This window comes from Thamnophis sirtalis, unplaced genomic scaffold (genome assembly GCF_051295495.1).
Source record: "Thamnophis sirtalis isolate CommonGarterSnake01/CBP01778 unplaced genomic scaffold, rThaSir2_p1.2 scaffold_9, whole genome shotgun sequence".
NCBI lineage: Eukaryota > Metazoa > Chordata > Lepidosauria > Squamata > Natricidae > Thamnophis > Thamnophis sirtalis.
Genome location: NW_028261389.1, coordinates 81,281,441 through 81,353,040, shown reverse-complemented (window position 1 = coordinate 81,353,040; position 71,600 = coordinate 81,281,441). Strand labels below are relative to the sequence as shown.

Sequence of the window (71,600 nt, the reverse complement as noted above, 5' to 3'; positions counted from 1 at the left end):
CTTTTAAGAGTAAGGAACAATTCAACAATGTCAGCTAAATTCTCTTATTTTTAACTCATCTTCCTTTAATGACCCCATAATCCGTTGCAGGGTGGAGTCTGTGCAACTGAATGGAGTTGAGTGTTTACTGGCCTGATGCCTTCCCTGTCGCCAGTACGGAGTTTTTTTTTCCCCAGCAGATATATTGTCACTGTGCCCCAGAGGAGAGGTGGGTTCCGGCAGGCACTACTGCCAGCAATGGCATTGGGATAAAAACAACTTACAATCAATCCTCACATTTAAGACCGTCACAGCTGGGGGGTAGGGGGTGTCACATGATCAAAATGTGAATGTTTGGCAACGAACGTGTGTTTACAATGGTTGCAGCCTCCTGAGGTCAATGATTGACATTTGCAATTTTCCCACCGCAAAGTTTTCCCGTAAGCGAAGTCCACTGGGGGAGCCGGCTTCGCTTAATGACCTCACGAATCACTTAAGAACGGCAGTGGTTCACTTGAACAGGATAGGAAAAAAAAGGATCCTAAAATTAGGTGTGTCTCACTGAAGAACTGCCTTGTTTAGCAACGGAGATCCTGATTTGTAGCTGTTAAGTCGCAGGCCGCCCGCATTCTTCTAAATTGGAATTATAAAATTATAAAAGTGATTTTGGCTGAAGAAATATACAGCACGGGTATGTAAGAGAAAAATAGTGTACACCCCGTGATTCCAAAACTTTAAAAAGTTCAATATTTTTATATCTTCTTCAAGCTTGAAAGGAGAAACAGTGTTAAAAGTTATTTCGAAAGTACATGAATTCCTGAAGAATAATGGTGATTCTTAATTGAGCAACAATTTTGTTAATATGCTGTTTTTATTCTCTCTCTCTCTCTCTCTTTCTCCCTTTCTCTCTCTCTTTCTCCCTTTCTCTCTCTCTCTCTTATTTTTCCCCCGTTACCATTGGTAACTACATGAGAGGAAAAGCAAGCCATAGAACAACTGGAATTATTCAGGCTTCCAGGTTCGCCACCCTCTGACGATGATCTGTTCTCAGGTATGAGCCATTAAATATTTATTGCTTGGCAATTATACCATGCACAAAGAGGGATCTCTGGCGAGGGAGAAGGCAAGAAAAGATGCTGATGGGGTCCTTTTGTACAGCGGGGGGAACAATTGCCAAGATGGGGGGGTGGGCTTAGATCAGCCAGGGAAACGCACTGCATTAAGAGGGACTCCGGATGCGAAGGGAGAAAGCTGTACATCCCCCCATCAAAGTTTCCTTTAAAATCACACCGGATGTTGTTTTTCTATAGGTGAAGCTTCAGGGGAATGAAGGACTCTGAGGGAGCATTTTCGTTAAAGAAATCAAGAGGCATCAGGGGTCCTTTTGCAAATCCCCCCAAATAATCAAATTACAAATATCCAGTGTGTGTGTGAGACAGACAGAGGTAGATGGAAGGAAAGAGGCAGAGAGACATATATAAACAGAGGCAGAGAGAGACATAGACAGACAGACAGACAGACAGAGAAAGAGACACACACACACACAGAGAGAGAGAGATACACAGAAAGAGAGACACACAGAGAGTAGGAGAGATACAGAGAGAGAGAGAGAGGGAAAGAGACACACACACACACAGAGAGACACACGCACACAGAGAGAGAGATACAGAGAAAGAGAAAGAAACACACACCCACACACAGAGAGATACAGAGAGAAAGAGACACACAGAGTGGGAGAGATACAGAGAAAGAGAGAGAGTGGGGGAAAGAGACACACAGAGAGAGAGAGATACAGAGAAAGAGAAAGAAACACACAGAGAGAGAGACAGAGAAAGAGAGGGAAAGACACACACACAGACAGATACACAGACAGAAAGTGAAAGAAAGAGACACAAAGAGAGACAGAGACAGAGAAAGACAGAGAGGGAAAGAGACACGGAGAGAGAGATACAGAGAGAGAGGGAGGGAAAGAGACACACACAGAGAGAGATAGAGACAGAGAGAGACACAGAAAGAGACACACAGAGAGAGATACAGAGAAAGAGAGAAAGAGAGAGATATACGCGGAGAGAGAAACAGTGAGAGATACAGAGACAAGAGAGAGCGAGACAGACAGACAGATAGACAGACAGACAGACAGAGAGCAGGTGTGTGTTTAAGGTCACCATCTACGCAGAGCCTCTTCACTTGAAAGCTAAGCGACCCTTTGATGGTCCACAACAGTGTTTTTTCAAACTTGGCAACTTTAAGACCCCTGAACTTCAACTCCCATTGAAACCATAGCCAGGAGAATTCTGGGAGTTGAAATTCACACATTGTAAAGCCTGGATTGGCTATCAACACAGCGTTAGGGAATTCTGTCTATTTAACTAGGAAGTTTTCCATTTCTTAAAAAAAAAAAAAACCAATGAGGATGGATGTAACTTTCTCAATCCCGGTTGTTTTCTCTGTAACCCCCCCCCACTCCCCCCCAAACTCTGTTTCTCTGTAAAAACAAACTTTAAAAAAAAGTTTAGACCACTGGGTTGAATCTTCCTGGCACAAGTAATTCTGGGCAGAATTCACTCCTCCTCAAATAACTACAATTCTGATCAGTTGTTGTTCTGCTGAGTTGTTGTTGTTGTTGTTGTTGTTTTTCCAGAAGTGAAATAGGGCTCTGGCTTTTTGTCTATTTGTCTATTCCCTCCTTCTGCAAAACACAAAGAGGCTGAACAGATACGGGAGTTTTCCAGAAATGAATTCAGGCAAAGATGAGATTGCCATTGACCCGCTCACAAAGGGCGGCTCTGTTGTTTTAAGAGAAGGGAAATGATTTATGGAGGCGCTCAGGGAATGAGAATAACGCTTGGTTTCCTTTATCCAAAAATTCCCTCGAAGTCAAGGCCACAGTCAGGTTCTGCATTTGGAATAACTTAAGATTTCACGTTGGCTTTTCACAACATTCTGGTGTAGCCTCCGGACCATAATCCTATCAAGTTGGAGTAATAGAAGTACGGTAAATAATATGGGAGTAAGATCATGAAGAGTCCCTGAATTTTTACGTAAGTCTGCTCCTTTTCAAATCTTGCTCCAATGCTCAGCCTTCTCCTCCCTCAAAAGGAAGATTCTACTGTTGCATTATCTCTAGGATTCTTCAATCTTATCTTTTAGGCATCTGGCTGTATTAATAGATTACTTATTAAAAAGTTTGCTGGGGTAATTTTTTAAAAACTACCTGAAATAGTTAATTGTCCCTTCCTTCCTCTCTTCCTTCTTTCCCTCCTTCCTCCACTTCCTCCCTCTCTTCCTTCTTTCTTTTCTTTCTTCCTTCTTTCCATCCCTTCCACCCATCCTCTTTTACCTTCCTTCCTCCACTTCCTCCCTCTCTTCCTTCTTTCTTTTCTTCCTTCCTTCTTTCCATCCCTTCCTCTCTTCCTTCTTTCCCTCCTTCCTCCACTTCCCTCCCTCTTCCTTCTTTCGTTTCTTCCTTCCTTCTTTCATCCCTTCCACCCATCCTCTTTTACCTTCCTCCACTTCCTCCCTCTCTTCTTTCTTTCTTTTCTTCCTTCCTTCTTTCCATCCCTTCCACCCATCCCCTTTTACCTTCCTTCCTCCACTTCCTCCCTCTCTTCCTTCTTTCTTTTCTTCCTTCCTTCTTTCCATCCCTTCCACCCATCCTCTTTTACCTTCCTTCCTCCACTTCCTCCCTCTCTTCTTTCTTTTCTTCCTTCCTTCTTTCCATCCCTTCCACCCATCCTCTTTTACCTTCCTTCCTCCACTTCCCTCCCTCTTCCTTCTTTCTTTTCTTCCTTCCTTCTTTCCATCCCTTCCACCCATCCCCTTTTACCTTCCTTCCTCCACTTCCCTCCCTCTCTTCCTTCTTTCCTTCCTTTCTCCCTTCCGTCCCCCCTCCTTCCTTTCCACCCTCCTATCCTCTCCTTTTCCTTCCTTCCCTCCCTCCTTCCCGCCCTCCCATTCCCTTCTTTTTCCTTCCTTCCTTCCTAACTTCCTTCCTTCCCTCTCCCCTCCCCTCCTCCCTTCCTTTGATGTCTTTGAAATAGGCACTTGTAAGAAATGTGGACTTTGTATAACTAAAAAGAGGGATCTAAATATTTTACGTAAAATAATCCCCCGTAATATTCCACAGAAACTGGAAAGGTTTATCTTCCAGATGTTGCTAAGCTACAAGTCCTTAGCAGCTTCGTACAGGACTGCTGACAGCTGTTGTGCGCCAACCTCTAACGGATTGTGTGTGTGTGTGTGTGTTTGTGTGTGTGTGTGTCCCCCGCCTTTCTGAAGAGGGACGCACTGGTTGTGTGTATCTGGTGGAAGATGCATCAAAGCGGAAAGACACAAAGGCCGGAGGGTCCTTAGCACCCCAAGTCCAGCTGTTGCCCACCAAAAACTGTCCACTTTTTGCTGATGTTGCTGAGCACATCTGGACTTTTGGGAGCACGTTACGGGCGCAATCTCACAAGGGGTTGCCAGGCTCACTAAATACTGACTTTCCCACCCCCCAAAACATCCTGCAGATCCCCATTTCTAGTTCATGTTGTGTGTTCTGGGCAAGTCGAAACACTCCCAAGGAAAACACCGCCCTGCCCTGCGGCCTCTTGTCTTAGCACCTCCAGAGGGAAAAGAGCACCCGAAGCACTTCTGGAAGTACATTTCTATTCATTTGGCTTTAATTAAAGAAAGTAAATGGGTGCCAAGGAAAACGTTTGAGGAAGAATCCGTGCCCAGAAACACCCATCACTCGCCAGTAGCTCTCCTCCTCCTCCTCCTCAGCTCTCACCTGCTGGCCAGCCTCCCCAGGAGTCCCGCTTCTTCCTGTACAATGACGCACGCGGTCCCTGCTCAGAACAGAACAGAGACTTTATTTAATCCCACATGGTTACCGATCGGTCTCCGGATACGCTTCAAGGTGCTAGTCGTCACTTATAAAGCCCTTCATGGTATTGGACCTGGGTACTTGAGAGACCGCCTGCTGCCAATTACCTCCCACAGACCCATTAGATCTCACAGGGTTGGCCTCCTCCGGGTTCCGTCTACCAGCCAATGCCACCTGGCTATTACCCGGGGGAGGGCCTTCTCTGTGGCAGCACCGGCCCTTTGGAATGAACTCCCCGCAGGGATTCGGACCCTCACCTCTCTCCAGGCCTTCCGGAAAGCCGTCAAAACCTGGCTTTGTCGGCAGGCCTGGGGTTGATGAGTTCCCTCCCCTCTCGACTTGTGTGGTTGTGCGACTGTTGCCTACTTTTATTATTTGTATTTTGTCTTTTATGTTCCCCCTTTTTTTCCCCCCTTGAATTGTTCGCCGCCGTGAGTCCTCCCGGAGAAGGGCGGCATACAAATAATACAATACAATACAATACAATACAATACAATACAATACAATACAATAATACAATACAATAATACAATACAATAATACAATACAATACAATACAATACAATCAATACAATACAATACAATACAATACAATAATACAATACAATACAATCAATACAATACAATACAATACAATCAATACAATACAATACAATACAATACAATACAATACAATACAATACAATACAATTATACACATAAGGAATTTGTCTCAGTGTTGACAGGGACTGCCAGAAGCGCCGTGATGTGGTTGCATGATGTTCAATTCAGAATAGAACTGGAAGGGACCTTGGAGGTCTTCTAGTCCAACCCCGGGCTCAAGCAGGAGACCCCAGACCATTTCAGACAGGTAGCTATCCAGTCTCTTCTTGAAAGCCTTCAGAGATGGAGCATCCGCAACTTCTGAAGGCAACTTCTGTTCCACTGGTTAGTTGTCCTCACTGTTAGGAAGTTTCCCCTTAATTCCACGTTGCTTCTCTCCTGGATTAGTTTCCACCCGTTGTTCCTTGTCTTGCCTTCTGGTGGCTTTGGAAAATAGGTTGATCCCCCCCCTCTCTTCTTTGGGGCAGCCCCTCAAATATTTCAAGACTCTTTATCAAGTCTTCTTTTCGTTAAACAAGACCTGCTCAGTTCCTGCAACCGTTCTTCAAACGTTTTAGCCTCCAGGCCTTTAATCCTCTCGGTTTCTCTTCTCAGCACTTTTTCCAACGTCTCAACAGCTTTTTGGTAACGCGGTGACCAAAACGGGATGCAGGGTCCCAGGCGTGGCCTGACTAAAGTTTTATGTCACACTTTACAACGGCATTGCTTGGCGTCAAGAAATCCCCGTAAACCGGCAACTACTTATAATAGATGCTATAATGACAGGCTGAGCAGCCTATAACCGATTTTCAAAACAGTGCAATTATTTTTCCACTGTGGATTCTACTTAAAGCACTGCCTCCACATTGTAAGAATTCACTTCTCTTTCACCTTCTTGCTCTTCTTTTTCATTTTAATCCGATTTGTTTTCTGTGGTTGGTGAAATTTTGCTGAAATTTCTTCAAAGGTTCTTCAAAGTGGACATAAAGCCAGTTTTGACTATTTTGATCATGCCCCAAATAAGCACAAAACATGGAAGGGAAGAGGGAATTGGGGCTGAGGGGCTCTCTGGGATCCAAAGCTGTCATCCAAATGTCAAAGGCAGCGTTGCGACACTCAGTGAAAACTCTGCCCCCTTTAGTGTCCGTGTGCAGCGCTACGAGGAAGAGGGTGGCACGATGACCCCTCTGCTTTGGACATTTGACCCCAGAAAGGATCACTCCTTGAATTTTTTAAAAAGGTTTTTTATTTTTAATCTCTTATATATAGTTACAGGTATACATTCAGATAGTTATTGTTCTTAATTATCTTTATCACTTTTACATATTTGTTTTTTCCATATAAAAGGTTAAAATATACATTCTGGGTTGCGTTGCTGACCATCCCGTACACCTATTATCACCATCCCATTTTTTCTTTTCTTTTCACCCTCCCTCCCTTCTCTACTTTCTTTCTTCCTCCTTTCCTTTCCCTTTCCTTCTTCCCTTGCCTCTCCCCTACTCCTCTCTTCCTCTTCCCCCTGTTGCCCTCTCTCCTTCTCTTTCTCTCCCTTCCCTCCTTCCTCTATTTTCCTCTTTCTTCCTTCCCTCCCTTTTCCTCTCTCTCCTCCTCCTCTCCTCTCTCCTTCTCTTTCTATCCCTTTCCTCTCCTTTTCTCCTGATCTTTTCCTTTTCCTCCCTCCCTTGCCTCCCCCCTACTCTCTTCCTCTTCCCCCTGCTGCCCTCTCTCCTTCTCTTTCTCTCCCTTCCCTCCTTCCTCTCCTTTCCTCTCTCTTCCTTCTCTCCCCTTTCCTCTCTCCTCCTCCTCTCCTCTCTCCTTCTCTTTCTATCTCTTTTCTCTTTCCTTTCCTCTTTCTTCCTCTTCTCTTTTCCCTTTCCTCCTTCCCTTGCCTCTCCCATACTCCTCTCTTCCTCTTCCCCCTGCTGCCCTCTCTCCTTCTCTTTCTCTCCCTTCCCTCCTTCCTCTCCTTTCCTCTTTATTCCTTCTCTCCCTTCCTCTCTTCTCCTCCTACCCTCTCTCCTTCTCTTTCTCTCCCTTTCATCCTTCCTCTCCTTTCCTTTCTTCCTTCTCTCCCCTTTCCTCTCTTCTCCTCTCCTCCTCTCTTCCTTCCCTGTTATTGGGACCACTCTTTGAATTGATATGCTTCATACTCAGGAGTGGATTGAAAATTTTTAGCAACCGGTTCTCTGGCGGGTTGCTGGGTGGGCGTGGCCTAGTTGGCTTCCTGCACCATGGTGGGGCAGGGGACGAGCTTTTGCCCTCTCCAGGCTCCGGAGCTTTCCTCTGGGAGAGCAAAAACGGCCTCCTCGCGCTCCGGAGGTCATGCGGAGGCCAGAAGCAGGCCAGTTTCCGGACCCCAAGAACCTCCGGTAGGCCCGTTTCCCCCTTTCCCCGAGCCTCCACGTGGGCACTGCACAAGGAGACTCCTGGGAGGGGCAGGTGGGGTCAGCCAGACCTTCCAACTACTGGTTCGGCGAACCAGATTAAAATTGACTTCCAGTTTGCCTGAACCGGCCCGAACCGACTGAATGCCACCCAGAGGGGAAATTCATGTTTTTTACTATTGTTTCTGTGGGCGTGGCTTGATGGGCGTGGCTTGGTGGGCGTGGCAGGGGAAGGATATTGCAAAATCTCCATTCCCATCCGATTCTGGGGCCAGCCGGTTCTTCAAACTACTCAAAATTTCCGCTGCCGGCTCTCCAGAACCTGCTGGATTTCACCCCTGATCCCATCCTTTCTCTTACTTGTGGGATCCAGTGAGCCTGAATCTGGCAGAGGCAGCCAATTTTTAATCCCTTGCAGCAACCCGTCTCTGAACAATCTGAATCTCTTTTCTATTCCTCCCACCTTCATGTGTGGGAGGCTCTTTTTTTTTTTTACAAATAATGAACAGCTCCAGCCAGATGTGGCAGGATGTTTTGAAAATCTTGATTGCTCCCTGGATCTGGGAATGCAAAGTCTGGAAGCTTCCTTGTGAGTTCCTTATTGTGTTGGAAAAAGGGGGGGAACTGATGGTTCCCCTTAAACGATGTAAATAGTTTTGAGTTTATAAGAGGCATTTAGCTCCAGTAATTGCAGAGTATTCTTGTAATCAGATGCTTTTTAATTATTTGGCACATGATTGTGGGAGACCACTTCAAAATTTATTGCAAGAGGTTTTTTCCCCCAAAAAAATGTTTTTTTTAATTTCAGTTTCCAGCCATATTTATCTCTCTTTTTCCCCCTACCTCCCACATGCTAGAAGGATTTTTTGTTACACATTTTTTTACACACATTTTTTCTTACACAGTCATCTTGTCTGTGCAGATTCTCAGTCATCCAGGTCATGGTTGTCCCAAAGGTGCTTTTTCAAGAGGCAACTGGACTTTCTTGTTTTCCAAAAAACAGATAAACTTCCAAGTGGCCTCAAGGACCCTCTAAAAGGATGCAAATTTTCAGCTGTCTGCAAGGAGTATAAATAATAAAGTCCTCAATGGAACTGCCATCTACATGGAGGGAAGTATGCAGTGGAGGACCCCAAGGCTCTGTTTTAGGCCCAGGACTCTTCAACATCCATCAATGATTTGGATGAAGGAATAAATGGGGAACTCATCAAATTTGCAGATGACAGCAAGCTGGCAGGAATAGCCAACACTCCAGAAGACAGGCTGAAGATACAGAAGGATCCTGACAAACTTGAACATTGGGCACTATCTAATAAAATGAAATTCAATGGTGAAAAGAGTCAGGTTCTACATTTAGGCAAGAAAAACGAAACGCACAGGTACAGTATAGGTGGTACCTTGCTCAACAGTAGTAACTGTGAGGGGGATCTTGGAGTCCTAGTGGACGACCATTTAAATAGGAGCCAGCCGTGGGCAGCAGCTGCCAAAAAAGCCAACACAGTTCTAGGCTGCATAAACAGAGGGATAGAATCAAGATGACGTGAAGTGTTAATACCACTTTATAATGCCTTGGTAAGGCCACACTTGGAATCCTGCATTCAGTTTTGGTCGCCACGATGTAGAAAAGATGTGGAGACTCTAGAAAGAGTGCAGAGAAGAGCAACAAAGATGATTAGGGGACTGGAGGCTAAAACATATGAAGAACGGTTGCAGGAACTGGGTGTGTCTAGTTTAATGAAAAGGAGGACCAGGGGAGACATGATAGCAATGTTCCAATATCTCAGGGGCTGCCACAAAGAGGGAGTCAACCTTAATTTTGTTAAGAGGAGTATCCAAAATGTGAAGATGGTAGCCACCATGGTATGGTGGGAGCTTCGCTAAAAGTTTCATCAAACCCAACCCCATTTCAATGATTTATAAGCGATGGTGGTAATATTGGCCTCCAATGCTATCGATGTGCATTCCCATGCAAACATTTGCCGTCGCGATATCTGGAGAACCTCAGTACACCAGGGACTTAAATTCCCATCAAGAATTCCTTGTGGTTCTTTTCCATGCTAGCAATTACTGGGAAAATATGAAATCTTGCCTGCAGAGGGTTGTTTCTAGCGTTAAGTGCACGTGTAGAGGAGAATTAAGCCATGCTTCACGAAACTGTGGTAGCATTTGGAGCAGATGACTGAATCATCGGTTGCTTCAATTTAGCATCCCGAATAATTTTGCTGAGGGAACGTATTGGTTGCTCTCTTGATTAAACCACCTTTTCATTGCTCCTGATTTATTTTTGTGGCTGCCTGTCGGTTTTCGATCGCCTCCTTCGAAAGGGAAAAAAATCAGGGCATAAACTCAAGAAAGGGATTTTTAGTTACATAGGTAAAGACTTTTTTATTTACAGAGGATGCAAAGCTGCTCTGAAACTTTCTTTTGATTTGCAGAGTGATATCTAGCCCGATAAAATGGCAGGTTTCCCCCCTTCTTTTTAACAACTGAGTGACAGATGCACCCAATGGTTGTTCCTTTTAGGCTAATACAGGTAATAACCCTTGACCTATGACTACACCTGAGCCCAAGATTTCTGTTGCTAAGTGAGACATTTGTTAAGTGAGTTTTGCGCCATGTTGCGACCTTTCCTGCCACAGTTGCTAAGCGAACCATTGCACTTGTTAACCTAGTACCACGGTCGTTAAGTGAATCCGGCTTCCCCATTCACTTGGCTCGTCAGAAGGCCGGGACACTGCGGCCGTCATGAATATGAGTCAGCTGCCAAGCGTTTAAATCAGTGTTTCTCAACCTTGGCGACTTTAAGTCCGGTGGACTTCAACTCCCAGAATCCCCCAGCCAGCACAGCTGGCTGGGGGATTCTGGGAGTTGAAGTCCACCGGACTTAAAGTCGCCAAGGTTGAGAAACACTGGTTAAATTCTGTTCACGTGACCGGAAGGATGCTGTAATGGTCGTTAAGTGTGAATAAGGGCCATAAGTCAAACGTAGAATCACTTCCTATCACCAACATTATCCACAAATTCCAAAGCTTGAAGTGGGATGATGCTAAAGTGAATAACAGAATAAGGGAGTTGGGAGGGACCTTGGAGGTCTTCTAGTCCACCCCCCTGCTTAGGCAGGAAACCCTACACCACTTCAGACAAAGGGTTATCCAACATCTTCTTAAAGACTTCCAGTGTTGGAGCATTCACAACTTCTGGAGGCAAATTCTGTTCCACTGATTAATCGTTCTCACTGTCAGGAAATGTCTCCTCAGTTCTAAGTTGGTTTCTTCATCCTTGTTTCTGAGTTCATCACCCTGGCTTTCCTTTCACACACACAAAAATGAGTAGTTTGATGTTTGAACTTTCCTCCTTCAGTGCCCTGGGTAATGTGATCCAGAGTCCTGTTACAGAAGAAGGGCACAATCAGTATGTTTGAAACTGTACGGGTAAGTTGGAGTCCATTTGGTCCATGCATGGAAGTAGATGGAATCAATGAACTTCATCCGTATTTGCATCTTTGTCCCAGAGCCCTTCCCTTTCTCCTCTCGTTGATAGGAAATATTTCATTTATTTCATTTGTATGCCGCCCTTTTCCCCAAGGGAGACTCAGGGCGGCTCACAAGTTGAGCAAGGGAAAGGGGATACAAACAGTTAGACACCAACACAAAACAATACATAATTTAAAAGCACAACAATCATACCATTCGAGATAGGGGCAACGGTTGTTTAGCCCCAGGCCTGTTGGAACAGCCAGGTTTTAAGGGCTTTGCGGAAGGCCTGGAGGGTGGTGAGGGTTCGAATCTCCACGGGGAGTTCGTTCCAGAGGGTCGGAGCAACCACAGAGAAGGCTCTCCTCCAGGTAGTCGCCAGTCGACACTGGCCGGCGGATGGGATTCGGAGGAGGCCTACTCTGTGGGATGAATATGAACGAGCTATTTCTTTAGATTAGATTAACAGAGTTGGAAGGGGCCTTGTAGGTCATCTAGTCCAACCCCTTCAGGCAGGAAACCCTCTACCACTTCGGACAAATGGTTATCAAGTCTCTTCTTAAAAATTTCCAGGGTTGGAGCTTCCACAACTTCTGGAGGGAAGTCGCGGAGAGGTGATTGAGCCCCCTGCAAATATTCCTCCTTTGCAAACGACACAGAGTGACCATTTTCACTGCGTCCGGCAACTCTTTGCCCTTGATGAGTTGGCTTTGATGGTCTCACTTGGAGTCGCGAGTGAGGGAAACATTCTTAATGGGCTTCCCTTGGCTTTGATCCACCTACTGGATCTATTTTGGGAACGCGTGTTCCTTGGCACTTAGCAATTATTCGTGATGTCCTGAACTTGTGGTAGAGATTTGTGCTACGAAAAAGAGGGAAAGTTAAGTAATAAGAGTTGCAGCGATGAGTCATATCAGTGAAGCCTCCTGGGCCTTTCTTACACTTACAGGAAGCGCATGCTCAGGAGCAGCAGTGGGTAACTGCACAAGGCGTGGATGATTCGATCAGGTTTTAAATGAGGCCACGAGGGCAGCAGACGCTTCTCAGTAGGGCCACAGTGAGGGCTTCCATGCACATTGCCAGCTCTCTCCACCAAGGCAGGTGAGAACATTCGGTGGGATGCAAAGCTTTGAAGGGCTGTCAGAACAGGCATCTAAAGCTCCAGGGGGCCCCTTGTCCTCTGTCAGCTGAGAACATCAACCAAGGTCCATAGATAGAAGATGGATGGATGGATGAATGAATAGATGGATGGAAGGATGGATGGATGGATATATACATACATACATGTGGATGGATAGATAGATAGATAGATAGATAGATAGATAGATATAGATAGATATAGATGGATAGATAGATAGAGATAAATAGATAGATAGATAGATAGATAGATAGATAGATAGATAGAATGATGGATGGATGGACAGATAAGTAGATAGACAAATAGTCAAAATATGATAGAGAGATGATAGATGGATGGATGGATGGACCCCTTCAGGTTTCGGCGGCCTATAAATTTAATAAATAGAAAAGAATAGAATAGAACAGAATATACATACATACATGTGGATGGATGATAGATAGATAGATAGATAGATAGATAGATAGATAGATAGATAGATAGATAGATAGATAGATAGGATGATGGATGGATGGATGGACAGACGGATAAGTAGATAGACAAATAGTCAAATATGATAGAGAGATGATGGATGGATGGATGAATGGATGGATGGATGGATGGATGGATATATACATACATAAATGTGGATGGATAGATAGATATGGATGGGTGGATAGATGATAGATAGATAGATAGATAGATAGATAGATAGATAGATAGATAGATAGATAGAGATATGATGATGAATGGATGGATGGATGGATGGATGGATGGATGGATGGACAGACGGATAAGTAGATAGACAAATAGTCAAAATATGATAAAGAGATGATAGATGGATGGATGGATGGATGGATAAATATGGCTGGATGGATGCATGGACGGACGGATGGACGGATAGATTATTTATATTACATCTTAGCTAACTGATCTTACATTCAAAAGAAAAATGTGGAGTCCTGGGTTCCATCTGAGCTTGGCCGTTTTCATTTACATTATGAAAACATAAAGAAGAAAACGAAGGAATCGCCTTTAAAAATAGGGAAGACCAAAATGCTGCCTGCCACAAACTTCATCCCGTACATTTATGAATTAAACCTGGGGGATACCTTTGAATTCCATTCCGTTTTATTGCCTTTCAACGTTTATAAGCTGCCCAGAGTCGCCTCCAGGCAAGGTGGGTGGCACCCAAGTCTAATGAGTAAATAAGTAAACAACCCCCCCCACCCCCCACCCCCAGGGACAGTGATCTTCAGAGGGGTGTCCCATCCTGGGGATCTGGACCACTGTCTGGGGCTTAAGCATTTGTTAGTTGGCCTGCTAAGAGGTTTGTGTGTATATCTATTTATAGCCGTCCTTCTCTCCTTGATTTCAGTTGTGCTAATCAAATGTTTTACAGCTTAATAGAAACATCTCTTGATTAGAAATTAGGTTACGAAGCGCCTTGTGATATTCTATTCACGGAGAGGAATATATTGGCCACGTAATATTTTACATCTGCGGGTTATTCAAGATCTGTTGGTCGTCCACTTGGATCCTATCGGTTCTGTATTTTCTCCTTCCTTGCTATATTTTCTAATGTTTAAAATCGGGATCTAAACATCCATATGGTTTCTTCTCCCTTTTAAAACATCATAATGAATGTAAAAACAAATTAGAAACCTAGTGTAATTTTTTTTTAATATTTCCCCCTCCTAATTTCTTACTGGCCTACTTAGAGCAGTGGTTCCCAAACTTGGCAACTTTAAGACTTGTGGAATTCAACTCCCAGAATTCTCCAGCCAGCTCTGCTGGCTGGAGAATTCTGGGAGTTGAAGTCCACAAGTCTTAAAGTTGCCAAGTTTGTGAATCACTGACTTAGAGGCTTTTTGACTTCAGAAGCTTAATTTGTGGATTTTATCTGAATGCTGTGGACAGCCCAAAGTCCCAGGGGAGGATATAAATTTGGAAAAAAATAAAAAGAGTCAGATATTCACCCATAAAATGCTATTGTGCAACCAGCAAGTAAAAAAACAACAACTCGCAAATTGCACAATAGCAATTTTATGGGTGAATTCTTCTGGGAAAAAAAACAAAAGTCAACCTCTGCTACAGTTGCACTAATAATTTATCTAACAGGATTTCCCAGTTCTCTTATTTGTTTTTCCTTTGTTTACCATTGTACAACATTCACAAAGGAATCCGTCACGTGGCTTCAAGTGGAATAAAGTCTAAAACAAGACGATCAAAGCAGAAAACCAGTAAGAGCAAAAGACCTCAGGCATATATGCCACTTTGCAGGGATTATACAGCCCGCTCTGAGAGGTTTGCAGAGCCAGCCTCTTGCCCACGACAAGCTGGCTCCCTCATTTTACCCACCTCGGAAGGACGGAAGGCTGAGTCAACCTTGAGCTGGTCAGGATCGAACTGCTGGCAGTGGGCAGAGTTATCTTGCAATACTACATTCTAACCACTGCACCATCAGGAAAGAGATTGAGAAAGGGAATAAGAGAGGAAGGAAGGAAGGAAGGGAGGGAGGGAGGGAGGAAGAGCACTTATATACCACTTTTTACAGTGCTTTACAGCCCTCTCTAAGCAGTTTACAGAGTCAGTGTCTTGCCCCCACCAATCTGGGTCCTCATTTTACCCTCCTCAGAAGGACGGAAGGCTGAGTCAACCTTGAGCTGGTCAGGATCGAACTGCTGGCAGTGGGCAGTTACCTTGAAATGCTGCATTCTAACCACTGCACCATCAGGAAAGAGATTGAGAAAGGAAATAAGAGAGGAAGGAAGGAAGGAAGGAAGGAAGGAAGGAAGGAAGGAAGGAAGGAAGGAAGGAAGGAGGGAGGGAGAGCACTTATATACCACTTTTTACAGTGCTTTTACAGCCCTCTCTAAGCAGTTTACAGAGTCAGTCTCTTGCCCCCACCAATCTGGGTCGTCATTTTACCCTCCTCAGAAGGACGGAAGGCTGAGTCAACCTTGAGCTGGTCAGGATCGAACTGCTGGCAGTGGGCAGAGTTACCTTGCAATACTACATTCTAACCACTGCACCATCAGGAAAGAGATTGAGAAAGGGAATAAGAGAGGAAGGAAGGAAGGAAGGAAGGAAGGAGGGAGGGAGGGAGGGAGGGAGGGAGGAAGGAAGGAAGAGCACTTATATACCACTTTTTACAGTGCTTTTACAGCCCTCTCTAAGCAGTTTACAGAGTCAGTCTCTTGCCCCCACCAATCTGGGTCCTCATTTTACCCTCCTCAGAAGGACGGAAGGCTGAGTCAACCTTGAGCTGCTCAGGATCGAACTGCTGGCAGTGGGCAGAGTTACCTTGAAATGCTGCATTCTAAGCACTGCGCCATCAGGAAAGAGATTGAGAAAGGGAATAAGAGAGGAAGGAAGGAAGGAAGGAGGGAGGGAGGAGGGAGGGAGGGAGGGAGAAGGAAGAGCACTTATATACCACTGTTTACAGTGCTTTACAGCCCTCTCTAAGCAGTTTACAGAGTCAGTCTCTTGCCCCCACCAATCTGGGTCCTCATTTTACCCTCCTCAGAAGGACGGAAGGCTGAGTCAACCTTGAGCTGGTCAGGGATCGAACCTGCTGGCAGTGGGCAGAGTTACCTTGCAATGCTGCATTCTAAGCACTGCGCCATCAGGAAAGAGATTGAGAAAGGGAATAAGAGAGGAAGGAAGGAAGGAAGGAAGGAAGGAAGGAAGGAAGGAAGGAAGGAAGGAGGGAGGGAGGGAGGGAGGGAGGAAGGAAGGAAGAGCACTTATATACCACTTTTTACAGTGCTTTTACAGCCTCTCTAAGCAGTTTACAGAGTCAGTCTCTTGCCCCCACCAATCTGGGTCCTCATTTTACCCTCCTCAGAAGGACGGAAGGCTGAGTCAACCTTGAGCTGCTCAGGATCGAACTGCTGGCAGTGGGCAGAGTTACCTTGAAATGCTGCATTCTAAGCACTGCGCCATCAGGAAAGAGATTGAGAAAGGGAATAAGAGAGGAAGGAAGGAAGGAAGGAAGGAAGGAAGGAAGGAAGGAAGGAGGGAGGGAGGGAGGGAGGGAGGAAGGAAGGAAGAGCACTTATATACCACTTTTTACAGTGCTTTTACAGCCCTCTCTAAGCAGTTTACAGAGTCAGTCTCTTGCCCCCACCAATCTGGGTCCTCATTTTACCCTCCTCAGAAGGACGGAAGGCTGAGTCAACCTTGAGCTGCTCAGGATCGAACTGCTGGCAGTGGGCAGAGTTACCTTGAAATGCTGCATTCTAAGCACTGCGCCATCAGGAAAGAGATTGAGAAAGGGAATAAGAGAGGAAGGAAGGAAGGAAGGAAGGAAGGAGGGAGGGAGGGAGGGAGGGAGGGAGGGAGGGAGGAAGGAAGGAAGGAAGAGCACTTATATACCACTTTTTACAGTGCTTTTACAGCCCTCTCTAAGCAGTTTACAGAGTCAGTCTCTTGCCCCCACCAATCTGGGTCCTCATTTTACCCTCCTCAGAAGGACGGAAGGCTGAGTCACTTGAGCTGGTCAGGATCGAACTGCTGGCAGTGGGCAGAGTTACCTTGCAATGCTGCATTCTAACCACTGCACCATCAGGAAAGATATTGAGAAAGGGAATAAGAGAGGAAGGAAGGAAGGAAGGAAGGAAGGAAGGAAGGAAGGAAGGAAGGAAGGAAGGAGGGAGGGAGGGAGGAGGGAGGGAGGGAGAGCACTTATATACACTTTTTACAGTGCTTTACAGCCTTCTCTAAGCAGTTTACAGAGTCAGTCTCTTGCCCCCACCAATCTGGGTCCTCATTTTACCCTCCTCAGAAGGACGGAAGGCTGAGTCAACCTTGAGCTGGTCAGGATCGAACTGCTGGCAGTGGGCAGAGTTACCTTGCAATGCTGCATTCTAACCACTGCACCCCCAGGAAAGAGATTGAGAAAGGGAATAAGAGAGGAAGGAAGAGCACTTATATACCACTTCACGGTGCTTTACAGCCCTCTCTCTTGCCCCCAACAACAATCTGGGTCCTCATTTTACCCACCTTGGAAGGATGGGAGGAGGCAGAGTTGACCTGGAGCCTGACGAGATTCGATCTGCCAAATTGCAGGCAGCCGGCAGTCAGCAGAAGGAGCCTGCAGTACTGCGCTCTAACCACTGCGCCACCGAGGCGCTAGCTAGGCAAAGATGGAAGAAACTTTTATTAGGCTGTTTCCAAAACAGAAAAATGGCTTAGCAAATCTCCCTCCACAGAGAATCCAATGCAAGCTTTCATTATAATTGTGTGCGTGTGCATTGTGATAACATGGCACCCACTCAAAGATATGCACACCCATGCTGTACCATACCCATAACGACTCTTTGCCTCACGCTTATTTGTATCTCAGCTTTTATTATTTTTACAAATAACTCACGGAGGGGGACATACACAGAGCCTCTTCCTCCTCCTATTTTCCCCACAACCTGTGAGGTGGGTTGGGGGTGAGAAAGAGTGAGTTGTAGGGGGGTGGGGACTGGCCCAAAGTCATCCAGACAACTTTCAGGCCTAAGGCCCGACTAGAACTCTCTGTCTCCTGGTTTCATGGGGACTAGAACTCACCGTCCTCTAGTGATTGGCCCAAGTCATCCAGGGCAGCTTTTGTGGCTAAGGAAGGCTAGAACTCACTGTCGCCTGGCGGTTGGCCCAAAGACACCCAGCTGGTGTTTGTGCCTAAAGTGGGACTAGAATTCACCAACTGTGTGACTCATTCAAGAACTGCAGGATTCGCTCAACAACCGTGGAGACAGAAGCCGTAAAATAACCTGCTTAACAAATTTCTCACTTAGCAACCTAAGCGTTGGGGCTGGGTGATGGTTGTAAATTGAGGCCTGCCTGTATTTCAAACTAGTCACCGTTTTCCTTCTCTTATGGGACAGTGTTTCACTGATGGGACAGTGTTTCTCAACCTTGGCGACTTTAAGTCCTGTGGATTTCAACTCCCAGAATTCCCCAGCCAGCAGAGCTGGCTGGGGGATTCTGGGAGTTGAAGTCCACAGGACTTAAAGTCGCCAAGGTTGAGAAACACTGTGATGAGAGGGGAAAAAAAAACCCAGATTAGATCATCCTCAGGATGACTTTCTTCCATGTGGCTTGTTTGGAAATAAAATGATCCAGCAATGAGATCATGCAGAATCCCCATCCGACCCCTTTTTTTCCCCCTTAAGGACGGAATGATTTAATAACGTCCCAATGGATTCTTCAACAAAAGATCCAAGCTGACTCACCTTTGGAGGGAGGTGCACTATGCCTGCCCACCCTGCTAAACCAGGACTAAACCACAGCTTGTTGGAGCAAGGCCCCATTGACAATCCCCCCCCCAAGCAGAATAGAGCAGAATAATAGATTTATGGTCCCTTTGAAGGGGACACTAACCGGCATATCTTCAAAATGAAACTACCTTACATGCATCTCTCAAAGGGGTCTCCACCTCCCCTAGGAACATCAACATAGAGGAGACACATTAGTCAATCCATACAACATGATGCCTGGACCCCCATATATGCAGCCATGTTGCATTAAGAGGAGAGGTAAAAAAACCCTTTCCAGATGCTTGCAACGCACGAATCCAGCTGCATTGAATGACATTCGGGAGGGTGGGGGGAGAGAAGACAAAATTGGCTCTTCTCCAGCCCCCACTCATGTTTAAGGGCCATTAAGAATCCACGGGCGCATGGTCGCCCAAGAAACGGGCAGGGGGCTTCCTCGGGAGTAGGAGAGGCTCCGGCAAAGGCTGGGGAGGGGTCTCGGGGGGGGGAAGGTCGCTTCCCCCCCCCCATTTAAGTCTTTGTTCCCGCGCGTTGAGCCCAACGGGGACAGGCTCTCCCCCTCGCTCTGAGCCGCCGCGGGGGGCTTCCCACGCGTCCCCCGGGGGGCTCAGCTGGACGACCCCCCCCAGTTCATGAACTCCCCCCGGGAGCCCCTCTCCCTCCGAAACAAAGGCGCCCCCGGCTTAAGACACAAAAGCTCCGGAGCCGCCAAGCGGGGCATGATGAGTGGGGGGCTGCCCGCTGGTGGGTGGGGAGGGGGCGGGCGGGCGAGAAAGGGGGAGGTCCCGGTCCCGTGACTCAGCAGGCGGGCGGGGCTGATCCGCCCCGCAGCCCTTACAAGGCGCGTCTCGGCCGGCCAGGAGGAGGAAGGCTGCCTGGCGGCCGCCCGAGACCAGAAAAGCCCACCCACCCATCCAGCCCCTCGCCAGGGAGACCCCAGCCGGGCCGCGGCTGGCTTCGAGGAGGGGGGGAGCGCCGAGTTTCGCCCTGCCTGCCTTTCCCTTCCTTCTGCTTGCCGGTAGGGCTGGGGAGGGGGCTGGGGGGAGGGAGGGAGTGGGGAGGGGGCGGCCGGCCGGGGTCTTCCTCCCTCACTTTGCGCACAAAGGCGGAGAGGCGCGGCGCGCGAGGGACGCCAGGCTGGCCAGCCGTGGGGACGGCCAAGCCCGAGACTTGGGCTGGCTGGCTGGGCATATTGGGGGTCTCTGCCTTTACGACCCCCTCTCTCTTCTCCTTCCCCCCCTCCAGGCATGGGCCACGCAGGGCACCGGCTCTGGGGGGCGTCCAGGCGTCCGTGCCAGGGCAGCCGCTTTGTGGGCGCTCCGCGGGCTCTGGGCGCGGCGGGCGGGGGTTGGGGCGCCTCTCAGGGGAGAACCCCCCTATCTGTGGCCGGGGGAGACAAAGGCGAGGGGAGGGAGGGGGGTCCCGGGCGAGGCTGCTGCTGCTGCTGGCCCGCCTTTCCCAGCCTGGCACCTCGGCTTCTTCCATTCTCTCTTCCCAGCCCTACGGGGCGAAGTTCTCTGTCCTGCCCGCCTCCGGTGGCTGCGGCTCTCTCGCCAGGTTAGAGAGGCTTCGGGGCGCTCGGGTGTTCTAACCCCCCTCCCCACCCCCTCCCCAGGCTGCCCCCTTCTTCCCCCCACCCCTAAGAAAACTTTTAAGACCGTAGCTGCGCTTTTGCGCATTGGAAAGCGCCCAGAGCCCTCGGGGAGACCCAGAGGTGGGGAGCGGATTCCTTTGAGGGGTTGGGGGTGACGGGCTGCTCTTCCCCCCTCCCCCATGCAAAATTTTCCCACCCACCCCCCTTTTGTCCTTCAGTCGCCAGCATTTAGAATGGAAGAGTTGGAAGGGACCTTGGAGGTCTTCTAGTCCGACCCCCTGCTCAGGCAGGAACCCCTAGGCTATTTCAGAAAAATGGCTATCCAATCTCTTCTTAAAACCTCCAGTGATGGGGAAGGAAGGGAGGAAGGAAGGAAGGAAGGAAGGAAGGAAGGAAGGAAGGAAGGAAGGAAGGAAAGAAGGAAGGAAGGAAAGAAGGAAGGAAAGAAGGAAGGAAAGAAGGAAGGAAAGAAGGAAGGAAAGAAGGAAGGAAAGAAAGAAAAAGAATAGCAGAATAACAGAACTGGAAGGGACCTTGGAGGTCTTCTAGTCCAACCCCCTGCTCAGGCAGGAATCCCTACGCTATTTCAGACAAATGGTTATCCAGCCTCTTCTTAAAACCTCCAGTGATGGAGAAGGAAGGAAGGAAGGAAGGAAGGAAGGAAGGAAGGAAGGAAGGAAGGAAGGAAGGAAGGAAGGAAGGAAGGAAGGAAGGAAAAAGAATAGCAGAATAACAGAACTGGAAGGGACCTTGGAGGTCTTCTAGTCCAACCCCCTGCTCAGGCAGGAATCCCTACGCTATTTCAGACAAATGGTTATCCAGCCTCTTCTTAAAACCTCCAGTGATGGAGAAGGAAGGAAGGAAGGAAGGAAGGAAGGAAGGAAGGAAGGAAGGAAGGAAGGAAGGAAAGAAAAAGAATAGCAGAATAACAGAACTGGAAGGGACCTTGGAGGTCTTCTAGTCCAACCCCCAACCTCTTCTTCAAAACATCCATTTGTCCACCTGTGAGCTGGCTCTTCCCTTCCCCTGGCCAGATCTTTTCTGACTCTGGAATCTTAGGAGGTTTTCTGGCTTTTGGGGGTCCTCAACTGACTGTCTTGGGAATGGGGTGTTTTTTTGTGTGTGTTGTGTTTTTTGTTTTTTTTAAAAAGCGTCCATTGAAAACAGAGTCGGTGGCGGTGGTTCTGGGCTGTGTTCCCAAACTGCCACTCTTAAACTGTCTTCTGAAACTGAAGTGTGAGTTCCCGGCCCCTTTTCCCCCCTCTCCCCCCCTCCCTTAATCAAAGACATTTGAATTCAGTTTGGACTTTGGATGTGATGAGTTGTGGGTGTGTATAGATGGACTCCCCAGTGTGAAGGGATGAACGTGGCTACGTGTGTGCTGAGCATATGGACAGTCAATGCAGCAGGAGCCAAAAACGTGGAGTAACCTGGTCCCTTTTAACTCAGCCGCTTCCCGTCCTGTAGTAAGAGACTTGGATTCGTCTCTAGATCAGTGTTTCTCAACCTTGGCGACTTTAAGTCCTGCGGACTTCAACTCCCAGAATCCCCCAGCCAGCTATGCTGGCTGGGGGATTCTGGGAGTTGAAGTCCGCAGGACTTAAAGTCGCCAAGGTTGAGAAACACCAATCTAGATTGTGGGACGATTGCTGTGTTTTCATGGCTTCTACATGGGTCCCGTTGGTTCCTGTCGGCAGGAGATCCGCACCAGAAGATGATTCTGCCTTCAAAGGGTCAGATAATTCCCAATTTACAAACAGTTCGCTTAGTGACCGTCCAGAGTTACTGCGCCACTGAATTAAGTGACTCATGACAGTTTTTTTTCACTGCTTACGACCCTTGCAGTATCTCTATGGTCACGTGATTAAAATTCAGACACTCGGCAAAACTAACTCGCATTTATGACCGTTGCAGTGTCCCGGGGATCCCCTTTTGTAACCACCTGGCAGGCAAAGTCAATGGAGGGGAAGTTGGATTCACTTAACAACCAGGTTACATAATGACTGTGGTGATTCACTTAACCACAGTGGCCAGAAAAAAAAAAACATAAAATGGCCCAAAACTCACTTGAATGTCTCCCTTAGCAACATAAATGTTCGGCTAGGTTGCCTCCGTAAGTCGAGGCCTGTATTTTGTAATTGTTCGGAATCACCTGGATCCAGAACTTTCAGTCTGGCGTCTGGCTCATCCTTCTTCCAGCCGTTTCCTCGTCTCTGTTCGTCCTGCGTTGAGTCCTCCTCGTTTAACGGATCCCTGAACTTCGCATCACGGTTCCCTGGCTGTGGCTCATTGTTACCGCCATGAGTAGTGACAATCTAGCACTAATCTAGGTTTGTTTCCCCCCCCCCCCTGGGGAAACTGCATTTGGCGGTCTTGTGGTGCCTGACTGAATAGCAATAGCAATAGCAGTTAGACTTATATACCACTTCATAGGGCTTTCAGCCCTCTCTAAGCGGTTTACAGAGTCAGCATATTGGCCCCACAGTCTGGGTCCTCATTTCACCCAGATAGATAAATAGATGATAGATAGATAGATAGATAGATAGATAGATAGATAGATAGATAGATAGATAGATAGATATAGAGAGAGGGAGAGATAGATAGAGAGAGGGAGGGAGGGAGAGATAGATATAGATAGATAGAATAGATAGGATAGATAGATAGATAGATAGATAGATAGATAGATAGATAGATAGATAGATAGCAATAGCAGTTAGACTTATATACCGCTTCATAGGGCTTTCAGCCCTCTCTAAGCGGTTTACAGAGTCAGCATATATTGCCCCCAACAACAATCCGGGTCCTCATTTTACCCACCTCGGAAGGATGGAAGGCTGGGTCAACCTTGAGCCGGTAAGATTTGAACCGCCGAACTGCAGATAGCAGTCAGCTGAAGTGGCCTGCAGTGCTGCACCCTAACCACTGCGCCACCTCGGCTCTCGTGCCCTGAAGGGCCCTTGCGCTTTCCAACGTTGGCTGGGGTCAGAAAGCAGGGACAGGCCTAGCTTGCGTTTGGAAAGGAGGCCACCAGGAGATGCAGCTAGACCGTCAGTAAGCTACAGTTCAGCTACAGTTCCTCCCCTTATGGCTACATTTGGGACCAGGTATTCCATTGGCTGCTAAGCAAGGCGTTGGAAAAAGGAGTCGCGCCCGGTTTCATGACCCTTTTCCCCCACGGTTGTTAAGTGAATCACTGCAGCTGTTAAGCAAAATTTACTTCGGCGCAAACCAGCTGGGAAAGGTCGCAAAAAGTGGGGGGGTCACATGACACCCCCAGGATTCTGCAACTGTCCCATCTACAGGCCCAGTTTTCCAAGCAATCCAAATTTTGATTTTGTGACCGTGGAGATGCTACGACCGTGGGAATTTGCAAGGATGGGCTTGCGAGTTATTTTTTCCCCCCAGCGCTGTCGCAACTGTGGCCACTAAATGAATGTTGTTGTATGTTGAGGTCTAACCTGCAGTTACAGCAAACACCTTTGAGGAAGGAAAGAGGCTGTTTGCGTATCCCCCAATGTTAGGTTGCTCATGGCATGGAGTCGCATTTTGCCATTTCACCAGATTCCTCCTAGAAAAAATGGTTCTCTTTTCTGCTTCCAAACAAGCCCCCTTTCCTGGTTTTCATCCCTGCCCTTCTTCCCCCCTTTTTCCCTCTCCCCAGAGAAAAATACGCTTAAACTAGCCGAAAGTCAAAAATGACAGGCCTCCGATTGCCCCGACTCTTAAAGCAAGAGCTATAAATGACTCCTCCTCCTCCAGGACAACTTTTTATTAATAGTTACAATCGTTTTGTTCTGTGCCTGTTCAAGTTAAAAAAAAAAAAAGAGATGGAGGAGCAGATATTTTTAACCTCTGGAGTCGATCTGATGGAATTAATTTGGTGGCAAAGAGGCTGGGATCAAAGTTGGGGCCTTTTGATGCCATCCAGCCGCCACCCTCTGCTGGCCTTGATGGCAGAGGACCTGAACTGCAGATGGGGAGACCAGGAGGGTCAAACTCAGTTTCATTGAGGGCCACATCACGGCTGTGTTTGACCCGGGAGGGGACAGGTGGCGTGGATTGGGTGGGGCGTGCGTGGCCAGGCTGAAGTCACTGGTATCGGGGGCACCTGTGATGGCCACGTGGTAAAGGCAGGACTTCCCTCAGACCCCCCCTCCCTCTCGTTATAATCCCTTCCTTCCTTCCCTCCCTTCTTTTTCCTTCCCTCTTCATTCTCCTTTCTTCTTCCTCCCCCTCCTTCCTTCTTTTTTCCCTTCCCTCTTCATTCTCCTTTCTTCTTCCTCCCCCTCCTTCCTTCTTTTTTCCTTCCCTCTTCATTCTCCTTTCTTCTTCCTCCCCCTCCTTCCTTCTTTTTCCTTCCCTCATCTCTTCCCTTCTTTTTCTCTTTGTCTTTCCTTTTCTCCTTTCCTCTCCCTTCTTGCATGCTCAAATGCAAAAAGGGGAAACATTTCTCCTTGGGGTTTCTTTTCTTTTTAGTTTCTTTTGCTTGCCCTCTGCCAGAGAAAAACGGAGCCCCCCCCCCAAAGCTCCGTTTTTACCGCCAGCCGGTCCTTCACTGTTTCCAGGGCCGCCCCGTGGGCCAGATCTAAGCACCCCACAGGCCAGACCTGGCCCTCGTGCCATGGGTTTGACACCCAAGAGCTACGGGGAAGGAAAGTATTTGTATTAATACACAGAATACTCCCTCCTGTATTAAAGCCACACTTGGTTATCTAGGGAAGAATCAGGACTGCCAGGGTGGCTTGTCGGTTGCAAAGAATATTTTAGAACTTGCAAGCATGATTGCCTAGAGGAAGCAGATGTACAGGAAGTGAATTTATATTTATAGATATAGAGATATAGATATAGATATATGGTACACTGGGCAAGCAGAGAACCAGCCAGAGCTATAGGACGGTGATTGTGCCATGAGTTTGTTTGAATGTCCACTTCTACGATTTGCTGGCAAACTTTCTTTCGTAACAGCTTAAATGTGTTCGGCTAAATTGGGAACCCTGCCTTTCGACTGGAGTTCACTCTGGCCCGTTTCGTATCTTGGCAGCTTCAAGAACTGCTAACTTTGTTTGAAGAGCTGAACCTGCAGAAAAGGTACCGGTGCTTTCCCCCCAAAATATATATAGAGAGAAAGTTCTCAGCATCACCAAAACAGTCCACCCTGCACCTGTCAACAGATGGGATAGATAGGATAGAGCAGTGATTCCCAAACTTGGCAACTTTAAGACTTGTGGACTTCAACTCCCAGAATTCTCCAGCCAGCAGAGCTCTGCTGGCTGGAGAATTCTGGGAGTTGAAGTCCACAAGTCTTAAAGTTGCCAAGTTTGGGAACCACTGGGATAGAGGATAGGATAGAGAATAGGATAGAGGATAGGATAGGATAATAGAGGAATAGAATAAGATAGAATAGGATGGATGGATACATAGATAGATAGATGGATAGATAGATGAATAGATGAGAGTGAGAAATGATAGACAGACAGACAGATTTTATCTCAACCCCACCTGTTGACAGATGCAGGATGGACAGTTTTGGTGATACTGAGAACTCTACATTATAAGGAAATTTGGCCCGATAGCCTAACACCGTGTACATGAATTGGGTTTTTAATCTAATCCGGTTGCCCCAGCTTAGCATAGTTGTTTGACTTAAACATCGGCCAAGTTTTTATTTTTAGTGCCATGCAAATAAGGGATCCAATGTCTGTGAGAGGTGGCATTGTCTTACAGCACTGAATAGGGCACAGGCTTATATCCAGAGGATGCCCAAAGTGGAGGAAGCCACTTAAGGGTGCCATAAAAGAGGTTGGCTTTGCCAACTGGCTGGCTGAAACAGGCTTGAGATGCAAAAGAGGCTGAATGATGATTTACTACTTGGACGTGCAATTATTGATGAAAACTGAGAGCTTTATAAAAGGCATCCCAGTTTGGGCAACCATGGATTTCGAACCCAACATTCCTTTTCCGATTCCCCTCCTTTGATCTTCAAGGGGACCATAAATAATTTGATTTAAAAGCAGGAGCTGCTTTGAATGTCCTTGAAAAGCAGATGGCCCGGAAGGGCTTTTTAGCATGATCACAGTTGGAAAACGATCAGTGTTTTGGTATTAAGAGTTGTAGTATAAAATTCTGTACCGGTGGGGAAAAAATAGATATACCACGATCCCCTGTGAACTTGCAATTAAAACCCGCGGGTACTTTATAGGGAAATCAACAAACGTTTGAGTTTGAATTCAGTGGGAGCAGCTTTGGACCTGATGATGAATTGATCTACTGGGCCAGTGGCCTCCAACTTTTGAGAAGTCCTTCCGTGGACTGGAGGGGAGTGAGGTTTCACGTGCTGCCTGCATCCAACAGATGGGACTTCCCTTGTTTGTGTGTCCCAGTTTTTGGCATGCCGTGGACCAGGACATGTTGACCTGGGCAGATGGACCATGCTTCAAAGTTCAGGTCCAGATCTATTGAGCAGCAGAAGGTCTCCATGAATGGATAACTTGCGTGGAGCCTTGCATAAAGTTGTGTCCTCCAGATGTTCTGGAATTCCAGTTGGGGTGGTGGAAATAATTATCATGAGTAAGGAATTTTGGAATCTCGGTTGTGGTGAATTTGTGGTGCGGCCCCCTGGGAAGACTGTTCTGGAGGGCCCGCAGTAGAAAGTGGCTGAGGCCTTAAGTGAGACTCTTCATGGGGGGAAAAAATGGAGATAAACATATCACCCATCCATAAATGAGAACATGCTACATGTGTGTGTTGTTTTTTGTAATGTTCCCGTGGTTCGCCCATGAGCCCAATGTTGAGAAAAGACAGGACACAACCTTTCTCGGGATGGTATCATGTTTGATTCCTTGATCAAGGAGATGGTAACAACACCACCATCTCCTTGATATTGGTTATCCTGTAGGCATCTATAACGCAAGAGCAATATTCAAGTATGGTGGCATTATCCTTGTTGAAATAATGCAGATTAGGAGTGAGGTTATGAATTACTGTGGCACATACTTTGAAAATGCTTTAGAAGAAGGGCTTCAGCACCGGTGTGAGCCCAGCTTTAGTCGGCTGCTTTTAAAAGCAGTTGTGATTTTTTGTTCAGGATTCTGCCTGAGCCTTTTTTCAAGGCAGCTACCTTTTAACAGTTGCATATCAGTGGGCTCATTAAAGCAGACACAATCTTCACCGCAAAGGCTGTATATACACAAAAGCGGTTTCTCTCCGGATCAGGCCAGGGAGGAAAAAAGCCCGACTCACGCAATGGTGAACTTCAGTCCCAACGTATCCAAAAGGAGATTAATGACAGAAGCACGGAAGTGGGTGGAAGGAAGGGGGGAAAAATATTCAAGATTGCAACTTGGAGATGCTTCCTTGTATTTTTGTTATGTCTCCTCAGAGGTTTCTGCTGGACTTGGCATTTTCACTGAGATTTCCTGAAGGCATCCCTTCCCTAAACCCTCCTCGAAAGAAACCGTATCAGATCAAAAGCAGTTAAATTTCCTTAAATCCTTCTTGTAACAATGTAAACAAGAACAGAGCTGGTTGGTAACAGAAGTTTAAAAAGAAAAAGAAAAAAAGACTTTTCAGAAATAATCTGTGCCAGAAGTTGCAAATGTGATGCAAATGTTACTTAGTTCCTACAGGTCTTGAACTAAGAATCATTTATTTACAAATTAATGAAAAAAAAAGGGGATTTTTGTTTTGAAAGTTAACATTCCAGGATCCTGCTGACGACTTTTTTTCCCCATAAGTGCTTTGCATTTTCATTTTGAAAAATCAAATAATCTTGGAACAGAATTCTACCATATGGACCTGAAGTTCCCTGGAAGCTTTCAAGAAGAGACTGGACTGCCAAAAATGGTGCAGGGTCTGCTTGGCCGGGGGTTGGACTGGATGACCTCCAAGGTCCCTTCCATCTCTGTTCATCTGTAAACTCAAGTATTACAGTCCAGAAATAAGTTACTGTTGGCTTCTAATCTGGTTTATGGTATCAGCTGTATTTATTGCAACTTACAATTGCTCGTTTAGTGACGGTTGGGAGAAAAAGTCACTTATGACCATTGCAGCGATCACCTGATCAAAATTCAAATGCTTGGCAGCTTCCATGTGATTACAGTTGATTGCAATGTTCCTGGTCGTCTGATCACATGTGCAACTTTCCCCCAGGGGAAATCTGACAAGCAGAATCCATGGGGGGAAGCTGGATTGGCATAACGGCCGCGTGATTTACTTAACGCTGCAGTGATTCGCTTAACAACAGTGGGGCAAAACGGCCATAAACGTTGGGCGAGAGACTCGCCTCCTTGCTTAGCAGTGGAAATTCTGTTCCCGATGGTAGCTCGTGAGACAAGGACTACTTGCAATGTAGTTGTAAGTCAAGGAGTAAACAAGGAAAGTAGAGAATGAGATATACTTAGTAGATATTCCGGAAGTCATTCTTGAAAACTAGCGTTGACTGGCCCAGCTGAACGTGGTATAAACTGTATGGATGAATGCTTTTACGATGCCTTTTGCAAGTACTGTAGCGTTTTGCTTACAGTATTGTTTTTATCCTGAAAACAAGACCAGATAGAAGTCTTCGCTGTATATGTTGAACAATATCCATTGTGGCCCCAAGCTGGCACAGCACTTAAACATTTAGAGAAGGGCTTGGGATACTGATTAAAACAAGTTGTGAGTAGAATTAGGCATTCAGACAACGGTCGTCTTGCATATTAAAAATTGCATTAAAAAAAATCAACACTCAACATTTATATGGAGATTTTCAATCCTCCAGCTCATAGTTGTCCCAAAGATGCTTTACTGGGATTAGAACCTGTGCTGTGTTGCATCTTAACCACTAAGACACAGAGTTCGACTCCTTATCAGCCAAGCCAGGGTGAAAGGTATCTATTTAGAGTTACAACCCCTGGTATGCCCCAATTATGGGAGGAAGCAGACTGCTTCCTTTCTCTGTCTATCGGCTCGTCACAAGAGTCCATCACGACAGAAACCCAATATTTTTACTGTTGCCTTTGTTATATTTGTGTTGTATTTGTGCTGATAAATAAAGGGAGACTAGTATAGATCTATTTCAAGCTATTTAGCTCTCATCAGCTAGCCATACCCTTACTGGGATTCGAACCTGGGCTGTATTACATTTCAGGCAGTTATATTAGCCAGTAAGCCACAGGATCTCTTCCTTTATCATATATATAAACATGGTCCCTGGCGCACGTGTGTGTGTGTGTGAGAGAGAGAGAGAGAGACAGACAGACAGATAGAAAATAAATATGGTCCCTGGCATGTGTGTATGTGTGTTTGCATAGACAGACAGACCGACCAACCAACCAATAAAGGGGAATATTTGTAGGTTAGGGTTGAGCTGTGGGGTCCTTGGTGCTTTCTGAGTTTGATTCTTTTCTTCAGACGTTTCATGACCCAACTAGGGAACAGCATCAGTGGTAGAAGGGAGTGGGTTTTGCAGGAGGAGGATTGTGTGGGTCCTTGGTGCTGTCTCAGTTCGATGGTTTTCGTGCAGATATTTCATAACCCAAACTAATCTAGCATGGATGATATTGCCTAGTTTGGGTAATGAAACGTCTGCAAGAAACTCACCAAGCTTAGAGAGCACCAAGGATCCCATAGTCCTCTTCCTCCTCCTCCTCCTCCTCCTCCTCCTCCTCCTCCTCCTCCTCCTCCTCCTCCCCCTCCTCCTCCTCCTCCCTGCAAACTCTCTCCCTTTCAGCACTGAAGAAGTTACCTAGTTGGGTCATGAAATGTCTTCCAGAAAACCTCCAAGCTCAGAGAGCACAGAGGACCCCACAGTCCTCCTCCTCCGCCTTCTTCTCCTCCTCCTCTTCTTCTTCTTCCTCCTCCTCCTCCTCTCTGCAAATCCCTCTCCCTTCTAGCAGTGATTATGTTACCTAGTTGGGTCATGAAACATCTGCAAGAAAACCAGCAACTCAGAGAGCACCAAGGACCCCACAGTCCTCCTTCTCCTCCTCTACCTCCTCTTCTTCCTCTTTCTCCTCCTCCTCCTCTCTGCAAATCCCTCTCCCTTCTAGCACTGATGATGTTCCCTAGTTGGGTAATGAAATGTCTGCCAGAAAACCACCAAGCTCAGAGAGCAGCAAGGACCCCACAGTCCCCCTCCTCCTCCTCCTCCTCCTCCTCCTCCTCCTCCTCCTCCTCCTCCTCCTCCTCCTCCTCTTCCTCCTCCTCCCTTCTAGCACTGATAATGTTTCCTAGTTGGGCAATGAAACGTCTGCAAGAAAGAAGGCTCAGAGAGCACCAAGAGAGAAAGTTCCCTGTGTGAGATTAAATTAAACTTTAGCCTGATCTTCCTCAGAGCTGATAAGCTTGGCAGAGATATCCTGGCCGGTCTTTCGTGGGTCCCTTTCATCTCTTTTCTGATTCATTGATATTCCTGCCTTCCATCCCCCTCAATCGTTTTTGGCCCTGATAAGAGGAGGAGACGCCAAGGCAGTTTCTCAGCTCAAACTTACTCACCCGTTGCCTTGATTGTCTTTTGCTACGGGTAGCAGGGCCGCCTGGTCTGAGTAAGATTGGGATTTCACTTTGAGCAATAGCCGAGAGTGGTGGGGCTTCTCCGGGGGAGGGGAAAACACCCCTAATACTTGGGGGAATTTCTTTAAAAAGCCCCAAATGGTTAAATAGATTAAGAACAAAATCAATATATCTTAAAGTCCATGAAATTAGGAGCCTGGCCTCTTTCCCATCTTGCAGGAGGTAAGAGTATGTTCTGGCTCAGGTTTCCCTTTTTGGGGGGCTCCTCAAATGGGACATCAGCATCTGCCACAAAGTGGGTCTGCTTTTCCAATGGAAACCTCAACTCTTCGTCCTCTACTTGTGACTGGAGTCTGTTCCTTATGCTGATTAAGCAGGTCCTCCATCCGCCTGATTTTGGGGTGCCGAGTGCCCCAGATACGTTCACAGGACAGCAGGAGAGGGGTGCAACCATTAGGACCTGGGTCATAAGTACCTTTACATCTGTCCCAAATGGTCATAAGTCAAGGACTACCTGCGTTGAGCAGGCAGCTATGGCCTTGCATCTACCCCATAAGAGATTTGGACAACTCTTTGTGGGCCCCATCTCCAGGCCCAAATATTTCATCCTCTGAACTCAGGTAAGGAAAAGGTTCTCCCCGCACATATGTGCCAGTCGTTCCTGACTCTAGGGGGCGGTGCTCATCTCCGTTTCAAAGCCGAAGAGCCAGCGCTGTCCGAAGACGTCTCCGTGGTCATGTGGCCACATGACTCAACGCCCGAAGGCGCACGGGATGCTGTTCCCTTCCCACCAAAGGTGGTTCCTGTTTTTCTACTTGCATGTTTTACGTGCTTTCGAACTGCTAGGTTGGCAAAAGCTGGGACGAGTCATGGGAGCTCACTCCATTACGCGGCGCTAGGGATTCGAACCGCTGAACTGCCGACCTTTCTGATTGACAAGCTCAGTGTCTTGGCCACTGAGCCACTGTGTCCCTTTGAACTTACTTTTTCACTATTCTTTTTTTTAAATTCGGGAGCCTTCATCCGCTTCTGCCATCCACTCTTAATTGATGAGTTAATTTTTAGATTGTGTCAATTACAGAAATAGTACGTCCCAAGCGATCTCAAGCAGAGGAGAAAGTTTCCATAGTGATGCTCTGCGGTATTTTGAAGATACAGCGTAGTTGCTTTTCCGAGCTGTAGTAAGGGCCTTTTTATCCAAAATAATTTTCAAGATGCGCAGATCCTTGTCTTTTTTCCCCAAATCCACAGATCTTTGATTCTAGATCCCAGCCATGTTTGTACTAATATTGAGTCAATAGCAATAGCAGTTAGACTTATATACCGCTTCCTAGGGCTTTCAGCCCTCTCTAAGCAGTTTACAGAGTCAGCATATTGCCCCCACAGTCTGGGTCCTCATTTCACCCACCTCGGAAGGATGGAAGGCTGAGTCAACCTTGAGCCGGTGAGATTTGAACTGCTGAACTGCAATACCAATAGCAGTGAGACTTATATACGGCTTCATAGGGCTTTCAGCCCTCTCTAAGCGGTTTACAGAGTCAGCATATCGCCCCCAACAACAATCCGGGTCCTCATTTTACCCACCTCGGAAGGATGGAAGGCTGAGTCAACCTTGAGCCGGTGAGATTTGAACAGCCGAACTGCAGATAGCAGTCAGCTGAAGTGGCCTGCAGTGCTGCACTCTAACCACTGCAAGAAGTTCCAGGTGAAACGGTATATGTTTGCTTCATTCTTAATTATCTTTCTTAATTATCTCAGCAGAATGGTCCTCCTTGTTCATTTTTAAGAGCACGTGGCTTTCATTAAATGGCCCAGAGGCTCTTCCATTCTGCTGGAGGATATTCTCACAACAGATTAGCTTTGTCCTTAACCCCAACAGGTAGCCTCGAGAATCATGATCAGGTGTGCTGGCTTGAAGTCGCTCCCCTGTTAACTTTCCGCTATCAGATATATTGTTTAAACAAAAATGTTCCTTTGTGCCACGTCGTGGGGACATTCACCGAAATACACCCACATATATTTATTTTTAAGACTCTCTGTTCCATTTTCTTGCTGGAACTGCGAAACGGAGGTGAACCAGCAATCCAGAAAAGGAGACCATGCAACAGATGGGGACACGCTAGACTGAGCCCTGAGCTGGAAAAGCCTTCTAAAGAAGTATGATTTGTTGTTAAATATTTAGTACCATAAGGGACGCGTAACGGAGGGAGCTCCTGTGACTTGTCCCAGCTTCTGCCAATCTTGCAGTTCGAAAGCAGGTAAAAAATGCAAGTAGAGAAATAGGAACCACCTTTGGTGGGAAGAAAACAGCGCTCCGTGCGCCTTCGGTGTTTAGTCATGCCGGCCACATGACCACGGAGACATCTTCGGACAGCGCTGGCTCTTCAGCTTTGAAACGGAGATGAGCAGCACCCCCTAGAGTCGGGAACGAGTAGCACAGATGTGCGAGGGGAACCTTTACCTTATTTATTACCATACATCGGGTATCCAAAGTTGATCTAAGCTTGTGTTGCCTCAAGAACCCCGAAGATTTTGTGATTCCTTGACAGTGTCTTTCTCCAATATTGTAGTTTTCAGCTGCTCCGGCCAGCTAGAATTGTGGAGATATGTACAGTATATATTCTTTTTGGCAAACTGTTGCGTTGAGTTTGTTGTTTTTCTCAGTTCATTTCTCAGAAATCTTCTCCCCCCTAGAGAAGGAAGTGCCAGAAGTCAGCCAGAGAGGTAGATAAGTTGCCACACCTTTGAGAAATATGTACAGAGAAGCTTGATATTTCCTCACATTTCCCTATTGTAACGTAATTGCTCCGAGTAAGTTTTATTGAACTTGAATGAGTGGATTGGAAGGAGGGCGGAGTAAGGAGACCTCAAAGGAGGCCGGCCACATTTTTTTCCCCTTTCTTGGATTAGTGACAACTATGAAGGTGTGTGAAAAAATAGCAACGTTGCACAGAGAGTGGCTGGCATCCCACGTTCAAAAGCCGCCACGTCGATTTGTTTTAAAGGTATTTGGGAGAAGCAAGTTTCACCTCCCTGCGCATTGTGTTTCATTGACGGGGCGTGTTTATTTTTATAACAAGGCATGTGTTAACATAACCCAGTTCTGCGTTTTAATAGCAATAGTTAATAGCAATAGGTAGGCTTATATACCGCTTCATAGGTCTTTCAGCCCTCTCTAAGCGGTTTACAGAGTCAGCATATTGCCCCCAACAACAATCCGGGTCCTCATTTCACCCACCTCGGAAGGATGGAAGGCTGAGTCAACCTTGAGCCGGTGAGATTAGAACCGCCGAACTGCAGAACTAGCAGTCAGCTGAAGTAGCCTGCAGTGCTGCATTTAACCACTGTGCCACCTCGGCTCGAGTTTCTTACACAGGTAGTCCTCGAGTTACGCCAACAATTGAGCCCCAAATGTTCAGTTGCTAAACAAGACAGCTGTTTGGTGACATTTTTTTTTGGCCCCGTTTTACAACTGTTAAGTAAATCACCGCAGGCATTAAATTAGCCGCACGGTGGTTTGAATGACCCTGGCTTCCCCATTGGCTTCGCTTGTCAGAGGGTCACAAAACGTGACCACAAGACCCCGGGGATACGTCAACCGTCATAAATATGAGTCAGTTGCTAAGCATCTGAATGTAAATCACGTGGCCCTGGGGATGTGGCAAGGGTCTTAAGTGTGAAACACAGTCGTGTCCCTTTTTTCCCAGTGCCTTAGTGACTTCAAACGGTCACGAAAGGGAGTGTTGTAAGTCAAGGACTACCTCTGTAGTTTGGGAGGCCAGGGATTTGTGTGGCTGTTGCCTTTGACCGAAATGGCTTGTTGTGATGCTGGGCAATCTTCCATCCCCCATGGAAGAGGCTGCTGTGATGAGACTCAAATCCTGCTGTGATGAGACTCACTCCCAGCTCTTGCTCCTCCGGAGAGATGTGTCATCCTTTAGTGCTTCAGGACACATCACTCAGAACTCCTCCCCCTGGTTCAGCCATTTCCACGTTCACGCACAATAACGGCATTCCTGCCATGCTTCTTACTCTGCCCGTTCTGCAGCCTGCTTGGCGCAAATTGATATTTTCCCAACCATGATTTCTTTGCTAAGCATCTCCGATGCAAGCAGCAGTTTGCAGGATCGGAGGCAGAAGCTGTAACTTCAAGGCCACAAATACACCTATTTTTCAGGGGCTGCACGCCTTTAAAACCTAGCCTGTCACTAACAGAAGAACAGAGTTGGAAGGGGACCTTTGGAGGTCTTCTAGTCCAGCCCCCTGCAGAAACAGGAGGCCCTATGCCGGGGGGGGGGGACGGACTGCAGCCACAGACACTCAAAAGACCCGTTTGGATCCGTTTTCCACAAAAAAAGAAAACGCCACAGAAGGAGCCACAAAACCCTTTCGACACTTATCTAAAATGAAGATCACACTGCATACATTGTGGTCGTTTTTTTATACCTTTGTGCCGTGTATATAAAAAAAAACCTATAGGGTGTTGCATTTATGAAATCAATGAACCGCTACAGAGAAAACATTTATTTCTGCATGGAACAAAAACAATTTGAACTCCGGGGAAAAAATAATAATAAAAAGGACGCTGGGTTACTTTCAATTAAAATACTCGATGTGTATTTGAGTCTTCCTCGCATTTATGAAATAAAAAGGCGGACTTATATTATCCACCTGAAGCAAAACAAAAATGCCACCTGTGTAGGGCCGGGATGGCGGGCCTATGGCACAGGTGGCACACACAGCCTTATCCATGGGCATGTGAGCCCCGCTGTGCATTCCCATGTGCCTCCTGCTGGTCGGCTGGCTTTTGGGTCTCTGCCACACATGGGGGGGGGGCTTGTGTGCATGCACAGGGCGTACGCAGGGGTGCGCGGAGGGGTACGGCACGTGGAAGGGGTTGTCCACGCATTGTATTTTGGCACTCAGGGCCAAAAGGCTTAGCCATCCCTGCTTTAGGGCTGATACCATTCTGGACAAATGGCTGTCCCTGATCTCTTCTTCAAAACCTCCAGTGTTTAATTCCAGCATCTCTATAATGAGGTGGTTGTTGGTTTGTTCAATTTAGGGATGTCTCATCCCCAGACTTGGTACCCTCATCAGCTGGACTTGGGTTGAAGTGTCTTGTTTCAGTTTTCTTCTGCTTTTAGAGCTGTGTTTCTCAACCTTGGGGACTTTAAGTCCTGTGGACTTCAACTCCCAGAATTCCCCAGCCAGCTATGCTGGCTGGGGGATTCTAGGAGTTGAAGTCCACAGGACTTAAAGTCGCCAAGGTTGAGAAACACTGTTTTAGAGGTCTTGTGTCTCAGGTGGTCAGATAGCCAACTAGCCATGCCACCTGAGGGTCATCTGGAGGCGAGGTTCACCTTGGCTGGTTATGCAAACCGGTTGGTCACACTGTGTGAGGGTCACCTCACCGTTTCTGTGGATTTCTGTAGATGCTCCACCGTTCCTAAACTCCGCAAAAAGTTTGGAGCTTTCCCCTAAAACGAACCCCCCCACCCCCCCACTGCAAAAGGGCAGCTTCATGATTTCCTCTCCGCTTTTGAAAACGGCTTGCCACATTTTGACATCTTTTCCTGAAGTCCTGGCACATCCATGCCTTCTATTTAGAGACGTTTCTGTTCTGTGCTGAGTTGATAGATATGGAAATATTTCCCACTTATGGTCATAATTTTGGACGTTCTGGGGGATGTAATGATAGGGCACGGATTCCCTACCAAATATGTAATAGGCTTGAAATAGCTGCCTTGGGGGGAAGCTAAAGTAGAACTGCTTTTGCAAAGCTAAGTTTCAGATGCTGGATTCTCATCTGACCTGTCAAAGGTCCCATTTTCTGTGCAATTACATTTGATAAAGAGTTTTCTGGAATGAACGCACCTCATATGGTCTCAGAAATATCTTGAAGGCAACTTCAATACTGTTTGGTAGAGTGTCTGTGAGTTTGTAACTTTTTGAGCCTGGTCCTTGCAAAATAAAATAAAATAAAAGTAGATTTTATTTTTTTAATTTTTTTATATATATATTTTTATTAGTAAAAGAAAAATACAACAACCAATAGCTGGTAAAAGACAATACGACATCCACTGTTTTGCTTTACATTTGTCTGCATTTCAAGACATTCCCATAATATCAAAATCATTAAAGACATCAAAGGTTAGGTATCTTCTTCCCTCCCTCCCTCTCTCCTTCTCTTGTTTCTTCTTTCCCACTCCCCTTCCTTCCCTCCTTCCTTCTCTCCTTCCCTCCTTCCTTCCCTCCTTTCTTTTCCTTCCCTCCTTTCCTTCCCCTTCCCTTTCCTCTCTTCATCCCCCCTCCTTCTCTCATACCTTCCCTCCCTCTTTTCCTCCTTCCCTCCTTCCTTTCTCTTCTGTTAAGTTCCCTCCTTCCTTCCTTCCCTCCTTCCTATCTACTTTCCTTCTCTCCTTCCTTCCCTCCCTCTTTCCCTCCTTGCTTCCCTACCTTCTTCCCTCCCTCCTTCCTATCCCACTTTCTTCTCTTTCTTCTCTCCTTCCTTCTTTCCACCTCTCCCTTCCCTTCTCTCCTTTCTTTTCCTCCTTTTTAACCTTCCCTCCCTTCCTCTGCCTTTCCCTTTTCCCTGTTCCTCTCCTAAAATAAAAGTAGATTTTAACTGGAGAAGGGGATCCAAAAATGCTAAACTTGTAAAGGGAAATTCTGTTGTTGCATTTGTATTAGTTTGCTCTAGATACTATAATTCCCTGTTCAGCAGAAAGCCAAGAATATCTTTTTTTTTCCTAGTAGCCTTGCATGGGCTCAGGTCTATTTTTCAGGTTTATTCTTTCTCTGTTTTGAGTAAAGAATAAAGATTCACGAGTAAAACCCGCAGGTCTAAAGGTTGTTCCGGACTAGTCTTGTTTTGAAGAAATATGATTTTTTTTTTCAGAAGGGGCCACTTCCTGGCTCACAACCTTCAGCTCGGTGTGGGATGAAACCTCTAAATCACAATTTGGGTGGAACTGGCAAAAGTTCATTCTGATAATTTTCTTTCCTGGAACTCAGAATTGCGTTTTTTTTTAAAAAAAAAAAGGTTTAACTAATTCCGACCACATATATAGTTTGAAGGGACGCGGTGGTTCAGTGGCTAAGACGCTGAGCTTGTCGATCAGAAAGTTCGGCAGTTCAATGGTTCGAATCCCCAGTGCCGCGTAACGGAGGGAGCTCCCGTGACTTGTCCCAGCTTCTGCCAACCTAGCAGTTCGAAAGCAGGTAAAAAATGCAAGTAGAAAAATAGGAACCACCTTTGGTGGGAAGGGAACAGCGCTCCGTCTGCCTTCGGCATTGAGTCATGCTGGCCACATGACCACGGAGACGTCTTCGGACAGCGCTGGCTCTTCGGCTTTGAAACAGAGATGAGCACCGCCCCCTAGAGTCGGGAACGACTAGCACATATATGTGCAAGGGGAACCTTTACCTATAAAGTATGAAGGAAAAAGTCACGATGTGTGAGGTAGTAGGACACCAATGAAATAATAATAATAAACTCAATAATTACATGGAGTAATTGAGCAATAATGTCTTCTGTCCAACTGAGTTTAAACTACAACAGGGTTTTTTTGTAGCTGATTTTTGTAGCTTGGTGTGATATCCTCACACCAGGTTTGCTGATAATAATACTCAAACCATCTTAATAGGACCAGGATTAGGATGGGAATCTTCTTGGTTTTCTGCCCTTCCAAGCTCATGAAGATCGGCAGATCTGCTGTTTAAGGACCTGGGGGCATTCCTTACTCGATGAACGTGGTCCTTAATCTATTAATCAAATTCAACCCTGGATTAACTGTGGGGGATCTTAATGGGATCTGGGCCTTCCACATATTAAAACAGTGTCTCCAATTTCACCTTTAGAAATTAGGAAAGGCTGGCCGACTGCTGTGCCCTATCCAAAAAAACACACCTCCTTCTAACTAAGAAAGGTGGCTTGAACTGCTTCTGATGTCAGCTAAATGCAGGAAGGAAGGGAGGAAGGAATATATTCTGCAGCCTTCACCGACACTGTTCCTCGTTCAAGTACATTCCTCTACACACCGTTGCACTGATCAAAATTCTCCTATCCTTTCAGATTTGCTCCGATTTGCTTTTTCCCTTCCTGGGAGAAACAACACGCCTTCTTAATTCTTCTGACATTCACTCTCTCCTTTTCTTATTCAGCTGTTGGCACGCTATGGGTTAAATAACTCAGTTTAATAACTCCAACCGGATGTAGGTGTGAACCCCTTCTAAAGTCTCTCTCGCACAACTATGAAGTCGCAAAGCCTCGTAGCTTCGTAACAATTAAGCAGGCAGCTGAAAGTGGCGTTTCTGGAATGTGTGTGACCCTCCTTTCGGCGGTTTGTGTGGTTGGCAGAGAAATCGTGGTTCATACTAGCGTCTTAGCTGCAATTGGCTTTGTTTTTTAGTTTTAATTGTAATGTAACGTGTGCGAGCAGCCTCTTGAAACTTGATGTAAACCATTTGAAACTTGATTGTAAAACGTTTTATTTTTGTAACCCGAGTTGTCAAAGTTTGGAAGGTACTTATGGTCCCTGTTCTGTGTTAGTTTTCTCATTAGATTTTGAATTTTTTGTTTGATGAATGGAATGAATGAATGAATGAATGGCTCTGGGGTAGAGGAACATGGTTAGTGGCATCGTTGCCAGTCATGCTGTGGCCTGCTTCTTTACTTACTTTCGTCTACTTAACAAAGCCAAATGTGGGTGATTCATTGGCATGAGAAATGTTAGCTGGCTTGGTGATTCTTTTGTGAGTTTTCTTTCTTCCCCGACTGGTTTTCTGGGTAACGGCGCATCCATAAATGCTGACCGCATATTTTCCTCTATGTATCATTGGGGAGATTGTCTGCCTCACTCGCCAGACCAACCTGGGCACTGCAAATATTGTACATCATATCAAAGCACGAGAAATCCGTAGAGAGAGAGATTGTCTGGCTCTGCATTGGAGCCTGCCTTGAAGTAATGCTCGTGCATAATTCAGGTTTCTTTGACCAGGTACCTGGCTCAACAGCAGTAGCTCTGTCAGAGTTTGTTGCACAAATTCAAATCCAGAAAGCGCACACAGATAACTGGTTCAGCTGGATTCACTAACTTTTTTATAGACCTAATAATAGATGAATCAATGGACAATGCCAACAGGTGGTTCTTCCAAGTAAATCAACCAAGAATCCGTCGATTTTCAGCCTTTCTCATTTCTTCTTCTTCTCCTTCTCCTTCTCCTTCCTCTTCCTCTTCCTCTTCCTCTTCCTCTTCCTCCTCCTCCTCCTCCTCCTCCCCCTCCTCCTCTTCTTCTTCTTCTTCTTCTTCTCCTCCTCCTCCTCCTCCTCCTCCTCCTCCTCCTCCTTTTCCTTCTTCTCTGCCACCATTATTTCTATTTCTTCCTCCTCCTCCCCCTCCTCTCCTCCTCCTCCTCCTCCTCCTCCTCCTCCTCCTCCTCCTCCTCCTCCTCCTCCTCCTCCTCCTCCTCCTCCTCCTCCTCTTCTTCTTCTTCTTCTTCTTCTTCTTCTTCTTCTTCTTCTGTGTTTCTCCCTTCATTCTTGTGCTTTGAATATTCTTGCTCTTGAAGATGCCCGGAATATGTCACTCAACTCAACCACAGTTACACACTGATCAAGTCATTTCCTGACCATAAATTTTTGCGGACTGGTTTTCATTATTTTGCACACTTGGCCAATGGATTCGAAATGGTTTCAAGGCTCTTGATTTCTCTTCAAGTGTTGGTTCCCCTCTTCACCGCCTTCATCTGCATGCCAGAAGAACATCCGTGGTTCAAAATGAGTTGAGGCAGACTTTTCTTCCCAAGATGAAGCTCGGGAAACTTCCTCTAGTGCCAATCAAACAGACAGGACAAAGAAGGCAAAGAACTCACTGTAGACCTCAAAAGAACTCCAGTCTCTGAGAACAAGCCTCACCTTCAGTTTCCAGGTCTGGTTTCCAAAAACCACTTGCTCTTATCTCAACCACACAACTTCCTGGAAAATACAGCAAATGGGTATAACAGAGGTGTGGCAAAGAACACTTGTCTAGAAAAACAAAGGGTACAAATTTTCTAAAAACAACACAGATAGCTGAAGCTTTCAGCAAGGCATTCTGGGAAAACTTGGCTAGAACTTAAGACAAACTTGGTTAGCACTTAACATCCATCTAGCTATCTAGCTATCTAATCTCTATATCTATCTATCTATCTATCTATCTATCTATCTATCTATCTATCTATCTATCTATCTATCTATCTATCTATCTATCTACCTACCTACCTACCTACCTACCTACCTACCTACCTACCTACCTATCTATCTAATCTCTATATCTATCTATCTATCTATCTATCTATCTATCTATCTATCTATCTATCTATCTATCTATCTATCTATCTATCTAATCTCTATATCTATCTATCTATATCTATCTATCTATCTATCTATCTATCTATCTATCTATCTATCTATCTAATCTCTATATCTATCTATCTATCTATCTATCTATCTATCTATCTAATCTCTATATCTATCTATCTATATCTATCTATCTATCTATCTATCTATCTATCTATCTATCTATCTATCTATCTATCTACCTACCTACCTACCTACCTACCTACCTACCTATCTATCTAATCTCTATATCTATCTATCTATCTATCTATCTATCTATCTATCTATCTATCTATCTATCTATCTATCTATCTAATCTCTATATCTATCTATCTATCTATCTATCTATCTATCTATCTATCTATCTAATCTCTATATCTATCTATCTATCTATCTATCTATCTATCTAATCTCTATATCTATCTATCTATCTATCTATCTATCTATCTATCTATCTATCTATCTATCTATCTATCTATCTATCTAATCTCTATATCTATCTATCTATCTATCTATCTATCTAGCTATCTATCTAGCTATCTATCTAGCTATCTAGCTATCTAGCTATCTAGCTATCTAGCTATCTAGCTATCTAGCTATCTAGCTATCTAGCTATCTAGCTATCTAATCTCTATATCTATCTATCTATCTATCTATCTATCTATCTATCTATCTATCTATCTATCTATCTATCTATCTATCTATCTAATCTCTATATCTATCTATCTATCTATCTATCTATCTAACTAACTATCTAACTATCTAACTATAACTATCTATCTATCTAATCTCTATATCTATCTCTATATCTATCTATCTATCTATCTATCTATCTATCTATCTATCTATCTATTTATCTATCTATCTACCTACCTATCATCCATCCATCTGTCTGTCTGTCTATGGTATCTATCATCCATCCATCCATTCATCCATCTCTCCATCCATCCATCTATGATATCATTCATCCTTCATCCATCCCAGACGTTTTACTCAGTTGCCTTATTGATTGATTGACCAAGTGAAGATGAAGATAGAGTTATCACTTCTTTAAAGAAACTGCAGATAATAGGGACTAAGATTAGGTGATTTGCTTATAAGTACCAGTACAGTGAATAAGGACTATGCTATATCAATATCTTTTGTTATGTGAAGGGCGTTAAAGATTCAAAGCATGGAACCGGATTTTAAAAATGTTTTAACACTTTTATCATTTCAGAGTTAACTGATGTTTGGGTATATTTGTTTTCATCCCAGCCTTATCTCTTCAGTCCACATTCCAGGTTCAAGTTACACGTTGCTAGATTCTGTAAAAGTTGGTAATATCACTCTGTGCTGTACCTCATCACAAGGGACGTAAATTAAGAGGTCTGAAAACTTTGGCTATTCATCCCTAACTTTTTAAAAAAAAAACCATTAAGTTTTGTTTTGCAGGGGAAAAACAATCCTGGTGCATGAAATATAATACTTTTAGAATAGTTTTGTACTCCTACATAAAGATAACAAACCACTGGTGAAAGTAATCCACTAAATAAAAAGGATAAAAAAAATTTTTTCACGAGTTTACCTCTTATCTTAACGGACACTGCATAAATTCTTTAATGATAGTTCTTGCAATAGTCCCTACAGTGTAGCTGTTGGTTTTTAACAGTATAATAGAGTTGGAAGAGACCTTGGAGGCCTTCTAGTCCAACCCCCTGCTCAAGCATGAAATCCTATACCATTCCATACAAGTTACTGTTTAGTCTCTTCTTGAAAACCTCCCATGATGGAGCCCCCACAACTTCTGGAGGCAAGGAGTTCCACTGGTTAATTGTTCTCCCTCTCAGGAAGTTTCTCCTTAATTCCAGCTTGCTTCTCTCCTTGATCTGTTTCCTTCCATTGCGTCTCTTCCTACCATCATTTGGAGAATAGGTTGACAAAAAAAACACCCCCCCTTCTTTGAGGTAGCCCCTCCAATATTGCAAGACCGGTAGCTACACTTGGATTATGCCTCCCGTACTTCTAATTGGGCCATTATATTTGTTCACCTCGACATCTCCAGATTTTAAAGAATATTAGAAGGGGAATGAATACACTGCTAGAAATATAACGTAACAGCATGAAGTTGAATTCCTTTAATTTATAGCAGACTATTTATACCTTCCAAGTACCAGCTGGGAAGATGCTCATGGAAAAATATTCAGGGTTTTTCTGGAAAGTTAATCTGTAAACAGATTGAGGGGTCAGGGTTTTAGCAGGGTTTAATCGGAGGTTCTCCCTCCACCCCCCCTCCCTCGGTTTCTCATCGCCTGCTGGCATTTTTGTGCAACCCTGGGCATTTATGTAACTGCCATTGTAAGCTGCTTCTCCAAAAGCTCTGTTGACAGGGGCACAGAAGAGTGGCAAGCGTGCGGGAGGAGGCCGGCATAGGCTGGCAGTGAGGATGTTGCCCGTCAAATAAAAGACAGGCTGAAAAGGAGAAATATTAGCTGCTTTATGCACTAGGAGGCCCCCTGCCTCCCATTGTACTGGGCTTCGCCTAGAGGCCACGGTGGAACAAGTGAGCGATGAAGAGGCCACACGATGCAGATGGAAGGGCTCCTTGTTTTCTCATCGTGCTTTGGACTGTATTGTGGTGATACGGAAGACCTTCTGAGGTCTCCTTTGGTATGAATCAAGAACTTGACATTTCTCCAGAATGTGCAGTCTTTGGCATGGACTGCCTGCCTGCCTCCGTCCGTCCGTCCATCCATCCATCCATCCATCCATCCATCTATCTAACTCCATCTCTATATCTCCAGTTCTCTCTCTCTCTCTCTCTCTCTCTCTCTCTCTCTCCCTCCCTCCCTCCCTCCCTCCCTCCCTCCCTCCCTCCCTCCCTCCCCCCATCTCTCATCTATTTTTTTATCTCCCTATCCCCTTTGTCTCTCAATCTCAATCTTCATCTTGGCCACACTTGGAATCCTGCATTCAGTTTTGGTCACCATGATATAGAAAAAATCTGGAGACTCTGGAAAGAGTGCAGAGAAGAGCAACAAAGAGGATTTAGGGGACTGGAGGCTGAAACATATGAAGAACAGTTGCAGGAACTGGGTATGTCTAGTTTAATGGAAAGAAGGACCAGGGGAGACAGGATAGCAGTGTTCCGATATCTCAGGGGCTGCCCCAAAGAAGAGGGAGTCAAACTATTCTCCAAGGCACCTGAGGGCAAGAGACGAAGCAACGGGTGGAAATTAATCAAGGAGAGAAGCAACTTAGACCTAAGGAGAAATTTCCTGACAGTGAGAACAGTTAACCAGTGGAACCACTTGCCTCCAGAAGTTGTGAATGCTCCAACACTGGAAGTTTTTAAGAAGATGTTGGATAGCCATTTGTCTGAAGTGGTGTAGGATTTCCTGCCTAAGCAGGGGGTTGGACTAGAAGACCTCCAAGGTCCCTTCCAACTCTGTTATTCTATTCTATTCCATTCCATTCCGTCTCTTATCTATCTATCTATCTATCTATCTATCTATCTATCTATCTATCTATCTATCTATCTATCTATCTATCTATCTATCTATCTATCTATCTATCTGCCTACCTACCTACCTACCTACCTACCTACCTACCTACCCACCCACCCACCCACCCACCCACCCATCACTTTGTGCACATCCATAAACATGCTCAATGCTATGAAACTGTTACGAGCGTCCGTCTGAAATGTGGCCAAAGCCAAGTGGACCTCTTGGTGCCCAACAGGTCCTCTCGGTGGCTATCGCCATGGGACCGAAGCCTCCTCACACATTTTTGGAATGTTGTGCAATGCCCCAAACGAGGAAGATGAAATATGGAAATCTTTGGGGGCGTTTTTCATAGATGGGTAGGGTAATAGCTCCAACTGTCGTGCGCCTCAGCCTGAAGAAAATGTCTCACTAAGACCAAAAACTCCAAAGCTTCTAAATTGGAAGAGGTTCCAAAGTCTTCTTGGCTTGATTTGGACCCGTGTGGGCATTAAGCAGGATTACGCTGTTGATTTATTCCCTGGAGTGGGACGAGAAGGACAGGGACACCCACTGGGCCATTCAGAGGGTGAGCAATAAGTGTTGGCACCGTTGCTTGGGAAGGGAGAAGCCTGGTCTCTTGAGACACACAGTAGCACAGTGGTGGGAACTCTTTCGCAGGGTGCTTAAGTCATGGATGTTGGAAAGCTGCCAGCCTATAAAATCTTTTCCCATCATCAGTTGAGTATCCTCCAATTATGGGGGAAAAAAAATTCCTCCTAATAAGCCGACAAATAAGCCGATATTTTACAAGCGAGAGTTTCATAAAAGACTGCGGGAATCAGAAATGCTCTCTTGTTCCCCTTCCGATGATGAGCCTGTTAGGATTTAACCCCCCCCCCCCCAAAAAGCAAATATGTTCCGATATGAATCGGATTTTGGTCCATCAATAAATGTTACAGAGCAGTGGGGGGGGGGGGCGAAAAAGGAGCACTTCACTTGTCTGGGCCACCACCAGGAAGTGGAGCTGCCCAGGGGCCATGCGCGTGCCGGAAAATGAACTTATGGTTTCTGGGGTGCCCATGTGCGCTGGCCAGCAACATTTCTGGTTACTGCCGCATATGTGCCCATAGCAATAGCAATAGCAATAGCAGTTAGACTTATATACCGCTTCATGGGGCTTTCAGCCCTCTCTAAGCGGTTTACAGAGTCAGCATATCGCCCCCAACAACAATCCGGGTCCTCATTTCACCCACCTCGGAAGGATGGAAGGCTGAGTCAACCCTGAGCCGGTGAGATTTGAACCGCCGAACTGCAGATAGCAGTCAGCTGAAGTGGCCTGCAGTACTGCACCCTAACCACTGTGCCACCGATCAGCTGGCCGGCGAACATGCCCACGCCAAAAACGGAAGACCACAGCGCTTCCAGTTTCTGCCACTGCCGCAGGGACACCGCGTGCCTATGCGCGCCTGAAACCTGGAAGAGGAGCAGGAGATGCCGCACGTGCCTGGTGACATGTCTCCGCATGCCACTTCAGGCACATAGGTTTGCCATCACGGTTCTAGAGAGTCTGGATTATTTGAACCTGGTGTTTGGAATGGCCAAGTGACAGGGAGGTTGGTACAATGCAATTGAGTGCCGTTGGGATTCACTCCACCACACCATCAAGACGCTCATGTCGTCCTCAAAAACGTAGTAAGGGGACGACGGGATTTCTGCTCATGAATTTATTTGTTGGACACAAATGTGTTTAGAGCACGAAACGGAAAACCCCAGAACGAGAGTATGCAAAATAGTTCGTAATGCAATTTGTAGTAACAACGTATTAGCCAAGAAGTGAGGAAACCCAGAACTTACAAAGCATTCTGTGTGTACAAACCACAAGGTTTAAGAAATCCCCAGGGAGTTGTTTCCCCTCCTTATTTACAGACAAGGGGAACTTGGTTCTTGGCCAAGAGTCTTATCTAGCTGGGAAGGTCAACTCCACCCTGTTCTCCTAGACTTCTGTGTCCAGAATAGGAGACATTTGTCTAATTCTTCATCTCTGTCTGTCTGTCGTCATGCTTTTTTCGTTGGTCTTCGGACAAAAGGATTCTGATTCCCAGGCTCTTATATCATACTCCAAGTGCTAGGAAGGGTTGCAGAATTTTACGTCGGGATCAAGCACCGTTTATCTCAAGAGAGAAACCAGCCTCGTCTAACTCCGAACGTGGCTTCCTCAGAACCAGGTTTGTAGTATATATATCCAACTTTGCAAGATCAAACCCAAGTTTTTAAGAGCTAGGGCAGCGATGCCTGGATTCTCTTGCATTTTTATTAATAAAAATGCAGGTGATTTGGGCTGCTTGATTCTATATTGCATTAAGGTTTACAGATGTGTTTATGTTCTGGAAAACTGGATGGTGCTAGGGGAAAAAAATCAAGTCGATAAATGTTTGATGTGGTCGTTACACTTAAAGGAAATAACGTCGGAGTTTGCCTTTTGAAAACATGTTGGAAAAAAGGATTTTTAGTTGGGAAATGCGTGTGCTCTTCTCAATGTTTGAGTGCCAGGACAATAAGTAAGCTTTTAGGCCACGGTGGTTCATATTTATTTCCGCCGGAATCTTCCCTTTCCTCTACTACTACCAGCTACTACGTCCCACTAGGGTTTGAACAGAATAATTTAATCTGAAGTGCTCGCCAGAAGTTTACTCTTCTCTCGCTACTTCCTCTTGGCTGGTTTTACTTACGCAAACAAGCAAACCTCTTCCTCTTTCTCTGCCAGCCGCTTTCGTGTTCCTAATACATATTTTGAACCAGGCTGTTTAATGACCTCACTTGTGGCTGCCAGCCTTGGGGGCAAAATGTATCTTTGTTTTCTTTAATTTGGAGTTTGGGGAAGGAAGCAGGTTTTTCAAGAGCAGCTGCATGCTATAAACTGCATGTTTTCCAAACGATCGAAGCAAATTCAGTTTTTAAAAAAATAATAATAATGGTACATTTAATTATTTTTTGATTGCAAGAAAAATCAACCATGATTTACAGTAACTACTTCGATAAAAATGAATCAGGCAGGCTGGTTTTTTTTCAGGGTGGAGTTTAAACAGCAAAGCCAGTTTGGTGTCGATATAAAAGTCTGGATGTCTTCCAGATGTGCCGGACTTCCACTTCAAGGAAATTCAGGAAACTTCTCATTTCTAAGTTGCTTCTCTCCTTGATTAGTTTCCACCCATTGCTTCTTGTCCTGCCCTCGGGGGCTTCAGAGAATAGCTTGACTCCCTCTTCCTTGTAGTAGATATTGGAGGGCTGCTCTCATATCCCCCCCCCCACAGTCCTCCTTTTCATTCAACTAGACAGACCCAGTTCCAGCCACCGTTCTTTATATGTTTTATCCTCCAGTCCCCTAATCCTCTTCGTTGCTCAGCAGTGGCCCTCCAATTGATTTAATGTTTCTTTAATTTTATGTACAATAAACTTATTAATAAAGTTGGCTGATTATTTAGGCCTCCTGTAAAATATGCCAGGTGAAGGCAATTCCACAGGTCAATAAATTTTCTGTGACAACTTTCAATCAATCAATAAATCGGTGCTGGTCTGTTAGAATAGAAATAGAGTAGAGTAGAGTAGAGTAGAGTAGAGTAGAGTAGAATAGAATAGAATAGAATAGAATAGAATAGAATAGAAAGAACAACAGAGTTGGAAGGGACCTTGGAGGTCTTCTAGTCCAACCCCTTGCTTAGGCAGGAAACCCTACACCACTTCAGACAAATGGTTATCCAACATCTTCTTAAAAACTCCCAGTGTTGGGGCATTCACAACTTCTGGAGGCAATTTCTGTTCCATTGATTAATTGTTCTAACTGTTAGGAAATTTCTCCTCATTTCTAAGTTGCTTCTCTCCTTGATTAGTTTCCACCCATTGCTTCTTGTCCTGCCTTCAGGGAATTTGGAGAAGAGCTTGACTCCCTCTTCTTTGGGGCAACCCCTGAGATATTGGAAGACTGCTATCATGTCTCCCCTGGTCCTTCTTTTCATCAAACTAGACATACCCAGTTCCTACAACCTTTCCTCATATGTTTTAGCCTCCAGTCCCCTAATCATCTTTGTTGCTCTTCTCTGCACTCTTTCTAGAGTCTCCGCATCTTTTCGACACCAAAACTGAATGCCGGGGGTTTTTTTGGCAGCTGCAACGAGCTGCTGGCTCATGTTTAAGTGATTGTGGTTGATGTTGTGTTACAGAGATTTAGCGTTCAACCCATCAAATCCATATAAAATTATAATCCTGCTTTTTCTTTTGCTTTCCCCCCTGGTGACAGCCGTTCTCCCAAGTCCTCCTCCACTGAATGACAGCATGTGACTAAAATATCCTTATGATTGGCAGAAGGGGAGCTAAAAACACAGGCGCTTTATTATCATAATTGTTGTGATCATTGGATTTGGTGTTAATGTGTTGAGGGCTACAGTTTTACAACTTTCTGGAACGGTCCCCTGGCTAAATTTCTGCAATTTTCAGTCCTTGAAATGCTTTTAGTCGTCTGTTGCCCACAGATAATTTGGACTCTTATTTGTTGCAGATTAAATTTTCAATGGCATATTAATTGAACCTCTATTTTTTTTTAGCAGTTTTCATGTAAATTATCTCATCAAGTTTATTTCCCAAATTATAGTAATTTGAGGTTGTGTGTTTCTCATCTGCCACGCTGAAGCCTTCTGTCCTTCCTGTATGCTGCTGGTTATTTGGTTTGGGGTCTGTTTTAGCATTTATCTATATCCCAAGTTGGTGACTTTAAGACAGAGGTCTTCAAACTTGGCAACTTTAAGACTTGTGGACTTCAACTCCCAGAATTTAGGGACCGTTGCTTTAAGAGATACTGAAATTATTGACTTCAAATAGGAGATGAGCAAATTATTTTCTAACACTCTTGGAAGGAATTCTGATTTCAACTTTCAGCGCAACTGGTGTGATGTTCGATTAATTCTGATTCTCAGGGGCCAAAAGGTTTTCAAGCTTTTATAAGCTTTAAGTCTCATTGAAAAGAGCAGAACCATTTATTTGGTGATGATGATTATCTTAATTTTAAGCTGCTGCTGGGACCAGTCGAAAACATCCAGGCGTAGGATTGCTTCTCCCTGCGATAGATGATTTGGCAAACGTTGTGAAACATTTTACGACCTAAACATGTTCATAAAAGTGTTTTATGACCTACTAACAAAATATCATGAAACATTTCCTGTGCTGATGTTCGGCTGTGCCATCGAGTTCGGAAAACTCACGCCGAAAACATCTCGCAAGCTCCCCATGCAACAGGCAAAAGTTTTGACGTGACGATGCCGTTGCATAAACAATGCGATTTCCCTGTATGCGATTTCAATAAATGAAAATGAAACAGCCTCGTTTGCATTCAGAAGTGCTGCTTGAGTGAGGGGATCACGCCCAGTGATGTCAATTGGCACAAGGATATCATATTTTGCAAACCACTGCGAATTACAAACTCCTCCTTTTAATGTCTTTTAATCTTCTTCTCCTTCTTCTTCTCCTCCTCTTTCTTCTTCTTCTTCTTCTTCTCCTTCTCCTTCTCCTTCTCCTTCTCCTTCTCCTTCTCCTTCTTCTTCTTCTTCTTCTTCTTCTTCTTCTAACAACCCCATAATCCCTTGTGGGGTGGAGTCTGAGCAACTGAATGGAACCAGCAGCGTGTTTACTGGCCCGATGCTCTTCCTGTCGCCAGGGCGGAGTTTTGTTCAGCAGATAATATATTCTCAGTGTGCCCAGAGAGAGGAAGATCTGCCTCTACCTAGGGTTGAACCCACAGCTTCCTGATTGTGAGGTGAGAGCACCACCTCTAGGCCACAGCACCCTTCCACCTCCTTTCCTGATGAGCCTGTTAAAATGGTTTTTTTTTATTGTGAACAGCTTGGCTTATCGTGAAAGGAAAGGACCTGTTTCTTAAAAGTCTGTAGAGATTCTCCATCATCCAGGTCATGGTTGTCCCCAAAGGTCATTTTTTTCAGGAGGCAACTGGACTTTCTTGTTTTTTCTTTTGAAGACATCATCTAAGAAGCTTCTTCAGCTCTGACAGGATGGCGGGGAATGGAAGCGTTGATATTCCTTGGAAAGAGAATTGGTCCTTTGCATCCTTCTAGAGGGTCGTTGAGGCCACTTGGAGGTTTTATCTGTGTCTTCAGAGTCCCCTGAGTGGTGCAAATGGTTCCTGTAATCTGCAATTTTTCCCTCTCTAGAAATCCATTCCGACTCCTGCGCTATTCAAATTGTGTTCATCCCGAATTGTATAGCTGAAAGTCTGTAGAGATTCTCAGTCGTCCAAGATCACGGTTGTCCTAACGAAAGAATTTTTTTTGGAAATGTTCAGAGAATCCAGAGAACAGAACTTAGAAATGCTTAGAGAATCCAGAGAACAGAATTTAGAAATGCTTAGAGAGTTCAAAGATGAAATAAGGAATGAGATGGAAGTCTTATATGATAAATTTGATACTAAGGTCACCAAAATGAATGAGGGTATGATGGGAATTGTAAATGTAATGACGGAATATATTTCTGGAATGGAAGACAACTTAGAGATTCTCAATGAAGCTAAGACTAACTTAACATCTAAAACTGAAGTGGTGGAACAAAAAAATTGAAAATGGGGAATGGAAGGATTTATGTGACCCCCGAGGACACAGAAAAACCTCCAAGGGCTTCAGGGACCTTCTAAAAGGATGCAAAGGACCAGTTCTGTCTGTAAGAAGTATAAATCCTTCCATTCCCCACCATCCAGTCAGAGCTGAAGAAGCTTCTTGGAGGAGAAGGGAAACGTCTTCAAAAGGAAAAAACAAGAAATTCTCTAAAATTGCTTCCTGAAAAAAGCACCTGTGGGACGACCTGTTTCTTAATTCTGCAGGAGAGTCTAACCTGATGGGTTTTTGCCACGGTTTGGCTAAGAAAGCCTCCTGAGATATCCTTTGAATCTTACGGCTTTAGCGCAGCTTTCCAGGCTTGTGATGACTCTTCCTCAACAACGTGGAAAGGATTTACTAAAGCTTCTGCACAGAGGTTACACCAGGTGGCAGCATCAAACTTCACTTCGGCTCTTTTAAAGGTTTTGTTTGGGGGGGGGGAAATAGACGGATGCAGTTTTTGAAATGGGCAACAGCCCTAAAATCCTGCCTACCTCCGAACCTTTAAAAAATAAAATCTCCCCCAGAAGACAGTGACAAAAGAAAATTGTGTCCCTGAAATCATCAGAAACCAATTGAAGAATTTACTTTATTTGCACTGGGAGTTTTAAACATTTTTAATTTTAAACATTTAGGCTTTTCTTCCCTCCGAGTTTAGGGTATGAATAGGATGAACCAATCTCATGTTTTCAGTGAGTAGATAACCTCTATAACAGTATTTCTCAACCTTGGCAACTTGAAGATGTCTGGACTTCAACTCCCAGAATTCCCCAGCCAGCGAATGTTCCCGTCTTGGTTTAAATGTGCGTAGAATCCTTTTCCTTAGAAGAGCAAATTGTTCTAAAAGGCTGCTTTACAATTCTGAATTGTCTGCGAAACAAAATGTTCCTGCGTATGAAGCAGAAACAAATTTTAAGCAAATTCTACCTCCGCGTCCCTCCGAATGCTTAGTTGCTCTGCTTACGCTGCCTCTCCACCTGTGTCAGACAGGTAATGTTTCCTCTTTGTGACGTTTGGATTGGGGGAAGAAATTGAGAGGCTGGAAAGAGGGGATCCTGGGTCCAACCACACCCTCAGCCATGGGTAGGAAGGATTGCGTGCGCGCTGCCTTCAGCACGACAGAGAAGCGGCATACGAGAAGGATGAAGAGCGATGTGTTTCCTGTGGTTATTGATTGAAAATGGCAGCTTGACGGAATGTTTCCCTTCAGAGAAGCGGCTCTTATGCCTTGCAAACTATGCCCCTGGGAGGGTTTAGTAAGCTGCGTTTCCCTCTGGGTTGATTCTGTGCAGAAAATTTGAGAGGCCGATTCTGAATGAGTTGGTGCAATTGATTTGCTCCCTGCTCTCCTTCTCCCTCCACCCAAACTTGTGGGTGCTTCACTGTAGTGGTTAGCAAAGTATGAAAAAAAAAAACCCAATCCATAAAAGAGAGTATTTGCAGCTCAGGGTTGAATTGTGGGGTCTTTGGTGCTCTCTGAGGTCGGTGGTTTTCTTGCAGACGTTTCATGACCCAACTAGGGAACGTCATCAGTGCTAGAAGGGTGTTGGGTTTGTGGATAGGAGGAGGAGGACTGTAGGGTCCTTGGTGCTCTCTGAGGTCGGTGGTTTTCTTACAGACGTTTCATGACCCAACTAGGGAATGTCATCAGTGTTAGAAGGGTGTTGGGTTTGTGGATCGGAGGAGGAGGACTGTAGGGTCCTTGGTGCTCTCTGAGGTCGGTGGTTTTCTTGCAGACGTTTCATGACCCAACTAAAAAGCCTAGTTTATGAGAGGGTCTGAATTTTGGCAACTTCTAAGACTTGTGGACTTCAACTCCCAGAATTCCCCAGCTAGCATGACCACCCCTGTTCTCAAGCATTGAGGAATGGGTAGATTTGATCGGAGGCTTTAAGTGCTGTTAAATAAATATTCCATGAAAGAAGAACCAGTGTAACCAATAAAGCTTAACTTTAACCCTTGTTCTCCAGGCTTATGATGGTTGAGAACTCCCATCATTGTAGGGTTTCTTTTTAATTAATCCTTTTAAGGATCTGATTTCAATTTTTGGTTTGAGTTTGTTGGCTTGGTTTTTGTTAAGCTTAATATTCCGCATGTGTTGTTGTTGTAAGCTGTTTTGGGTATTGGTATGAATAGGAGGCTTTGTAGCAATGAATAAAACAGCCTCTAATTCAGTGTTTCTCAACCTTGTCAACTTGAAGATGTCTGGATTTCAACTCCCAGAATTCCCCAGCCAGCATTCGCTGGCTGGGGAATTCTGGGAGTTGAAGTCCAGACATCTTCAAGTTGACAAGGTTGAGAAACACTGATCTAAATGCTTAACAATGCTTTTCTGAAAATAGGTTGGCAATATTTTCTTAATCTATTAATCAGGAACCCTTTCTGTGTCTTGCAGATCACGTAGGTGAGACTTGGGAATCACCCCAGGTGCCCAAAACTATCATGGCTGAACCAGATTACATAGACGAAGACAATCCTGAACTAATTAAGCCTCAGAAACTAATTAATCCTGTAAAAACATCCCGGAACCATCAAGACCTTCATCGAGAACTCCGCATGAATCAGAAAAGGTAAAGAGACGAAAGGATAAATCTTTTCTTTGTAAAGTTAATACCTTTATTGCTTTCAATAATGAAAAATAATAAAATAATAATAAGGGGAAAAGGACTGCTTATTAGATTTTCTGCCTTAATCCAGCTGTCCAATGGCTGGGCTGCAATCCTGAGTTAAATAACTTTTACAGGTAGTCCTTGACTTATGACCATTCATTCAGTGTACGTGGGAAGTTACAACACACTGAAAAAAAAGTGACTTACAACCAGCCAGTGCATTTACGATCAAAATTCAGATGCTTGGCATGTATTTATGATGGTTTTAGAATCATATTTGAAACCTCAGCCACTTGTAACAAGCAAAATCCACGGGGGGGGGGGGGGAAGGGGAGCTGGATTTGTTTACTTAATGACTGATTTAAGTGATTCACTTAATGACCGTAGAAAAAAGGTCTCATGCTGAACGCCTCATTCAGCAGTAAAAGTTCCGGTCCCGATTTTGATTGGGATAAGTCAAGGGCCAACTCTATTATCTACCACAGAGAAATGTCAGTTGACCATCTAAGCTATTAAAATGCTTAATGCAATCTGAGAATCGAGCACATCTTAAACCCATCATATGAATCATCTTCCCCAGAACCTTCACTTTATGTGATAATTACATCCCAACGCTTGTAAGAAGTTTCTTAATTTTTTTAAGGCACAGTGAATCTTTATTTTCTTATAAAACCTGCCACAGAAGACTTATTTTGTAGTTTGAATGATCGCAATCTCTTCTGCTTCGTGTCAGGATTTTATTATTTACGTTAAGAAAGTTGGTTTTGGAATAAAAATAGAATGCAGGCTTTCCTGCATTCAGCCAAGGTGGCGCAGTGGTCAAATGCAGCACTGCAGGCTACTGCTAGATCAGCAGGTCAGCGGTTCAAATCCCACCGGCTCAGGGTTGACTCAGCCTTCCATCCTTCCGAGGTGGGTAAAATGAGGACCCAGATTGTTGGGGGCAATATGCTGACTCTCTGTAAACCGCTTAGAGAGGCCTGAAAGGCCTATGAAGCGGTATATAAGTCCACTGCTATTGCTATTGCTATTGCTATTTCCAAGGGTAGGAAAAAGGTGAGGCATTCAGAAGAGAAGAAGAGAAATGTGTATCTTTTCCCTCTTGTCTTTTTATAAATCAGTCCCACGAGGCGATGGGTGGCCTTGGGTTAGGTGAAGCACGTCTTAAATAAAGTTTTATCTGTGGAAACACCCAAAATATGGAACTGTCCTCTTCCATGGGAAGAGTAACCCTGTAAATAAGACCATATAAGGAAAACTGTGGCATGTTGAGAAAAATCAATAATCTGACCTTTTGGAAAAGGCTCCCTGGTTTATAAAATATCTAATTGTGGATATTAACAACATTCTGAGTTTGGATTAGAGACAGAACTTTATTTCTCCCTTTTTCTTGTGAAGGGAGCAAATCAAAGGCAAACCTTTTTGTACTCAGATCGGGAGGAAAATGTTATTTCTCTTGAAATCAACTCAATGTCCTTATTGATTTAGTTTAGGGAATGTATAGCTTTTAGCTGGTTCTCATTGCTGGAAACGGCAAGACTTTAAAAAAAAAATACCCCATCTGCTTGCTTGAAAGCAATAAGGAATAAAGCTTCCAATATCAAGCTGTGAATATTTAATTTTGGCGCAATCAAGTCCCACTTTATAGACTGCATTTGAATTCTGCCCTCCGGGGCGAACAGCTTCCGCTAGAGCCTGCCAAAAATACGTTACGATAGCTGCGTATCGTCTTTAAAAATAAACGATAGTGTGATGAGCTGAACACTAACTCAAGCTAGTGTTTCTCAGCTTCAGTGGCCTTTAAATCCCAGAAATGTCCTTCTTGACACCACGGCCACTAATTGAGTCACCTTCTGAGTTGTCCTTCAGCCTTTTCTGCCCTTGAAAATGAATGAAGTTCGTTCCTGTCTCATGTTGAATGAGCTCCCGACTTGGAGGGCTGGTTCTTAACTAGAAGAGTGATGTTGTGGACTGTCAGCCATTGGTCCCTCCAGCAGCCGACTCAGAGGAGGAGGAAGTGGCGGTGGTGACGTGGGAGTTCAGGATCAGCATCAAGGCAACCTGAGAGGGAATGGAGCTGGTAGAGAGACAGAAGCAGAGTCCGGGCCATCCATCAGCCCTCAGATGGAGAGTCAACAGCCCCCATGTCTGGAGGTGGCTGATGAGGAAGAGGAGTAACAGCTGGATCCGGTGCCTGATACACAGATGCAGAGAAGGCAGAGGAGAGGAGAGCAGTAGAAATCTATGGGCCGGTCCTTGGGACGGAAGAGCCACCACTGCTAGCAAAGCCTTACCCTAGCTCTGGGGATAAAAGGCAGGGGGCGGAGATGAACAGGTGTGACAAAACAACTATTCACCTGAGAGAGGGGAGGAGGGAGTGGGGGAGAGAGAGATTCCTAACAGTGAGAACAATTAACCGGTGGAACAGAAGTTGCCTTCAGAAGTTGTGGGTGCTCCATCACTGGAGGCTCCTAAGAATAGACTGGCCAAAAATGGTATAGGTTCTCCTGCTTGGGCAGAGGGCTGGACTAGAAGACCTCCAAGGTCCCTTCCAGTCTATTCTATTCTATTCTAGATTGTTCAGCCTGGACTACATAAGCCTAAGCATCTATTCATTTTCTTTTGGAAGGATGACCGTTCATTAGTATGGATCAAGATAAACAGGGACACATATAAGTTTGACGTCTGGCTGGAACTATTAAAAATTGTATTGCCTTTTTTAAAAAAAAGATCAGAAGGAAGAGATGCTGAGAGGGAGAAGATTGGGCCCACCCTCTATTCAGGAAAAGCATGTGGGGATTTTCCATCGTGATATGTTGCCCTCCAGCGCCATCTAGCGAACTAATCCGGGAGCTACTCCAATAAGATGCACATCCATCACATAAGGGGATTTTTAAAAGTTTTGGGGGGTCTTATGGAGGATGCTTTCCAGCTTGGGATTTTCGCCCCTCTCTCTGTGCTCAGGGAGAGTTTGAGACTAGGAATCATTTGCCATTTGCTCGCCAGGTGATGATCGGGGCAATACTGGCTTTCTAGCAACTGCATTTACTTGAAGCTTTCAACCTCTGTCATTGCAACCTAATGAAATGCATAAGCTGCACACAGAGGTGACTTTGCAAGCCCTCGTATTTCCTCCAGCTGGAGCCAAAAGATGACCTAACACCAAAGGAGGAAGCGAAGTGCCTCTCAGAGGGATTTCTTTCCCTTTGGTTCCTCTCTATGGTTTCATCTTTTTTTTTTAAACTCACTTGTCTAATTCCTATTCCATTTGTCTAAATGGGCCTGAAAAGTGGCAGACTGATTCCTTGTCGTTGTAGCAATGGCATTTCCCCCCCCCTAATTTCTTGTCACCCAAAGTCTCTCTGGTGATCCTTTTTATTATGCCATAAATCCTAACTTAGAAGTAGATTCTTAGACCCAGAGATGGATAAGAAAGATCAATATATAACATTGCACATATTAACCGCTGCGGTTCCACCACAAAACCGCGTTCGACTAAAGCGCGTTCGACGAAACCGCATAGCTGACGTCATCACAGGGCGACAACAGCGCGGAGACAGAAGCACGCTGTAAACGCTAAACCTAAAATTAACACCTAAACCTAACCCCCCTAAAACCTAACCCTAAACCTAACCCTTAACCTAACCCTAACCCTTAACCTAACCCTAAACCTAATCCTAACCCTTAACCTAACCCTAAACCTAACCCTTAACCTAACCCTTACCTTAACTTGAATCGGCTTGCTTTCAAAGCGCTATTTAAAGCGCCCTTCTTTCTCCGCGCTGGCTGTTGTCGCCCTGTTGATGACATCAGCGACGCGGTTTAATCGGGCGCGCTTTAGTCGAGCGCGGTTTTGTCGTGCCACGAACCGCTGCAAGGATTGCCCTTGTGCACAATTGGAAGCAAAAAAACTTCCCCCCCTCCCCCCAGATGAAATGGTGATTAGGAAGATCCTGGAATGTGCTAAAATGGATAGGATGAGCATGGAGTTAAAAGAAAGAGAAGAGTCGGACTACTATAAAACTTGGAGTAGGCTGTACAAGAGGTTAGAGAATAGAAGCCAAAACAAGAAATAAAAGTTTTGAAAACTATCGAATATACTATGAAGAAAAATGTATACATGTCAAATTTGATTACATGCACTATGCTACTACATTATAATATAATCATCACGTTTATCATTGGAATTGTTAAAAACTATGAAAAGGCAATGGTTGAACAGTAAACCACAAAAGAAGAATGCATATGCCGATACGGAGAGCTGTAAAATTATATTATGCTGTCACGTTGCTTGTGTTTTTCAATCTGTTTTGTATTTGTTTTTTGAATTTTTTCTTGTTTCATTTCTAAACTTGAAAATGTTTAATAAAAACCACTAAAACAAGAAAGAAGTAGATTTTTAGGACGAGGGGGGGAGAAAGTCAGCCTTGGAGGAAGGATTTTCTAAATAAGAATTTTAAGAAGATCTTGAGATAGTCTTGGGACTGTGATAAGATACCAGAAAACCACACTTAATTGAAAACCTTGTAATTTATATCCTAAATCATGAAAGCCATATACGCTGAAGTAGGAGGAAAAATATAAAAGACACGATTAGGAAAAATATATATATTGGACATAAATTTTAGTACAATATTGATTTAAAAACCCCTCCATTTTCCTACGGTCATCATCTTTGAAGAACTTCTGCCCTTCCATTATGAAATGTGGAGAAAAAAAACCTTCCAAGATAGAGGCATGAACTAAAAAACTAGAAATCAATTTTCTTTGTAGAAAATTGTGAGTTTTTATTTTATTTTAATGAAACATAAAAGCAATTCTACGTTTCATTAAACGTAGATATGGAGAGGGATACAATGGCTCAGTGGCTAAGACGCTGAGCTTGTCGATCAGAAAGGTCGGCAGTTCGGCGGTTCGAATCCCTAGCGCCGCGTAACGGAGGGAGCTCCCGTGACTTGTCCCGGCTTCTGCCAACCTAGCAGTTCAAAAGCAGATAAAAATGCAAGTAGAAAAATAGGAATCACCTTTGGTGGGAAGGGAACAGCGTTCCGTGAGCCTTCGGTGTAGAGTCACGCCGGCCATATGACCACGGAGATGTCTTCGGACAGCGCTGGCTCTTCAGCTTTGAAACGGAGATGAGCACCGCCCCCTAGAGTCAGGAATGACCAGCACATATACGCGAGGGGAACCTTTTACCTTAGAAGCAATTGCATTTATACAGCTTGACTTTTCTGTGGATGAATTCTGTTTTCTGGCAACAGCCTGTGAGATAAGCGTCAGCTCACCCTCTTGCCTTCCTTCCTCTTCTCTCGCAAAGGGGACTCGCGCCTCAGAACAAGCCGGAGCTCCAGAAAGTGATGGAGAGACGGAAAAGGGACCAGGTGTTCAAGCAGAAGGAGGAGGAGGCCCAGAAGAAGAAGTCGGACCTGGAAATAGAACTTCTTAAGCGGCAACAGAAGCTGGAACAAGTAAGAGGGACGAGAGGACGCAGACCGGTCCACAGAGAGTCCTCGACTTACGACCATGGTTGAGCCCGTGGCTAAGCGAGACAGTTGCCGAGGGAGCTTTGCCCCGTTGTTATGACCTTCCTCGCCACAGCCGGGCAGCGAATTATTTATTTATTTATTTATGGAATTTATATATTTATGGAATTTATATATTTACGGAATTTATTTATTTATGGAATTTATTTATTTATGGAATTTATTTATTTATTTATGGAATTTATTTATTTAGGGAATTTATTTAGGGAAATTATTTAGGGAAATTATTTAGGGAAATTATTTATTTATTTAGGGAATGTATTTATTTATTTATTTAGGGAATTTATTTATTTATTTATTTAGGGAATTTATTTAGGGAATTTATTTATTTATTTAGGGAATTTATTTATTTAGGGAATTTATTTATTTATTTAGGGAATTTATTTAGGGAATTTATTTAGGGAATTTATTTAGGGAATTTATTTAGGGAATTTATTTAGGGAATTTATGGAATTTATTTATGGAATTTATTTATTTAGGGGGTTTATTTATATGTTTATGGAATTTATTTATTTATTTATGGAATTTATTTATTTCTTTAGGGAATTTATTTATTTCTTTAGGGAATTTATTTATTTAGGGAGTTTATTTATTTATTTATGGAATTTATTTATTTATTTAGGGAGTTTATTTATTTATTTATTTATTTATTTATTTATTTATTTATGGAATTTATTTATTTATTTGTTTATGGAATTTATATCACCACCTATTCGCACGTGGCGACTCAAGGCGGCTTACAGAATATAAAGCCTCACTTAAAACAGTAAACGAATAAAATAATCAAATTAATTAATATAATATAATCAACTCATCCCCCACCCCAGCGACAGCCGATCACCTGAGCCGTTGAATGGGCTCCATCCTGCTGTGGGTTCCCCAGGCCAGCTGGCAGAACCAGGTCTTCAGCGCCTTCTGGAAGAGTATTAGAGTGCGGGCCGTTCTAATCTCCGGGGGTGGATGATGTTCCAGAGAGAGGGGGCCACCACGGAGAAGGCCCTTCTTCTGGGTCCCCCCACAGGTGTGTCTCCCTTGTGGATGGGACCCAGAACATTCCCTGCCTCCCTGCTCTGATGGTTCAGGTAGATGTGATCGGCAAGAGACAGTCCCTCAGATCACCAGGTCCCTCGTCCCGTGAAATTTTTTCAAGGTGACAACCAGCACCTTGAATTGAACCCGGAAGCAAATCTGCAGCCAAGGCAGCTCCCGCAAGAGAGGTGTGATACATGTGCACATTGGCGTCTGCACAAAACCATGCGGGCCGCTGCATTTTGCACCAACTGGAGCTTCTTGATGCTCTCCAAGGGCAGCCCCATGTAGAGTGTGTTGCAATAGTCAAGACGGGAAGTGACTAGGGCATGAGTGACTGTGAGTAGGGATTGTCAGTCCAGGATAGGGCGTAACTGGCGCACAACCCCCAGTAAAATTGCACATGCACCGAATCGGCAGTAATGCCAGGAGCATCCCACTCCTGAAGTAAATATACAATCCCGAAAGCAGGTTTTCCAACGTGGTAGTTCAGCAGAGGAGAGAAGTTTCAGTTTTGGTTTCAGATACCAGCACAGCATGCAGCTTTAGTACAGAACGAGCCACGCCCAGGCTCCTCCCTGTCTCCTTCCTTATTGCTCACACAGCAAATACTGTTCGTTTCCAATCAGCCCTCAACTCTCTCACATGCTGACAGGACGCCAGCCAGATGAATACCATGGATGTTGGTAGGCAAAGGCAGATTCTTTTTTCTTATTTTCCTCCCCAAAAACTAAGGGGCGTCTTGCAGTCTGAAAAATACGGTATCTATCTATCTATCTATCTATCTATCTATCTATCTATCTATCTATCTATCTATATCATCTATCTATCTTTTCTTTCTAGCTTGAACTGGAGAAGCAGAAGATCCAGGAGGAGCAAGAAAACGCACCCGAATTCGTCAAGGTCAAAGGCAACTTGAGAAGAACGGGCCAGGAATCCTCAGAAGCTCCAAATTCCTAGAGGAGGAAGCTTCTTTTAAGACTTGAAGCTGCAGCTTCGGTGGGCGGTGGGGTGGGGACGTCTGCAAGGCAGCTGGCGCCCCTTTGCCCCCCGGAGCGGATGCAAAACGTGGTCAATACAAGGTCAATTCCTGGATCCTGTTTTGAAAGGGCGACTGCTTAGAAGTCAAAACTTGCCAGTAGTAATATGGAGATCAGAGGATAAACACGCAACCTGCTTTCCCCTGTCCAAGATAGGATGGAGAAGCTATTTTTGAGGAGCTGGGTTGCCTATTTACTCCCGATCGTGCTTAAGTGAGCATCTCAGGCTAATATGTCTGCATTTTGTTTCTCTCCCCCGCCCCTCGCCTCGTTCCTACTTTGTGGAATTCTGCTATGCAGGAAAAAAACACAAAGTGCATTTTTGAGACCACTTTTTTTTTAGTTACTTTCTGTGTGGAAACTTGGCTTCCGGAATGGAGCTGGACACCCAGATCTTTAGTGTAAATAGAGAAAAAAAAAACTCCTTTAGACTTGAAGCTGGATTGTTCCCATCTATCTCTAGTAGGCAGAATGAACCACCACAGCTGTGAGAAAGAAAGAAAGAAAGAAAGAAAGAGAGAGAGAGAGAGAGAAAGAAAGAGAGAGAAAGAAAGAGAGAGAGAAAGAGAGAAAGAAAGAAAAGAGAGAGAGAGAGAGAGAGAGAGAGAGAGAGAGAGAGAGAGAGAGATGGATGGATGGATGGATGGATGCAATATTCCCAGTCGTTAGATGGCTAAAATATATTCTTGACCACTTCTGGAGTTCTAAGGAAATGGGTAGTTTTTGCAATGCAACACTTGGGACAAAAACTCTCTTTTCCCCCCTTTTTCTGCAACGCAACCTTACTAAGCAACGTTGTACTTTTATCGTTGATTCCTCTGGCGCCTCTGGATGCTAGGTCTACATCACAGCTGATGTTTACTTTGATCAGGATTTCCAAAACCATATATCTGGCTTTCTGATTCTTAATTATTATTTTTTTGGCTTCTGACCCCGAGTTTGCATACATTATCTGGGACAGCCTGAAAACCTGTGGGTCAAAGACGAAGCGACAAACTGGTGGTGAAATGTAATTTTTTTTGCCAATGGTTCTCTGGGCGTGGCTTGGTGGGCGTGGCTTGGTGGGGAGGTTCATGTGACTGTGTGGGCGTGGCCAATTTCCTTTTAATTTTTAAAGCATTTTTTTACTATCTATTCACCCGAACCGGTAGTAAAAAATGCTTTAAGAAGTGAACAAAAGGTTCAGCCGAGCCACGTGATCGTGGGAAACATTTTTATCACTTTTTTAAAGCATTTTTTTACTACCGGTTCGGGCGAATAGGTAGTAAAAAAAATTCTTTAAAAAGTTTTTTAAAAAGGTTCCCACGATCGCACGAGACACTTGATTGTCATGGAACCTTTTGTTTCAAGTGAAAAAAATAAAAAGCTTCCGACAGTCACACAGTTCACAGCTGAGCCGGTCAATCCTCAGAAGCTTTTTTTAAACTACCGGTTCAGAGAACCAGCGGCAGCCGGTCCCGGTGTGAACCGGTAGCATTTCACCCCGCCACAAACCCTAAAAATACATGCTAGTGCATCGTTTTTCATCACCTATGAGGATTTATTACTTTCTTTTAAGATTAACAAAAGCAGGAGAGTTTGGAATAATACCGTCTAGGGCAGGGAGTGGGAGTTTAAAAAACAGCAGCATGAAATTCTCTTTACTTTCTTTCTCCTCCATGAAATCCAGTTACACGTCTACCTGGAGGTAAGACCATTAAGGCCAGCGGAACTGACTTCTCGACAAATGGAAATCAGACTGTAAGATTAATTCATCTTGGTATAAATTTTTTTTTTTTAAATTGTCCACCATCCGATTCTTTTTCTCATTCCTGTTTTCAACTAGTGAGAATTCCAGTGAGGGGCCGGGGGATGAAAATCTTAAGGTGGAGGACTTTCCTCCAACATTCCTAAACTTCCATTTGTCCAGTGGCATCTCCAATGGAGGAGTCAAAGAAATTCAAGATGGCAGCCGTGACCATGTGACCAAAGCCCCGCCCCCTTTTTTAACACGGGACCGAAGGAGCTTTGATCGTGGCGTTTCAGCCACCATTTTGATTTATTTTTTTAAATCCCTCCCCAATTCAATCCTGAATTGGCTACAAGGCTTTGTCCCGTGTTCCGGGTGGATTCAACCATCTTTTAAAACGACCTCTTGATCATTGGTCCTTTTATAAGAATTCACGGAGCGCAGCCATAGTTTCCTACAGATTTGGAGTTTCTTTTATTAATAACTTCCAGAAATCCAGCTACTTACTTTGCTGGATGAGTTTTGTGGGGTGGGTGATGGGATTTTAGTACAGTCCATCAGGAAAGAATCATTCAGGAACGCTCAGCCTGTTAGGTCATTGTGGCACATGAGACCAAGGCGGTATTTTTATTTTATTTTATTTTATTTTATTTTATTTTAAAACCTTTCTTTAAGAGAACCACTAAACCTTGAACCCCTGCATTGCGGAAACGAAGCTAATGTGGATAGGGAGAACCTCCTAACAAGGGTGACCAGGGTAGCCTAACCTTGATTTTAGTTCGTTTCTGTGAGTGCTTGTCACGTGTGTGTGTGTGTGTTTTGTCTTGCACTTCTTTGTTGGAGTATACGGATGGCTGGGAACCCTCGGAGAGAGCTTTCATTAGTGACCACAATAGGTAGGTAGAAAATTAGCAGTACAAAAATCACATTCAATCACTCCTTAAATAGGACTGGCTCCATTTCCACTTCCTGTTACAGCCGCACAAAATCCTTGCCAGAGTTCACATCGGTTGATACGAGTAAAGTAACCTCTTCAGTCCTTGCTGAAGGCGTTGGAGATGAGCAAAACTCCTTCCAGTCCCGTTTCTTGTGACCGGCAGCACGCAATCTTGGGTGTGAAGTTTCCCAGGCTGTCAGGATCCTGGATTTTGCAAATAAAATCACATTATTCATCCCAGCCAGTGACGGGGGAAAAAAAAAAGGTTTCTGGGAGATACCACTCACTTCTCATTTAAATCTGGACACAGTTTATTTTTATCACTGACTTGGATTTATAGGGTTGTGTCTTTTTAGAAGGACACATTTAAAGGGCTTGGTAGAATATATATGTGTGTGTATGTGTGTGTGTGTGCGTGCTGGTGGATGGCTTTGCCACATGAAGGGGAAATAGCAGATAGCAAGGGGTTGTTTTTTTCTGAAAAGGTGACTCTTGCTACGCCGACAGGTGACAATTCCAGCTTTAATTTCTTCTTTTGGGACCAGAGGTGATGAGATTGTACGCCACTAACCACTAACCTTCCCCCATCTCTACATTAACTTGGTCACTGCAGCAAAAGTTTGAGATGGTGGGACTGTTCCTAACACTTTGGATTTTCTTCTGGGGGGGGGGGGAAAGGACTTGCCTTAATGGATCCACCCACTCCTGTGTCTTTCTCAAGCTGTGCCATTGACCTCATCTCCCTTAAAAGTTCTAGAGATCCCACTTCCATAACCACCACCTGGCTCAGCGGGAACCCAAGAATTCACAACACTCGGCATCATAACCCCCCAATGAATGTTTCACCCCTGGTCCGTTGCATATCGTAGTCTTCTTCAACGTCCGTTGAAGCCGCACCGTCTGCCCGAGGAACCTGAAATTTATTCCACCTTGAGTGACGAATAAAATCAACTGGGTTTTTTTAAAAAAGGGTGATCCCTAAAACAACGAAAAAACAAATTTTTGCAGAATAACCCAGTCGTAGAGAGAGAGAGAGAAAAAAGAGTAGGAAATTGTGTTCCTCTAGCACAGTGTTTCTCAACCTTGGCCACTTGAAGATGTCCGGATTTCAACTCCCAGAATTCCCCAGCCAGCGAATGCTGGCTGGGGAATTCTGGGAGTTGAAGTCCGGACATCTTCAAGTGGCCAAGGTTGAGAAACACTGCTCTAGCAGAATATACTATTTTTGGGTCAAAAATATACTATTTTTGACCCAAAAAGGTTGAGAAACACTGCTCTAGCAGAATATACTATGTTTGGGTCATCAAAGAACGCTGCGAGAATTTATATTTCGGTTTTGCATAGGAATCCAGAATTCTGCTTTTTGAGTCGGGGTGATGACATCCAAACCATCAGTGTAACATTAAGTCAGCTTTTGACCAATATTTTGGCATTGTTCAGCTCTCTTTATTAGCAGTCAAGATGGTGATAATAACTTTCCCATTCTCCCCCCCCCCGCCCCCCAGAAGCATACCTGGAATATCTTCTGCTGAGCTATTTTAATTTAAAAGCGATATTGTCTCCTTTTTAGAAACGTTGTCTTTTTAAATGCTTTTAAAAGAGTTTTTAGCTGGTGAAGGCGGCAAACGAGAGCTGCCTTCCAATCCTGTAGGCTGGGCTTATTCCTTCCACGTCTTTACTTGTTTCCCGGTGTACATATATAAATATTAAAAAGGGAGCCTTAAGGGGATTCGTTTTCATAATTTAATATTTTTTGTATTTTCGCTCTTGCCTACTTGTTTTTAACAAAGTGTTACGAAAATGAGGGTGGGATTCTTAGAACCAAAGTTACTACTTAATAAAAATGTATTTACATGCTTGGAATATGCAATGGTGTGATTGTGTGGCCTCCATCTCTGTGGTGTCTAATCTTTAAAACTTTATTGATTTATTTAATTTGCTCTACCAACAGGAAATGATTTCAGTATCTCCTGCACAGGCAAAGTTGTCACAGTTAAGCAAAATATTTTTTTTTTAAAAAGAACAAAACCTATTTAGAATAGAATAACAGAGTCGGAAGGGACCTTGGAGGTCTTCTAGTCCAACCCCCTGCCTACTCAGGAAACCCTACGCCACTTCAGAAAAATGGTTGTCCAATCTCTTCATCAAAGCTTCCGGTGTTGGAGTATTCACAACTTCTGGAGACAAGTTATTCCACTGATGAATTGTTTTCACTGTCGGGAAATTTCTCCTCAGTTCTAAGTTGCTTCTCTCCTTGATTAGTTTCCACCCATTTTGCTCCTTGTCCTGCCCTGAGGTGCCTTGGAGAATAGCTTGACTCCCTCTTCTTTGTGGCAACCCCTGAGATATTGGAAGACTGCTATCATGTCTCCCCTAGTCCTTCTTTTCCTTAAACTAGACATCCCCAGTTCCTGCAACTGTTTTTCCTATGTTTTAGCCTCCAGTCCCCTAATCCTCTTTCTTGCTCTTCTCTGCACTCTTTCCAGAGTCTCCACATCTTTTCTACATCGTGGCGACCAAAACTGAATGCTGTATTCCAAGTGTGGCCTTACCAAGGCCTTATAAAGTGGTATTAACACTTCATGGGATCTTGATTCTCTCCCTCTGTTGACGCAGCCTAGAACTGTGTTGGCTTTTTTGGCAGCTGCTGCACACGGCTGGCTCCTATTTAAATGGTTGTCCACTAGGACTCCAAGATCCCTCTCACAGTTACTAGTATTGAGCAAGGTACCACCTATACTGGACCTGTGCATTTCATTTTTCTTGCCTAAATGTAGAACCTTACTCTTTTCACCCTTGAATTTCCTTTTGTTAGATAGTGCCCAATGTTAATTACTTCTAAAAGGATTAAATTGTGGCAACTTGACCAAAGTTTGCTAATCTGAGACAAGTAATTTCATCAGTCAAAATCAAAATTTGATGCTGTCGTGTGACATTTCACGATGGTTTTCCCATTCGTGGAGCTGCTCCGGGTGTGGCCTTTCGGCAGGCATTACTGCCACTTAGCTCATGTGTGCGTTGCGCTCATGTGTGTTTGATGTGTGCCGTGCGTGCATGCGCAGTGCAATTAAAGTGTTTATGCGCATGTGCAGAACTGAAAAAGAAAAATTTGGCGGGCACCAAACCCGCAGTGATGCCGGCAGCAACCCACCCCTGCTGCAACGACCAGGACTAGAAACACGCATAATTATTAAGATTGAATTGCCCCATCCACGTGTATCTCCTCTGCAGCCACAAAGCATGAAATGTTTGTCGTCAAATAAAACCCAGAGTAGCTGAATCTTAGCAAGATTTTAAAGGGCTTCGTGAAAATCGTTTTGAGGCTACAAGTTGTACTTCCTGCTGTTCACCTGGCGACAATAGGATGATGATTAGAACAAGCATCTTTGCCAGCCAATCTTGTAAAAACACGATTTGTGTTTAAAAGGCCGTGCTTCCTACCTGGAGATTTTTTTTTCCTTGCTCAGGATGTTGCATTTAATGCTGACCTAAACATTCTTTCAGGTGCTGATTTAGAATTGAACGAGAGGGTTTTGGATGGAGAGAAAAATCTAAAAAAGGTTGCATCAAGGCTTTTTCTAAAACAGTGTTTGTGTGTGTTGTGTAAAATGTGCAAGACAGTCATAAATTGAAATTCAGGATTTGCAATCTCAGATTGTCTTCTTAACACTCCCAAGGCTGTTTTCTGTTTCTGTTTTCCAATGACAAGACAACGTGATATTTTCAAAGGGGACAATATTTTGCTTCTGGCAAGCCTCCTTTTAATATGGACAAGTTTTGCACCATGTTTTTAGAAATTGGAACAGTTGGGTTGAGTGTTTTCCGAAATATAGGTCACCACATGCCAGAACTTTAGCTTGTTTTACAAATACAAAATAAAATTAATTCTTCTTCCCAAAACGTGGTGACCTCTTCAGATGGCACCCACCAATTTAGTGTTTTTAATATGAACAGAACAGAGTCCTGCGGGATTGGGCGGCCTGTAAATTTAATAAATAAAATAAATAAATAAAATAAATAAAACAGCAGAATTTTGTGAAATGCTGCAATTTTCTCAAGATTTTCCCGTTCTTGAAGAATGATATGCAGTATGACAAATTGTATTTTTTTAAAAGAAATATGTGCAGCAGTAATACTGGGATTTGTTGAGATGCCGCCTGATCTTAGAGGAGATGAGTTCAAATCCCACTGTAGGCATGGAAGCCAGCTAGGTGACTGTGGGACAATCACCAGGAGATGGTGAGTTCTAGTCCTGCCGTAGGCACGAAAGCTGGCCGGGTGATTTAGGGCCAATCACCAGGAGTCTGTGAATTCTAGTTCCACCTTGGACATAGAAGCCAGCTGGGTGACTTTAGTCACCTTCCTTTGGGCTCGATTGTGGTAATAACTCAAGGACTATCCTGTATAAGCCAGCCAACCAAGCAGAAGAAATAGATGAACTTTTAGCTAAGCAGTTAACCAACATAATGCAGGATACAAACCACAGTAGTAATTGGGGACTTTTAATAACCTTGACATTGATTGGATCAAATTCTGGATAAATTGGGAGATCAAACAGATTCCTGAACAACCTAGTTGACAACTTTATCACCCAAAAGTTAGAGGTAGCAACTAGAAGAACAGCTATACAGACCTTATTCTTGCCAACCGAGAAGAAGCGATAGAGGGAATTGAAGTTGCAGGAACTTATGAGAGAGTGACCAAGACATATTAGGATTCAATATAGCATAGGCACAAGCAACAGAACATAATCAAACCAGCGTTTTAGTATTTTAAAAAGCTGGTTTTAACAAACTCAACAGAGAGCTTTGAAAAATATGATTATAAAAGCCCAGTCTAGTGCAGTACCACTTCTGGAGAAGTGAGATCATCAACATAAGCCTGAAGGCTACGCCTGAAAATTGTAAGATAGCCTTTAAGGTTCTCCCGTATTAAGAGAAAGGTAGGAAGAAGGAATGAAAAACTATTGTGGGATTAGTTTATTAACCATGCCTAGCAGGGCTGTGCAAGCCAAATTTTATTTCTAGCACCCGAGGCCTAGATGGCATACAAATCTTTCTAATAAAACGTTTCATAAAGTGAATTGGTTTGAATTATGGATGATTCTCATAAGTGTGGAGTTGAAGGTTGATTGCTGAAGGTGATAAGAGCAGAACATGATGAGATTAAAGCAGGCAGCCAAATTAATGGAATGCTTAATAAATGGTTCTACACCTACCGGGGAGTATAGGATGCATATTCTCATGTTGTCTTCATTGAAGAGGTTTCTTTCTTCAAAAACAAATGTGAGAAGTTAGAAAAAAAGCAAAACAAATATATGAATTTGTGGGGGGGAGGGAAGCCAACACAGTTCTAGGCTGCATAAACAGAGGGATAGAATCAAGATCACATGAAAGGTTAATACCACTTTATAAGGCCTTGGAAAGGCCACACTTGGAATATTTGCATCCAGTTTTGGTCACCACAATGTAGAAAAGATGTGGAGACCTTAGAAAGAGTGCAGAGAAGAGCCAGAAAGAGGATTAGGGGACTGGAGACTAAAATATATAAAGAACGGTTGCAGGAACTGGGTGTGTCTCGTTTAATGAAAAGAAGGACCAGGGGAGACATGATAGCAGTCTTCCAATATCTCAGGGGCTGCCCCAAAGAAGAGAGAGTCCACCAGAGGTGGGTTTCTACTGGTTCGGCGAACTAGTAGTGGCGGTGGTAGGAGGACCCACCCACCCGCCCAGATCCATGCGCAGAAGCGTCACATGCACGCACACGAACGAACCAGTAATAAGAAAAATGGAAACCCACCACCTCTCCTCCAAGCACCTGAAGGCAGGAGGAAACAATGGTTGGAAACTAATCATGGAGGGAAACAACCTAGAACTGACCGAGAACTTTCTTAATTGTGAGAATAATCAGTAGAATGACTTGCCTCCAGAAACTGTGGGGGCTCCATCACTGGAGGCTTTTAAGAAGAGACTGGCCAGCTGCTTGTCTGGAATGGCATAGGATCTCCTGCTTGAGGCGGGGTTGGACTAGAAGACCTCCAAGGTCCCTTCCAATTCTGTTATGCTATTTTCCTTCCTTCCTTCTTTCCTTCCTTCTCCATCACTGGAGGTTTTTAAGAAGAGATTGGACAGCCACTTGTCTGAAATGGCATAGGATCTCCTGCTTGAGTAAGGGGTTGGACTAGAAGACCTCCAAATCCCTTCTAATTCTGTTATGCTATTTTCCTTCCTTCCTTCCTTCCTTCCTTCCTTCCTTCCTTCCTTCCTTCCTTCCTTCCTCCCTCCCTCCCTCCCTCCCTCCCTCCTTTCCTTCCTTCCTTCCTTCCTTCCTTCCTTCCTTCCTAACTTCTCCATCACTGGAGGTTTTAAAGAAGAGATTGGACAGCCACTTGTCTGAAATGGCATAGGGTCTCCTGCTTGAGTAAGAGGTTGGACTAGAAGACCTCCAAGGTCCCTTCCAATTCTGTTATGCTATTTTCTTTCTTTCCTTCCTTCCTTCCTTCCTTCCTTCCTTCCTTCCTTCCTTCCTTCCTTCCTTCCTTCCAACTCTGTTGTTCTGATATTTAGCGCAATTGTAGTTTGCAAGAATCAGGAACATAGGGAGACGTAGTGAGGTCTATTCGTGTGAAGTCGATTTGGCTCTTGTTTCCTTTATCTCGCATCTTTAATTTTGTTGTTCTGATTGCCTCTGATTTAATTTCGGTGCTGTGTATAACGTCGTTTGGCCCAAGGGCGAATCGGGTCTTTTACCAAAACCACAGAGAGCCGTTGCAAGGGAACGCTGGTAGCCTTCAGCCCATTTCTCTCGCCTGTTTTCGTTTCATTGCAATTGCCCTAATTCGGTGTTCCGAAGCTGCAAGTGAGAGTAGCTACAAACTCAAAAGCTAGCCAACGAGGAGAAAGGCGACGCCTGGCTTCTGGCGAGGAGTAACCTTCGTGTAGTTGTGGTGCCGGGCGCCTTCACCTGGTTCCTGCCAGAGGAACGGAATAAGATCCCTTAAACCAGTGTTTCTCAACCTTGGCAACTTGAAGATGTCTGGACTTCAACTCCCAGAATTCCCCAGCCAGCGAATGCTGGCTGGGGAATTCTGGGAGTTGAAGTCCAGACATCTTCAAGTTGCCAAGGTTGAGAAACACTGCCTTAAACCACATCCAGAATATTGGTTTGCGATCCTATTTCTTTCCCTGGGATAAATTCTTTTGCTGGCAGTTTTGTTCCTCTTCGCTGTTGTTTATCTGCTGAGCTGTCGAAGGGTGACACTCCTGTGGGATGCTTTTGGGGAAATGAGGTTGTTTGACATCCAAAGAGGAGACAAAGAACGTGGTTGGGGGTTGCCTTATTTTCCGAAGATGGCACCCCGCAGGACCAAATCTCTTTATCTTATTTTTCTTTCTTAGACAAAGCTAATGGAAGAGTCCAATGTTTCAGAGATGGGTTTCAGCCAGTACGGTCC

The 71,600-nt window shown here is 44.6% G+C and overlaps 1 protein-coding gene across 3 annotated transcripts; it reads left to right on the top strand.

Moving 5' to 3' along the window:
* Positions 1 to 19,558: 19,558 nt before the first annotated feature.
* Positions 19,559 to 61,996, top strand: FAM107B (family with sequence similarity 107 member B). Of its 3 annotated transcripts, none has more exons than XM_087722404.1 (4): positions 19,559 to 19,692; positions 53,656 to 53,830; positions 59,187 to 59,337; positions 61,285 to 61,996. In XM_087722404.1, the coding sequence occupies exons 2-4, from the start codon at positions 53,703 to 53,705 to the stop codon at positions 61,399 to 61,401; spliced, it is 396 nt and encodes a 131-aa protein (XP_087578530.1). In that variant the 5' UTR covers positions 19,559 to 19,692; positions 53,656 to 53,702; the 3' UTR covers positions 61,402 to 61,996. The 3 variants fall into 3 exon arrangements, with proteins under 3 accessions (XP_087578530.1, XP_087578529.1, XP_087578528.1); XM_087722403.1 differs by lacking the exon at positions 19,559 to 19,692 and adding an exon at positions 46,605 to 46,832; XM_087722402.1 differs by lacking the exon at positions 19,559 to 19,692 and adding an exon at positions 52,497 to 52,516.
* Positions 61,997 to 71,600: the final 9,604 nt, after the last annotated feature.

Bases quoted from the DNA above. Each gene is read 5' to 3' on its own strand.
- FAM107B (XM_087722402.1), top strand. The intron at 53,831-59,186 runs GTAAAGAGACGA...TCTCTCGCAAAG, and splicing joins CTCCGCATGAATCAGAAAAG to GGGACTCGCGCCTCAGAACA. The intron at 59,338-61,284 runs GTAAGAGGGACG...TTTTCTTTCTAG, and splicing joins GGCAACAGAAGCTGGAACAA to CTTGAACTGGAGAAGCAGAA.